Below are 72,089 nucleotides of genomic sequence, written 5' to 3' on the forward strand. Positions count from 1 at the left end.
CAGTAACATCAATTATATTTCTGCCCTGAAAAATGATAGCTTGTCATATCGCTCTACCTAATTTCTTTGCTCAGACCAATTGAAAAGTGATATATCGGTAACAGCAATACCACTCCACATGATTAATCAGAAAAACTGCAGCCTAATCACACCAAACAGGTTGGTATATTTATAGTCACCATGTGGATATATACGTTAACGGCTGTATCTCCACACAGTTTAAACAAAGAATTTGATTTCACCTCCTTCCTATAAGCCAAATTTGCACTGTTATACAAGGACACTGTCCATATTAGATTTTGCACATTGTTTATGAGTTGTCCCCACATATTTCTGAACGGCTGTGCCTGATGTCCTTTGTGTTGGGGAGTCTCATGAATTGATATGAGGTGAGCGGACACCTGGGGCGGATGAATTGTGAGTTGCCCTTCGTGCCAGCTCCCATACCCTATAATTCTGTATTTCTTTGTGACTCGTTTGTATACAGGCATACCAGAAAAGCCACATCCCTGATTGGTAGATGAGTGACAACCCTGATTAGTAGCACCTGCTGCTCATCGGTTGTTATTTACAAATGCTGTATTAAAAGGAAACTGTACCGACACGATGAAGAAGGGTGTCAAGCCGAATCATCTGTGTACGCGATCCCTGTTGCAGTGAAAATCATTTAAATAAGAGAGTAATGAGGAAAGGTTTATGCAACACCTTTCAGTTTGTATTGAATTTGCAGGTTTTACCCACCAGCCAAGCTTCTGGGAGAGCGCGATGGTTCTATTTTGATTGGTTTATTTATATTTTCTAAATAGTATATGAAAATCAATGACCGTGTTGTAACCATTTCCTGGTAAGACCAAACAAACTACAATGCATGGGAATTGACCTGTATGAACTTTTCAGGGCAGAGATCATGACAGTATGTTCAATACTTTGTGTGGATTTTATACTACCAGACCTGCTAACCCAATACTCACAAGATCACATTATCCTCACAATACTCACAGGATCATACATCAGTACTGTATGAACAATTCTCTTTCACATTTTGACACACGTTGACAATGAGACACTGATCTGTGGATACTGGCACCGCCTGGTGGCATAAAACATTTCCAAAAGGCTTAGAAAAAGTTGAAAATGAAAATTACAGGCCCCTCTCATCTTTTTAAGTGGGAGAACTTGCACAATTGGTGGCTGACTAAATACTTTTTTGCCCCACTGTATATTTTTTTAGATATAAATTTGCAAACATTTCTAAAAACCTGTTTTAGCTTTTGTCATATGTTATTTTGTTAGGAACGCATCATAGCTACATGGTTCTCGTCACTGGAGATGGTGTTATCTCCAATCGCTTTTAAAACAATTACCTGCACTCCAGAAGGGGAGGGGACAGGGGAAGCAGGTAGCTGACAAGGTGGTGGCTATTCAGCAGCCTGATGGTCTGGGGGTAGAAGGTATTGGCCAGTCTTGTAGTTTTTGCCATGATGCACCTATATGTCCCGCGTCAGAGTGATGGAAAAGTGGAGAACATGAAAAAATCATGTTGCTGTCCAAAAACATCTCTTGTATTTATCTCAACTCTCACATTATTTCCATTTGCTTCTAGCCTAGCATTCAGTTTGGTGGAGTGGCGTAAATAAGCCTCGATGTCGGTCTGTCCAACCTCAGAAATAATGTTTCACTTTTGAATTTCGATCTGTCGTACCATACATAGAGTGAACGGTGCCCCAGATGAGACGAGACGATTTTTACTGACATGCTGAACAAACCATCTCTGCACATGCTTCCAAGTGCGCCATCGTGCACATGTTTTTTGTGTCTCTCAACCAGACGCGTTCATGTCATGCAGGTTAAAATACCAAAAACAACTGTACCAACCTTACTGATTTGGGGACAGGTCGAAACACACATTTGCTGTTGCTAGTTAATTTGTCCTGGGAGAGAAACATTGGGTTGTTATTTTACCTGAAAAGTGTATGATCCTTTTTTTCTGGATCTTTGTAGAATTTTGACCTAATTATGAGTCACACAAATTGTGTGTTCTGTACTCCAACAGATAAAAGGAAACCTAGTTCGTGTTTAGTTTGTTTTCTTTGATTAATCTCTACTCCTTCGTTCTTCTTCTGTGGATTGTAAATATGGGGATTGGCAACCAACTTTAAGATGCACTTACCGCCAGCAACTGAACTGGAAAGTGGACCTCATTCATCTTTCAATCACTCACGTGGGTTAGTATGCTCCTAGAAAGCATAGAGTAGATGGGAGAGGCGGTAGAGGCAGGACTTGAAGCTCATGAAGTGTTTAAAATAGAACCAAGTTCTATTTTAGTTCCTGGTTAAGCAGATGCCTGTTGACGCACGAAAGCAGCTTGGATGAAATAATTTATTAGCGTATGTGTACATTTATTTTATTACGTTCATGCATGCAACGCAGGCAGTTTGATCAGCATGTGTGCCAGTCGAATTTATGCATCAACGTCAGTGTCATGGATATATCCAAGTTAATGCCAATAGAAAAAAAGCTCAAAACGAAATTGCGGCCAGTGTACTGTCAGTCCAGGTTTAATGTTTGACGTGACTGAGTTAGCTGAAGTTGGCTAACTATCAACAAGAATGTTATCCAGCCTGCATAGCAAGCATTTTGTTCAGAACGGACAACCTGTCCTTTTGCATAGCAACAATGCAAAAAATATGAATGACTTGGTCACGTTTATAGCAAAGGACTACATTTTCTGGTGGAAGAATGGAATTGTATGAATCACCAAAATAATGTTTTAATGAAAATAAGTAATTCATTGTTATTTTAACATGTTGGAAAGAGTTTAAAGGCGCATGAGGCAGTGCTGTATAATGAATACAGTCACTGGTAAATGGGTTGACGAGCCGAACAATGCCATTTATCTGTGACTGTATTCATGATTCAGCACTGCCTCTTGTGCCTTTTTGCTTGAAAAAATAACGTAAGATTTTGTTCTAGAGACAAGGTAACTTTTACACATGTAAAGACAATGAATGAGAGAAAACAATATGACATACTCTGTGACAGTTATGGTCCTCATTCATGGTGAGAAAATGAATATGCTGTAATGCAGTTTGACAAAAAAAATAAACAAGGATATACAAGTGTACGAGTGTACAAACCACTTGAGCTGTGTTTGGATTACCCATACTAACATAATGTATACTACATAATTAATTAGTATTAGTAATTAGTTAATTTAAGTATATTTTAAATGAATGGTATCCTTTCAGTTGAGAGCACTAGCGCTTCGCCTGTCTCCTGGAAGTTGATGCTGTTGCTATGCAACTTGTCACCTGTGCTCCCTCTCTGTTCTCTAGGTCACCAGGCTGCTCGTTATGGCACACCTGTCACCAGCGTTACGTGCATAATGACACTCACCTGGACTCCTTCACCTCCTTGATTACCTGCCCTATACAGTGAGGAGAACAAGTATTTGATAACCTGCAAAATCGGCAGTGTTTCCTACTTACAAAGCATGTAGAGCTCTGTAATTTTTATCATAGGTACACTTCAATTGTGAGGTGACAGAATCGAAAACAAAAATCCAGAAAATCACATTGTATGATTTTTAAGTAATTAATTTGCATTTTATTGCATAACATAAGTATTTGATCACCTACCAACCAGTAAGAATTCCGTCTCTCACAGACCTGTTAGTTTTTCTTTAAGAAGCCCCCCTGTTCTCCACTCATTACATGTATTAACTGCACCTGTTTGAACTCGTTACCTGTATAAAAGACCACACACTCAATCAAACAGACTCCAACCTCTCCACAATGGCCAAGACCAGAGGGATGTGTAAGGACATCAGGGATAAAATTGTACACCAGCACAAGGCTGGAATGGGCTACAGGACAATAGGCAAGCAGCTTGGTGAGAAGGCAACAACTGTTGGCGCAATCATTAGAAAATGGAAGAAGTTCAAGATGACGGTCAATCACCCTCTGTCTGGGGCTCCATGCAAGATCTCACCTTGTGGGGAATCAATGATCATGAGGAAGGTGAGGGATCAGCCCAGAACTACACGGCGGGACCTGTTCAATGACCTGAAGAGAGCTGGGACCACAGTCTCAAAGAAAACCATTAGTAACACAATACGCCATCATAGATTAAAATCCTGCAGTGCACGCAAGGTACCCCTGCTCTAGCCAGCACATGTCCAGGCCCGTCTGAAGTTTACCAATGACCATCTGGATGATTCAGAGGAGGATTGGGAGAAGGTCATGTGGTCTGATGAGACAAAAATAGAGCTTTTTGGTCTAAAATCTACTCGCCGTGTTTGGAGGAAGAAGAAGGATGAGTACAACCCCAAGATCACCATCCCAACCGTGAAGCATGGAGGTGGAAAAATCATTCTTTGGGGATGCTTTTTTGCAAAGGGGACTGCACCATATTGAGGGGAGGATGGATGGGGCCATGTATCGCGAGATCTTAGCCAGAAACCTCCTTGCCTCAGTAAGAGCATTGCAGATGGGTCGTGGCTGGGTCTTCCAGCATGACAATGACCCGAAACACACAGCCAGGGCAACTAAGGAGTGGCTCTGTAAGAAGCATCTCAAGGTCCTGGAGTGACCTATCCAGTCTCCAGACCTGAACCCAATAGAAAGTCTTTGGAGGGAGCAGAAAGTCTGTATTGTCCACCGATAGCCCTGAAACCTGAAGGACCTGGAGAAGGTCTGTATGGAGGAGTGGGCCAAAATCTCTACTGCAGTGCATGCAAATTTGGTCAAAAACTACAGGAAGCGTATGATCTCTGTAATTCCAAACAAAGGTTTCTGTACCAAATATTAAGTTCTGCTTTTCTGATCTATCAAATACTTATGTCATGCAATAAAATGCAAATTAATTACTTAAAAATCATACAATGTGATTATCTGGATTTTTGTTTTAGATTCCGTCTCTCACAGTTGAAGTGCACCTATGACAAAATAATTACAGACTTGTACATGCTTTGTAAGTAGGAAACACTGCCGATTTTGCAGATTATCAAATACTTGTTCTCCCCACTGTATACACTGGGGCAAAAAAAGTATTTAGTCAGCCACCAATTGTGCACGTTCTCCAACTTAAAAAGATGAGAGGCCTGTAATGTTCATCATTGGTACACTTCAACTATGACAGACAAAATGAGAAGAAAAAAAATCCATAAAATCACATTGTAGGTTTTTTAATGAATTTATTTGCAAATTTTGGTGGAAAATAAGTATTTGGTCAATAACAAAAGTTTCTCAATACTTTGTTATATACCCTTTGTTGGCAATGACGGAGGTCAAACGTTTTATGTAAGTCTTCACAAGGTTTTCACACACTGTTGCTGGTATTTTGGCCCATTCCTCCATGCAGATCTCCTCTAGAGCAATGATGTTTTGGGGCTGTTGCTGGGCAACACAGACTTTCAACTCCCTCCAAAGATTTTCTATGGGGTTGAGATCTGGAGACTGGCTAGGCCAGCTGGCTCGACGGGCTCCCATGTCTCAGCTGGCTCGACGGGCTCCCATGCCACAGCTTGGCTCGACGGGCTCCCATACCTCAGCTGGCTCGACGTCCCCTGCCTCAGCTGGCTCGACGGGCTCCCATGCCTTAGCTGGCTCCCATGCCTCAGCTGGCTCGACGGGCTCCCATTCCTAAGCTGGCTCGACAGGCTCCCGTGCCTCGACCGAGGAAATCGGGGAGGTCTCAGCCGGCTCAGCACCTCAGCGGAGGCGACTGGTCCGCTCCGGATCCCCGGGATCGTCCCATGGTTTGTTGTCCTGCAGCTGGAGCCGAGCACACCGATGAGGGGGTACTGTCACGTATGCTCTCTCTCCGGTGCTCTAGGTCGTCATGCTCCAGGACCCTAGCCGGATCGACAGGTTTGGCGCCTTAGCAGAGGTGACAGGTCCGGTCCTGATCCCCGGGATAGTCATCTTGGTCGGCATCCTGCGGCTGGAGCCGGTACTGTCACATGTGCTCCCTCTCCGGCCTCCAGGCTGCTTGTTATGGCGCACACCTGTCACCAGCGTTACACGCATAATGACACTCACCTGGAATCCATCACCTCCTTGATTATCTGCCCTATAAATGTCACTCCCTTTGGTTTTTTCCCCAGTCGTCATTGTTCCTGTTTCATGTAGGTGCGCTGTTCGTGTTTCTTGTTTTGTTAATAGGAATAACACACATTTTGTATTTCATTCTGTAAAGGCACTCACTATCAAAACAAAACTAAAGTACAATATCTTATACGTATCAATATTATTTACATATAAAAATTACAAAAATTATCCAAAATGTGACCAGAGGACAACATTCAGAAAGTATTTCAAAACAAACACAAAGTAGGCTATTTGATTGACAACCATTATTACTGTAACAATGTAAAAATAGCAAACAACTTTTCAGAGACCATCTCAAAATGTAGATAACCTCTCTCGGTAAGATTTAGTACAGATCAGGCCTGGCAAAAAATGTATTAGACAGAGAGAAGATACAAAACACAACTGTTCAGAGACCATTAAAAGGTACACCATTTCCCTGTAAGATTTGTAGGACAAATTCATATTCACACTGTCACTTTAGTGTTTACATTTAGCTGACAACATGTCATGGAACTTCTGGAAGCACAGCCCCATCCTGCAAAGTGGAAGAGAACACATCTCCCACTCCACTTCGGATGCACACCACAAACCCTCTCTTGCGCCCTTCAAACTTCACCAGGGAGTGGCCTGCTTTCAAAGTATGAGTAACAACTCAGTCCACACCCCCTGATGCCACACTTTTGGCTCCTCGCTTCCTGCCACTGTAGCCATTACAAAGTGAATGCACAAACTGCATTTTGAATGCCTTCAGGGACAGCATCTGCTGTTTCTGGGAAGGGGACCTTTGCACCGTCCCACACACACACACAACTCATAATTCCATAATTTTCTGCCTGTGTGTCCATTACGTTTTCCACGTTTTCCCCAAGGTGTCTACAGCATTATGACGTATTTGTAGGCATATCATTGGAAGATTGACCATAAGAGACTACATCTACCAGGTGGTCGCTTGGTGTCCTACGTTGCAATTATTGCGTAATCTCCAGCTGCCGTATTTTTCTGTTTGCTTCTGATGACAAGCCAACTGCCACCACTGATAGATTATCGAATAGATATGTGAAAAACACCTTGAGGATTGATTCTAAACAACGTTTGCCATGTTTCTGTCGATATTATGGAGCTAATTTGGAAAAAAGTTTGGCGTTGTAAGTGACTGCATTTTCTGGTATTTTTCTTAGCCAAAAGTGATGAACAAAATGGAGCTATTTCGTCTACACAAATAATATTTTTGGAAAAAATTAACATTTGCTATCTAACTAAGAGTCTCGTTATTGAAAACATCTGAAGTTCTTCAAAGGTAAATTATTTTATTTGAAAGCTTTTCTTGTTTTTGTGAAAATGTTGCCTGCTGAATGCTAGGCTTTAATGCTATGCTAGGCTATCAATACTCTTACACAAATGCTTGTGTAGCTTTGTTTGAAAAGCATATTTTGAAAATCTGAGATAACAGTGTTGTTAACAAAAGGCTAAGCTTGTGTTTCAATATATTTATTTCATTTCATTTGCGATTTTCATGAATAGGAAACGTTGCGTTATGGTAATGAGCTTGAGGCTATGATTACGCTCCCGGATATGGGATTGCTCGACGCTAGAGGTTAAACAATTTAAAGGCAATGCTACCAAAAACAAATTGAGTGTATGTAAACTTCTGACCAAATGGGAATGTGATGAAAGAAATAAAAGCTGAAATAAATAATACTCTCTACTGTTATTCTGACATTTCACATTAAAATAAAGTGGTGATCCTAACTGACCTAAGACAGGACATTTTTACAAGTATTAAATGTCAGTAATTGAGAAACTAAGTTTAACTTTGTTTGGTTAAGGTGTATGTTAACTTCTGACTTGTAACTTGTTTTCTCAAAATGTATGTTAGCTAGTTATTGTTTTTGATTAGTAAGGCATAGTCTGTGTTTAATTTAATTGTGTATTAGAAACACAGTTTGAGATGAGGGGAGTTCGCGAGTGGTTGAATGGAGAAATGGGCTTCCCGTGAAAATGTGGTCTGAGGTTGCAAGGGTGAATTTTTTCTAGATAATATAAGGCGCACGGATCACTTTAGCGGGATCATTTTCGTCAACATCCGGTGAATTGCAGAGCGCCAAATTAAATTACTAAAAATATTTTATTTTCATGAAATCACAAGTGCAATATACCAAAACACAGCTTAAATTGTTTTTAGTCCACCTGGCGTGTCAGATTTCAAAAAGGCTTTATGTTGAAAGCAAACCATGCGATTATGTGAGGACAGCTCTCAGCAGACAAAACATTACAAACAGCTAGCAGCAAAGTAGATTGGTCACGAAAGTCATAAAAGCAATAAAATTAAGCACTTACCTTTGATCTTCTTATGTTTGCACCCACGAGACTCCCAGTTACACAATAAATGTTTGTTTTGTTCAATAAAGATTCTCTTTATATCCAAAAACCTCCATTTGGTTCGCGTGTATTGTTCAGAAATCCACAGGCCCGTGCGGTCATGACGGGCAGACGAAAATTACAAATAGTATGCATAAAGTTCGTAGAAACATGTCAAAACATTTTTGTAATCAATCATTAGGTTGTTTTTACAATAAATGATTTCTAATATTTCAACCGGACGGTAGCCTTTTTAATAGAAGACAGAAAGAAAAGGTCTCGCTCCAGGCACGCGCACATACACAAATCTGAGGACATCTGGCTATCTACTGATGCGATGTGATCATTCTCGCTCATTTTTCAGAATAAAAGCCTGGAACTATGTCTAAAGACTGTTCACACCTTGTGGAAGCCATGGGGAAAGGAATCTGGTTGATATCCCTTTAAATTGAGGATAGGCTTGCAATGGAAAAGAGTAGTTTCAGATAAACAGCACTTCCTGGATGGATTTTCCTCAGGTTTTCGCCTGCAATATAAGTTCAGACAATATATTTACAGTTTTTGGAAACTTTAAGAGTGTTTTCTATCCTAGTCTGCCAATTATATGCATATTCTAACTTCTGGGCCTGAGAAATAGGCAGTTTACTTTGGGCACGTTTTTATTCCAAACATCAAAATACTGCCCCCTAGCCTCAAGAGGATAAACACCATGTAAGCATATAAGTTTCTAATTTATGCATGCATGCAATTTTCCTACATAATCACTGTTATACCATTAGTTAAGCAAAACATGGATCTTGAAATGTACTTAATTTAGATATTCAATAGACATCTTGATCAGTGTTTTTCATCACTAGGTAATGGATGTTTAATTTGGGAATTGGATGTTGTGCCTCCCATACCATCAACATTCACATACATGTATGTACTTATGCCCTCCCTTGCATCCTCTAATGACTTTGCATCATCTTAACATCCTTAAATTAAATTCTTTACTGGACACATGACATACCATTAGCTTGTATAACAGCTTAGGATAATTTTACAATTGGCTTATGATCAAGTAGGGATGTGCAGAGTCACCTAACAGTACATGTACTGCATGTGACTATAGGTACACATGGCATGGGCAGATGTTATCAATAATGATGTCAATATGTAATGCATTATCATACCCAGATGTTGCCTTTTAGCCCCTCACCCTGTGACCAGGGAATGGACTTACTTGATCTCTCTCAGAGTCCTCCTCTCTTTCCTTCAAGCCACAGTCCTTCTAATACATGTGTGGTTCTTCTTTTTGAGAGGCAATACACCCTTTGCTGGCCTGACCCTACTTCTCCACCGTGACTGCTGGGGATAGGCTTACTGACATACACAGTACTTATTTGGCACAAGTGCTGCAGGTCTTGAAAAGGAGGTACCAAAGTCAACCAAGAGTTGATGGATAGCTAACTCCTCCCTCAAAACGAAGGTACCTGCTTGACATTGGACCGGGCTCGTTCTTATAGAGTACACTTTTAAAAAGAAGTTATAGATGTGACAAACATGAGATTAACTTTCACAGTAGCAAACATTGAACACTGTCCGGGCATCTCTTATGTTGATGGACCTAGACTGGTTAGTATGCTACTTAAGTATGCTACTTAAGATAACTTTGGATGTTAAACTGCATGCCAAGGAAAGAGTAAGCATGTAATGATGACCAATTATCATTCATCTGATTTCGCTTGTTTGAGGATGTAGTATCACTCTATTGGAGTTTGTCACTATATGACTAATGAAAAGCTACTTGAAAGACTCTCTTCTTTGAGCAGGATATTTAAATATACAATTTACTAAGTACCTTTGAAGTTAATGAACCACGGCCACACATTTGCAGTTCTCATATGAATGTTTATGCCAGTAAACCATGCAAAGGATTAAACTGTGATCTCTCACTCTGCTTGTTTATGCAGTTTTTTTTCTAGTTCAAATGTACTCAAAAGCCACTGTAAACAAGAACAGCCTTGCACATGCATAATTTAAATTACCAATCATAACGCTTTCCAATACCAGTATTGCACTTTGATGTGAAAAAACTACAAACACAACACTGTTCTTCACATGCTTTCAGGCTGCTTTTGATTATTGAAGACCATGGTGTTACATTCCTTAATTGTCTCTCCTTAATCCATAGAGTGATGCATTGTGTTTTACTGAGTTTCCGAACATATGCAGCACCCAGAATGTAGAATATTATCAAATTAAATGTGATACATGGAACACTTAACTTGAAAATATACGAATATGTAATTTCTGCACAGAACTACAAAACTGAACAGAAAACAATAGGATTTGTGTTGAGCTATTTGAAAAAACAAAGGCATGGTTGTCATCTTTCTCATGCTGATCTACTCTGAAAAACAAGAACACAGTAAGGGACTGTTAATAATTCACATTGTGTTAAATGTATTGGTTTCCATTTCAAATGCATTATTTGCTCTTAAAACACTAGAAGAAATGAGTTGTCTCTCAGATTAGCATTTCAATGTAGTAGAGCAAAACAGTTTTCTTTTTATATACCATTGACATTTTGCTTAGTGGAGCACTCTGCCCCGCCCTGCCACTCTGCAATGATGTTTTACACTCTAGAGTCCTTGGCTCCAACCCTCAGTATGAGCATGGAGCAAACACCATAGGTGTTGGAGATGAGGTCGTTGGTGTTGGTGTTGAGACTGATATTATTGCGGAACCATGTGACATGGGGTGCTGGGTCCCCTCTCACGGCACAGCTCATGTAGCACTCATAACCTTGTGGAGTGGTGTGCATTTTCAAAGGGACAAGAAACGTGGGAGGTCTAGGTTGCAGGTCTTAGACTGGCATTTGCAGCACAAACTTTTCTGAAAACACAAATACAGAGACGACGTGTACTTTATTAAAGATGAGAAATTTCACACATCTGAATTTGGCACACAGGCTGGACAGAAATTATTTACATTTACATTTAAGTCATTTAGCAGACGCTCTTATCCAGAGCGACTTACAAATTGGTGCATTCACCTTATAGCAGTAGAAAATGTAAATGTCTGCTCACTGTTTGCTGGTCCCAAAAAAGTATCTTTGATAAAGCTTTAACATGATACAATAATGGTATACTGCCAGTTCTGCTTTACATAGAGACATAATTTAAACGGTTTTAGAAACTTTAGAGTGTTTTCTATTCAATAATAATTGTTATATGCATATATTAGCAATTTTGGGAAAAAATATTTTCAGTTTCCTATGGGTACGCACTTTCTCCAACGGGGGCAGTATAGAGGGGTATCTCTAAGAGGTTTTTAAGGTAAAATGATTGTAAAACTCCACTTTAGACCCACCAAAACCTCTCTACATATATATTATTAGTATTATATATTTTTATAAGCATAAATCAAATAAATTTAAAGGGTTATGGACCACAACCAACATCTCGACCCTAACTGCTATGTCTCACACTATGTTGCTCAAGTGGGTAATGGGTTACCCGGCTATTATACAAAACTCTACTGGCACCCAGCCATCCACTGACGCGATGTGATCGTTCTTGCTCATTTTTCAGAATAAAAGCCTGAAACTATGTCTAAAGACTGTTCACACATGTGGAAGCCATAGGGAAAGGAATCTGGTTGATATCCCTTTAAATGGAGGGAAGGCATGCAATGGAACAGGGAGATTTGTTTCTCTTAGGCAATTCCTTGTTGGATTTTTCTCAGGTTTTCACCTGCAATATCAGTTCTGTTATACTCACAGACAATATTTTGACATTTTTGGAAACTGTAGAGTGTTTCCTATACTAATCTAGAGCGCTAAGAACCTTGGCGTGATCCTGGACAACACCCTGTCGTTCTCAACTAACATCAAGACGGTGGCCCGTTCCTATAATAATAATATATGCCATTTAGCAGACGCTTTTATCCAAAGCGACTTACAGTCATGTGTGCATACATTCTACGTCTTCGTCAGAGGAGGAGATAGAAGAGAGCCGTTACAGAATCACCCACCACACATAGACCAAGCAACATGGTAACAGGCAACAGCAGCAGCAGGAGCAGCGCAACAAGAATTTTTGGACTTGGGAGGAAATCCTCGACGAGACAGGACCCTGAGCTAAACCAGGGGAGTGTAGCCGCACTAAGGTGCAGCGAGAGAAGGACTGGACATGGGAGGACGAACTGGACGGTGAAGGACCTTGGGCTCAGCCTGGAGAATATCGCCGCCCCAAGGAAGAACTGGAGGCCGGGAAAGCGGAGAGGCGCTGGTATGAGGAGGCAGCACGGTGACGCGGATGGAAGCCTGAGAGTCAGCCCCAAAAATGTATTTGGGGGGGTGGCTCACAGGGAGTATGGCTATGCCAGGTAGGAGACCTCCGCAAACTCCCTGTGCTTACCGGGGGGCTAGAGAGACCAGGCAGGCATGCTATGGAGTGTTATGCTATGGAGCGCACGGTGTTTCCAGTGCGGGTGCATAGCCCGGTGCAGTTCATACCAGCTCTTCGTATTGGCCGGGCTAGAGTGGGCATCGAGCCAGGTAAGGTTGGGCAGGCTTGGTGCTCAAGAGCTCCAGTGCGCCTGCACGGTCCGGTCTATCCTAAGCCACCCCTACACACCAGTCCTCCGGTGGCAGCTCCCCGCACCAGGCTTCCTGTGCGTATTCTCATTCCAGTTCCACCAGTGCCAGCACCACGCATCAGGCCTACAGTGCGCCTCGCCTCTCCAGCACTGCCGGAGTCTCCCGCCTGTTCAGCGCTGTCGGAGCCTTTCTCCTCTCCTGTGCTGCCGGAGTCTCCCGCCTGTTTAGCGCAGCCAGAGCCTTCCTTCTCTCCAGCGCTGCCGGAGTCTCCTGCCTGTTCAGCGCAGCCTGAGCTGCCAGTCTGCATGGAGCAGCCTGAGCTGTCAGTCTGCATGGAGCAGCCAGAGCTGCCAGGTTGCATGGAGCAGCCAGAGCTGCCAGTCTGCATAGAGCTGCCAGTCTGCATAGAGCAGCCAGAGCTGCCAGTCGGCATGGAGCAGCCAGAGCTGCCAGGCTGCATGGAGCAGCCAGAGCAGCTAGATCCGCCAGTCAGCCATGATCTTCCAGATCTGCCAGTCAACCAGACTCTTCCAGATCTGCCAGTCAACCAGACTCTTCCAGATCTGCCAGTCAACCAGACTCTTCCAGATCTGCCAGTAAACCAGAATCTTCCAGATCTGCCAGTCAACCAGACTCTTCCAGATCCGCCAGCCAGCCAGGAGCTACCGGAGCCTCCTCTCAGTGCTGAGCTTCCTCTCAGTGCTGGGCTTCCTCTCAGTGCTGAGCTTCCTCTTAGTTCAAATCAAATCAAATCAAATTTATTTATATAGCCCTTCGTACATCAGCTGATATCTCAAAGTGCTGTACAGAAACCCAGCCTAAAACCCCAAACAGCAAACAATGCAGGTGTAAAAGCACGGTGGCTAGGAAAAACTCCCTAGAAAGGCCAAAACCTAGGAAGAAACCTAGAGAGGAACCGGGCTATGTGGGGTGGCCAGTCCTCTTCTGGCTGTGCCGGGTAGAGATTATAACAGAAAATGACCAAGATGTTCAAATGTTCATAAATGACCAGCATGGTCAAATAATAATAAGGCAGAACAGTTGAAACTGGAGCAGCAGCACAGTCAGGTGGACTGGGGACAGCAAGGAGCCATCATGTCAGGTAGTCCTGGGGCACGGTCCTAGGGCTCAGGTCCTCCGAGAGAGAGAAAGAAAGAGAGAATTAGAGAGAGCATATGTGGGGTGGCCAGTCCTCTTCTGGCTGTGCCGGGTGGAGATTATAACAGAACGTGGCCAAGATGTTCAAATGTTCATAAATGACCAGCATGGTTGAATAATAGCAAGGCAGAACAGTTGAAACTGGAGCAGGAGCATGGCCAGGTGGACTGGGGACAGCAAGGAGTCCTCATGTCAGGTAGTCCTGGGACATGGTCCTAGGGCCCAGGCCAGTTGAAACTGGAGCAGCAGCATGGCCAGGTGGACTGGGGACAGCAAGGAGTCATCATGTCAGGTAGTCCTGGGGCATGGTTCTAGGGCTCAGGTCCTCCGAGAGAGAGAAAGAAGGAGAGAAGGAGAGAATTAGAGAACGCACACTTAGATTTACACAGGACACCGAATAGGACAGGAGAAGTACTCCAGATAAACAAACTGACCCTAGCCCCCGACACATAAACTACTGCAGCATAAATACTGGAGGCTGAGACAGGAGGGGTCAGGAGACACTGTGGCCCCATCCGAGGACACCCCGGACAGGGCCAAACAGGAAGGATATAACCCCACCCACTTTGCCAAAGCACAGCCCCCACACCACTAGAGGGAAATCTACAACCACCAACTTACCATCCTGAGACAAGGCCGAGTATAGCCCACAAAGATCTCCGACACGGTACAACCCAAAGGGGGGAAACCCAGACAGGCCGACCACAACAGTGAATCAACCCACCCAGGTGACGCACCCCCCCCCAGGGACGGCACGAGAGAGCCCCAGCAAGCCAGTGACTCAGCCCCCGTAACAGGGTTAGAGGCAGAGAATCCCAGTGGAAAAGGGGAACCGGCCAGGCAGAGACAGCAAGGGCGGTTCGTTGCTCCAGAGCCTTTCCGTTCACCTTCCCACTCCTGGGCCAGACTACACTCAATCATATGACCCACTGAAGAGATGAGTCTTCAGTAAAGACTTAAAGGTTGAGACCGAGTTTGCGTCTCTGACATGGGTAGGCAGACCGTTCCATAAAAATGGAGCTCTATAGGAGAAAGCCCTGCCTCCAGCTGTTTGCTTAGAAATTCTAGGGACAATTAGGAGGCCTGCGTCTTGTGACCGTAGCGTACGTATAGGTATGTACGGCAGGACCAAATCAGAGAGGTAGGTAGGAGCAAGCCCATGTAATGCTTTGTAGGTTAGCAGTAAAACCTTGAAATCAACCCTTGCTTTGACAGGAAGCCAGTGTAGAGAGGCTAGCACTGGAGTAATATGATCAAATTTTTGGTTCTAGTCAGGATTCTAGCAGCCGTATTTAGCACTAACTGAAGTTTATTTAGTGCTTTATCCGGGTAGCCGGAAAATAGAGCATTGCAGTAGTCTAACCTAGAAGTGACAAAAGCATGGATTAATTTTTCTGCATCATTTTTGGACAGAAAGTTTCTGATTTTTGCAATGTTACGTAGATGGAAAAAAGCTGTCCTCGAAATGGTCTTGATATGTTCTTCAAAAGAGAGATCAGGGTCCAGAGTAACGCCGAGGTCCTTCACAGTTTTATTTGAGACGACTGTACAACCATTAAGATTAATTGTCAGATTCAACAGAAGATCTCTTTGTTTCTTGGGACCTAGAACAAGCATCTCTGTTTTGTCCGAGTTTAATAGTAGAAAGTTTGCAGCCATCCACTTCCTTATGTCTGAAACACATGCTTCTAGCGAGGGCAATTTTGGTGCTTCACCGTGTTTCATTGAAATGTACAGCTGTGTGTCATCCGCATAGCAGTGAAAGTTTACATTATGTTTTCGAATAACATCCCCAAGAGGTAAAATATATAGTGAAAACAATAGTGGTCCTAAAACAGAACCTTGAGGAACACCGAAATGTACAGTTGATTTGTCAGAGGACAAACCATTCACAGCGACAAACTGATATCTTTCCGACAGATAAGACCTAAACCAGGCCAGAACATGTCCGTGTAGACCAATTTGGGTTTCCAATCTCTCCAAAAGAATGTGGTGATCGATGGTATCAAAAGCAGCACTAAGGTCTAGGAGCACGAGGACAGATGCAGAGCCTCGGTCCGATGCCATCAAAATGTCATTTACCACCTTCACAAGTGCCGTCTCAGTGCTATGATGGGGTCTAAAACCAGACTGAAGCATTTCGTATACATTGTTTGTCTTCAGGAAGGCAGTGAGTTGCTGCGCAACAGCCTTCTCTAAAATCTTTGAGAGGAATGGAAGATTTGATATAGGCCGATAGTTTTTTATATTTTCTGGGTCAAGGTTTGGCTTTTTCAAGAGAGGCTTTATTACTGCCACTTTTAGTGAGTTTGGTACACATCCAGTGGATAGAGAGCCGTTTATTATGTTCAACATAGGAGGGCCAAGCACAGGAAGCAGCTCTTTCAGTAGTTTAGTTGGAATAGGGTCCAGTATACAGCTTGAAGGTTTAGAGGCCATGATTATTTTCATCATTGTGTCAAGAGATATAGTACTAAAACACTTGAGCGTCTCTCTTGATCCTAGGTCCTGGCAGAGTTGTGCAGACTCAGGACAACTGAGGTTTGGAGGAATACGCAGGTTTAAAGAGGAGTCCGTAATTTGCTTTCTAATAATCATAATCTTTTCCTCAAAGAAGTTCATGAATTTATCACTGCTAAAGTGCAAGTCATCCTCTCTTGGGGAATGCTGCTTTTAGTTAGCTTTGCCACAGTATCAAAAGGAATTTCGGATTGTTCTTATTTTCCTCAATTAAGTTAGAAAAATAGGACGATCGAGCAGCAGTAAGGGCTCTTCGGTACTGCACGGTACCATCCTTCCAAGCTAGTCGGAAGACTTCCAGTTTGGTGTGGCGCCATTTCCGTTCCAATTTTCTGGAAGCTTGCTTCAGAGCTCGGGTATTTTCTGTGTACCATGGAGCTAGTTTCTTATGAGACATTTTTTTAGTTTTTAGGGGTGCAACTGCATCTAGGGTATTGCGCAAGGTTAAATTGAGATCCTCAGTTAGGTGGTTAACGGATTTTTGTCCTCTGGCGTCCTTGGGTAGGCAGAGGGAGTCTGGGAGGGCATCAAGGAATCTTTGTGTTGTCTGTGAATTTATAGCACGACTTTTGATGTTCCTTGGTTGGGGTCTGAGCAGATTATTTGTTGCAATTGCAAACGTAATAAAATGGTGGTCTGATAGTCCAGGATTATGAGGAAAAACATTAAGATCCACAACATTTATTCCATGGGACAAAACTAGGTCCAGCGTATGACTGTGAGAGTGAGTGGGTCCAGAGACATGTTGGACAAAACCCACTGAGTCGATGATGGCTCCAAAAGCCTTTTGGAGTGGGTCTGTGGACTTTTCCATGTGAATATTAAAGTCACCAAAGATTAGAATATTATCTGCAATGACTACAAGGTCTGATAGGAATTCAGGGAACTCAGTGAGAAACGCTGTATATGGCCCAGGAGGCCTGTAAACAGTAGCTATAAAAAGTGATTGAGTAGGCTGCATAGATTTCATGACTAGAAGCTCAAAAGACGAAAACGTCATTTTCTTTTTTTGTAAATTGAAATTTGCTATCATAAATGTTAGCAACACCTCCGCCTTTGCGGGATGCACGGGGATATGGTCACTAGTGTAGCCAGGAGGTGAGGCCTCATTTAACACAGTAAATTCATCAGGCTTAAGCCATGTTTCAGTCAGGCCAATCACATCAAGATTATGATCAGTGATTAGTTCATTGACTATAATTGCCTTTGAAGTAAGGGATCTAACATTAAGTAGCCCTATTTTGAGATGTGAGGTATCATGATCTCTTTCAGTAATGACAGGAATGGAGGTGGTCTTTATCCTAGTGAGATTGCTAAGGCAAACACCGCCATGTTTAGTTTTGCCCAACCCAGGTCGAGGCACAGACACGGTCTCAATGGTGATAGCTAAGCTGACTACACTAACTATGCTAGTGGCAGACTCCACTATGCTGGCAGGCTGGCTAATAGCCTGCTGCCTGGCCTGCACCCTATTTCATTGTGGAGCTAGAGGAGTTAGAGCCCTGTCTATGTTGGCAGATAAGATGAGAGCACCCCTCCAGCTAGGATGGAGTCCGTCACTCCTCAGCAGGTTCTGAGCTTCCTCTCGGTGCTGGGCTTCCCCTCAGTGCTGGGCTTTCCCTCAGTGCTGAGCTGCCCCTCAGTCCCGAGCTGCCCCTCAGTCCCGAGCTTCCCCTCAGTCCCGAGCTTCCCCTCAGTCTCGAGCTACCCCTCAGTCCCGAGCTACCCCTCAGTCCCGAGCTACCCCTCAGTCCCGAGCTGCGCCTCAGTCCCGAGCTGCGCCTCAGTCCCGAGCTGCGCCTCAGTCCCGAGCTGCGCCTCAGTCCCGAGCTGCCCCTCAGTCCCGAGCTGCCCCTCAGTCACGAGCTGCCCCTCAGTCCAGTGGGGTTCTGGGTGAGGACTATTAGGTCATGGTTGGCGGCGAGGGTGGATTATCCCAGGACGCGAGGGGGAGGAACTATGACATTAATTGAGTGGGGTCCACGTCCCGAGCCGGAGCCGCCACCATGGACAGACGCCCACCCGGTCCCTCCCTATGGTTTTGAGGTGCGTCTGGGAGTCCGCACCTTAGGGGGGGGGTTCTGTCACGCCTTGGTCTTAGTATTTTGTGTTTTCTTTATTTATTTGGTCATGCCAGGGTGTGACATGGGTTATTGTGGTGTGTTTTTGTCTTAGTGGTTTTGTGGGGTGTCTACGTAGTCTATGGCTGCCTGAGTCAGGTGATTATCGTAGGTCTTTGATTGGGAACCATATTTAGGCAGCCATATTCTGTGAGTGTTTCGTGGGTGATTGTTTCCTGTCTTTGTGTTTGCACCAGATAGGGCTGTTTCGGTTTTCGTTATTTCATTTAGTTATTTTTGTAGTTTCTGTATGTATAGTTTTCCTTCATTAAAATATCATGAATCATCAACACGCTGCATTTTGGTCCAATCCTTGTTCTACCTCTTCGTCAGAGGAGGAGATAGAAGAGAGCCGTTACACTGCCGGTATTTCCTTTTGATTTGCTACACCCTCATGGGTAGCAGTTTGGGGGGTGTCCGATATAAATGAATAGATCTGGATGGGGGGCCGTTTTGTATATGCTCTGATTATAAATAAACATGTGTTTTAAACCGTAGGAGGTTGTCTCGACAAGATATATTCTGCCGGGGTTGTTTGACTTTTTAGCCTCCCACGTCCTTGGGGGTGAGATAAATACGCATTTGAAAGGCATGTTTGTTAATCAATCGAAAGTGCCAAGCCCTTTTGAAGAAACGCACACACAATCCTAAACAGCCTCACACAGCTTTTTGGTTTCAAATGCCCCTGCAGAGACAAACACCCCCACCACCTATTTGTTTTGAAACACACACACACACATACATTCCCTCATACGCACACACCCCCCGTGCACGCACACACCCCCCATGCACGCACAAAATCATTTTTCTCCAAGACTTGCATGATGATAGAGCTAAAGACAGAGCCCCGTTAAAGGTGAGATGCCTCTTTAAAATAATTTATTTAAATCGTAATATTTAGTACAGACCTTAAACATTATATATGCTATAATTATTTAAACATTTTTACTATTCCTTTATTAGAGATAAAGGGGCAGTCTACAGGTTTATACACCCGTCAGTTTCCAATTCACCATCGTTAAGACCGACTCTCTTGCTCACAGGATATCCCACACACGCTCCGTCTGGCATGTAAACTCTGGGTATGTCTTAAGGATAGAAGTGGCAAGCGCTGTAATTGTTCACGATTTTGGAAAAGACCGTCCAGCTTATTCATCAGGGTTATGAATACAGGGTAATCAATCCATTTAAAGCTAAACACTGGCATTAAAAAGTTTACATCCTTGCAGTCTTTGGAAAATACAAATGAACTGACAGACTTCGTCGCATTTGTACTATCATATTGTTCACAGGCTAAAATTGTCACTTTGGAGTTGGGGCTATACACCATTGAAGAGATCCTTATGGCTTTCAAATCACTGCGCCCGCAAACAAGCTCTTCCAATGCATAGCCAGGCAGGTTTACCCACTCAGGGCCTGTTCAATTTGACAGAGCGCTAGCCGTATCTTAAGCCATTCTCTCATACGCAGCGCAGGAGAAAAACTTTCGGGTTTTGCATGATAAAGGGGTTTGAGACCACTGTCTGTGAAAATCTTCACAGTTGAATCCTCAGGTTGGAACATGTAAGCCATATGTCCATCACTCATATCCAAAACTCCCTTAAAACAATCGGTGGCCTCATAAAACTTCCTCAGTGTCTTTATCATTGGGTTCGTGACAAGAGACGCATAGCACCCCGATAATTAGCCTTTGAGACATAATTTTCTGTTTAATGTTCTGGGTTTTATTTTTAAAATCTTGTTTAGTGTTCTGGGGCCGCATGTGTTGTTCTGGGTCTTGTTTATAATGCGTCTTCCGCCAACACAACCCCCCCCCCCCCCCGGACATTCCTTTTTCATAGACAACAACCCCAAGGGCAATAAAATAGGTGGGGTGTGGGGCCAACCTCTTTGAAATGTTCAAACACATCCCCCCCCAGTTCAACCAGGTCCCTACACATCAATCATCATGACAACTTCAACGGAATAGATGCAATATAGATATAAAATAACACACCTTCTAATACGTGACAACAGGATGCACTTATATGGCCATAGCTATGTGACAGCTTCCCGCAAGGATGTCGTGGCCGGATGCCCATATTTGGGCATGTACGAGTCATCCGGACATAGAGAGACTAAAGTCTGATTTTATGACCCTAACTGTGAAATGAGCAGAAAACTGTGAATTTACACCAGTCTCATGCCTTTCAAAGCACATGGACACTGCAAGGACTGGCTCAGAATTCACTATGAAGAGTGGCACAAACAGATATTACAAACCTCTTTTGCCTGTGATTTCCCATTTTAGTGATTCAGAGGTTTTAGAAGAGCCCATGTCAATTTTAGCACACAGAACTGGTACTCTCTGCCAGGCATGATGTTACAGGCTGTGAACTTGTTAAATATGCGGTCTGCCACTGTGTGCCATGTTCTCTTGCTTGAGTCTCGCTTAGACACCAGGTAATGCAGTCTGTCGTCCCTCTTCTCATCAGGAGATAGACTTGGGCTCATCTAGATCGTACCACACATAATTGTGTGATTAATGATCAACACTGGATCGCAACTGCTTTGAACTTGGTTGTTTACAGAACCACTGTGAGCCGTTTTATCAGCATCTCACCTGTGATTCTGGTCTCAATGCAGAATGTCTCTTGGCCAACGATATTATTGATGAGAATGGTGTAGATTCCTGTATCTGAGCGCTCTGAAGATCGAAAGTTGGGATCCCCCTTCAGCATTGCTGATGGTAACCCGCTTGGACACAGGTACAGTGGTTCCTCCTTTAAAAGTTGTGAGCTTGCACCGTGGGACTTAAGATGTACCCAGCGTCACGGATTCATTGCTCCAGACAACCACAAGTGGGAGTTAGAGCACTCATTAAGCATTTGGGTCTCAAGGTTTTTATATGACCAATCATATTGAGTGGTACCAATGACGAATTAGCTAGCTAACTATTTATTTGCTTATTGTGTAGTGGAGGATAAAAATAACTGTATGCCTATAGATGTGTAGCTAGCTACAGTATGTAGCCGATCTGTGTATGGACCCTTAAACATTAGGTTCTGAACTAATATTCATACCAATCTATGAACCTCAGCTATCATATTTGTTGTAACAACTGTAAGTCTGAATGGCATTAATGAAGCCTATGGATAGAGTAGAGTATAATAACTTTATTGTGCAAAGGATGCAAGTCCTATATTCATGTACTGTAGTTATTACCACGCATGAGATTCCCACATTGTAGACTGTACATTGAATATATTCACTGATCATGTATTCTTCCTTGGCAAATAAAGGTGTGGTTCAGGTATGAATCTCTGAGACATTATTTTTCAGTCATTTCAAACTCCATTGATTGAATGAGGTTGTGTCTGCATGTATGTATTACAATTATACACTTCAACAGTGTTTACCACTCCTGCTCTTGGGACAACAATGATGACACATAGTAACTATGCAATAGAAAAATAACATGTTTAAAGTAAAGGCTGATTTGTATTTTATATATACAGAAAACAAAACTATGCATATCTAACTCCCTACATCTGCATTAATCTGAGGACACAGTTTAGTATTTCAATGAAATACTTAATTTGAACCAGTGGAGAATGTGAAACACTTTATTGAAAGAAGCTCATTATCCAGGTGTTATAAATACATAATACATGCATGATAATTATATTATTATGTTATAAATACAATCTGTACTTCAATGCACATATGGTGTGTATTAGAAATCGAGGAAGAAAGACGAGGTGGGGAGAGAGGTGTAGAACACAGAAAGGGAAAGCGGTAAGAACAGCGGAAGAAAGCATATGATTAATGAATTACAGTGCTACCCTAATATTCTCTCAGTTTATCACAATTGTGGTGTCTCCTAACCAGCCTTGGGCCCCCAGTTGGCCCGAAGGTTACCTTAAGAGCGGGTGAAGTGGCGATGACGGGACTGGCTTCCTCTCTCACATCAAAACATTCCTGCAGATGAGAGACAGATAGATAGAGAGAGAGAGCATGATTAAGCCTTGTTTTTTTTATTCTAACACATTCAGTCATCATAATCATCAGGAGGTGAAATGCAAAACTGACCTTGGATTATTAACTCTGGGACTACTACATCTCTGTCTGTATTTCAATGTAAAGCATCTCTTTAATGATGCTTCCTGTTGACCCGACCAAGTGACATTGCACCTATGATCATGCTGTGCCCTCTGTGTCAGCCAGTTCAGATGCGGGAGGGGTTCACCAAAACAGCTGATATAACCTAGAGGATTTAGGGAGAAGGGGGAGAGGGAAGAAGTGAAGAAGAGAGACTATTGTGTGTGTGTGTGTGGTCTCACTGTGGCTACAAAGTAATTTATGCTGAAAAACAGACACGAGGACAAGCAATAGAAGATAATGTAAATAGAAGATACTGTATGTAACGCAGACACCTATCGGTGTGTACATGAACTCACCACTTGGTTATTGCAAGTCTATGACTTGGCAGCAACAGAGAGCAACAGATGGTCCAGTGAAAATGGCTGTGTTTATGTGGTGTAAATCTGAAAATTAGCAGCTGACATCTTAAGTTATTTTTTATTAATCCATGTGAGACAGGTTCTATGTACAGCAAGACAGGCAGAGATGAAGAGAGAAAAATAACACAGAACAGTTTAATTACCTCTGGTTATGGACACCTTTGCCAGCAATAAAGCTTGCACGGCCTGTTCCTCAGACAGTGAACATCTGGCAATATCTACATTTTCGACCCCTTGATCAATTCGCTCTCTGAAAGTAAAAAGATAGCTTATTTTTGTAGATATGAAAACAATAACTGAGATGTGACCACTCAATCTAAAGCAGCAAATGTCATTTTCAGGATACGTCAACACAGCATGTAACAGTTGGACGGAAGAACGCCCAGTGTGTCATGCACTGACCTTAGAGAGCTTTTTATGTCTCTATTTTGCTTTGGTCAGGATGTGATTTGGGTGGACATTCTATGTTCAGTTTTCTATGATTTGGTATTTCTTTGTTTTGGCCGGGTATGGTTCTCAATCAGGGACAGCTGTTAAGTAGCCTTTTCCCACCTGTGTTTTGTGGGTAGTTTTCTGTTTAGTGTTCAGCACCTGACAAGACTGTTTCAGTTTCGTTTCTCACTTTGTTATTTTGTTCTAGTGTTCAGTGTTAATAAACCATGAACACTTACCACGCTGCACTTTGGTCCGATCCTTCTTCATCAGACGACCGTTACAGAACTACCCTCCACAAACGGACCAAGCAGCATGGTATGGAGGAGCAGATAGTTCAGGACTCCTGGACATTGGAGGAGATAGTGGACGGAAAGGGACCCTGGAGCCAGGCTGGGGAATATCGCCATCCAAAAGAGGAACTGGAGGCAGCTAAAGCTGAGAGGCGGCGATATGAGGCAAGTCAGCGAAGCATGCCCGAGAGGCAGCCCCCCAAAAACTTTTTTGGGGGACACACGGGGAGATTGGCAGAGGCAGGCTATAGACCTGAGCCAACTCCCCGTGATTACCGGAAACAGCGTGGTACTGTTCAGGCACCGTGTTATACGGTGAAGCGCAGTGTCTCAAGTGCGCGCTCATAGCCCGGTGCACTATGGCATATGCCAGCCCTCCGCAAGTGCCATGTGAGAGTGGGCATCCAGCCAGGGCAGATTGTGGCAGCTCAGCATGCTTGGTCTCCGGTGCGCTATTTCGGCCCAGGGTATCCTGGGTATCCTGTGTCACCAGTGCACTGGGACTGTTCAGTGCGTCCTATGCCTGCGCTCCACCCGTGCCGGGCTAAAGTGGGTATTCAGACAAGTGGAGAGGTGCAATTGTAAAGCACTAGATCTCCAGTGCTCCCCCACAGCCCGGTTCATCCTGTGCCTCTAAGGACCAGGCTTTGTGTAGGTCTCCCCAGCCTTGTGGCAGCCCCATGCACCAGGCTGTCCCTCCAGTGACAGTGTCCAGTCCGGAGCCCCCAGAGTCGCCCTCCAGTCCGGAGCCTCCAGCGATGCCCTCCAGTCCAAATAATGAACGCTTAGCACGCTGCGCTTTGGTCCGATCCTTCTTCATCAGATGACCGTTACACACTGTTGCTTACCTGAGATGCCATCATCACACAGTCCATCTTCGTAGGTGTCTGCTATGACTTCCTTTGTGTCAGAAAAAAGTTGCTTTCAGAACAATTATTTTTGATTGAAAATGTAAAGAAAATTGCTCTTGACAAAAAGACACAAATGTACCGTCATAGCATGTAACAATTTGCCTGTGAATAACCACACCTTCATACAAACACACCTACCTAATTCTTGATGTACAACTGAAGATGCTGCCTTATCCTGCCAGCACGCCCACAAGCGAGCCACTCTGGCGCAGAATGATGGCTCGTGGAAGAGTGAAAGGAACGAGATTGGAACAACAACAACTTCGGGAGGGGGGCTAATAGCTGAACTATTCAACCTTTACTAAAGAATAGTCTAATAGCCGAGCTAGGTGTGAACCCACTCCCCTCCCCCTCCCCTCCTATCGCAGACCATATTTGCCCTAAAGACCAAGGGGTAGCTTGCTACTCAATGTAATAAAATAATGACTTTTCAAATAAGTTACCTTACACGTTATGTTGACTGACAATTTGTTAGCTACGCTGTCCTTACGAACCCCATAGCATATCATTACAGCAGTATGTACCGTTGTGTTAGCTAGCTACCTAACGTTAGTAGTTATACATCAAACTTGCCAGTATATTAACTATAGGCTATCTATCTTCCCAACATTTATTGACTTGATTATTCCCGTCATTCTTAGCTTAGCTAAATGGTATAATCATTGTGTGTTTTCAATGGACATTCGGGTGCTTTCGAAAATCTACACAGATTTCAGAGCACTCTCGTCTGAGTGTACCAGAGTGCAGAATAATGAATTTATGAGCGCTCAACACCGGTTGAATAAGGCCTGTGTTAGTAAATGTCAGCAAAAAAAATCTTATTTAACTTCTTGCGTCGAGCCATCCCTCCCGGATCCGGGATCGTGACTACAGCCTTAAGCCCATTACCATAACGCAACGTTAACTATTCATGAAAATCGCAAATGAAATGAAATCAATATGCTAGCTCTCAAGCTTAGCCTTTTGTTAACAACACTGTCATCTCAGATTTTCAAAAATATGCTTCTCAACCATAGCAAAACAAGCATTTGTGTAACAGTATTGATAGCTATTGATAGCTAGCGTAGCATTTAGCATTTGCATTCAGCAGGCAACATTTAAAAAAAAAAACAGAAAAGCATTCAAATAAAATAATTTACCTTTGAAGAACTTCGGATGTTTTCAATGAGGAGACTCAGTTAGATAGCAAATGTTCAGTTTTTCCTGAAAGATTATTTGTTTAGGACAAATCGCTCCGTTTTCTGCGTCACGTTTAGCTACGGAAAAAACCTGTATCCAGGATTGTGTAAATCTATCCGCAAGCTCATTAGCATAGCACAACGTTAACTATTCATGAAAATCGCAAATGAAATTAAGTCAATATGCTAGCTCTCAAGCTTAGCCTTTTGTTAACAACACTGTCATCTCAGATTTTCAAAAATATGCTTCTCAACCATAGCAAAACAAGCATTTGTGTAACAGTATTGATAGCTATTGATAGCTAGCATAGCATTTAGCATTTGCATTCAGCAGGCAACATTTAAAAAAAAAACAGAAAAGCATTCAAATAAAATAATTTACCTTTGAAGAACTTCGGATGTTTTCAATGAGGAGACTCAGTTAGATAGCAAATGTTCAGTTTTTCCTGAAAGATTATTTGTTTAGGACAAATCGCTCCGTTTTCTGCGTCACGTTTAGCTACGGAAAAAACCTGTATCCAGGATTGTGTAAATCTATCCGCAAGCTCATTAGCATAACACAACGTTAACTATTCATGAAAATCGCAAATGAAATGAAATCAATATGCTAGCTCTCAAGCTTAGCCTTTTGTTAACAACACTGTCATCTCAGATTTTCAAAAATATGCTTCTCAACCATAGCAAAACAAGCATTTGTGTAACAGTATTGATAGCTATTGATAGCTAGCATAGCATTTAGCGTTTGCATTCAGCAGGCAACATTTTCACAAAAACCAGAAAAGCAGTCAAATAAAATCATTTACCTTTGAAGAACTTCAGATGTTTTCAATGAGGAGACTCTCAGTTAGATAGCAAATGCTCAGTTTTTACAAAAAGATTATTTGTGTTGACAAATCTTTCCGTTTTCTTCATCACGTTTGGGTAAAAAAAGAAAAGAAAATTAAGTCATTAAAACGCAAACTTTTTTCCAAATTAACTCCATAATATCGACAGAAACATGGCAAACGATGTTTAGAATCAATCTTCAAGGTGTTTTTTACATATCTATCGATGATAAATCCTTCGTGGCAGTTGACTTTCTCTTCTGAAGAAATGGAACGCGCATGGACCTAGAGATTACGCAATAATTTCGACACAGGACACTTGGCGGACACCTGGTAAATGTAGTCTCTTACGGTCAATCTTCCAATGATATGCCTACAAATACGTCACAATGCTGCAGACACCTTGGAGAAACGACAGAAAGGGCAGGCTCATTCCTGGCGCATTCACAGCCATATAAGGAGACATTGGAACACAGCGCCTTCAGAATCTGGGGCATTTCCTGTATGAAACTTCATCTTGGTTTCGCCTGTAGCATTAGTTCTGGGGCACTCACAGATAATATCTTTGCAGTTTTGGAAACGTCAGAGTTTGAGAGGTGGAGATAGCACGGGAGGAACGGCGATGATATGAGGGTACACGGCTAGCACAGAAGCCCGAGAGCCACCCTCATGTAATTTCTTTGGGGGTGCACACTAGGAGATTGCATGAGTCAGGTCAGAGGCCTGAGCCTACTCCTCGTATTTACTGTGGGGAGCGTATTACTGGTCAGGCCGGTATGCGGTAGAGCGCACGGTGTCTCCAGCTCCTCGCATTTGCAGGGCGAAAATAAACATCCAGGCAGGACGGGTTATGTCAGCTCTACACTCCAGGCCTCCAGTGCACCTCCAGGGTCCGGTACGCCCTGTTCTTGCTCCTCGCACTCACCTTGAGGTGCCTGTCCCGAGCCCGGTACCACCAGATCCGGCACCACACACCAGACCTCCAGTGCACCTACAGGGTCCAGTACGCCCTGTTCCTTCTCCTCGCACTCGCCCTGAGGTGCGTGTCCCCAGCACAGTACCACCAGTGCCGGCATCATGCACCAGACCTACAGTGAGCCTCAGCAGTCCAGAGTGTCCAGCGACAGTACCCAGTCCAGAGCGTCCGGCGACAGTACCCAGTCCAGAACGTCCGGCAACGGGCGACAGTCCGGAACCTCCAACAACGGGCCACGGTCCGGGGTCTCCAGCGAAGGACCGCGGTCCTGGTGCATGATAACGGCACTGGTGCATGATGCCGGCACTGGTTCTCCAGTGATGGGCTGCGTTTCGGGGTCTCCAGCGACGGTCTCCGGTCCAGAACATCCGGCGATGATCCATGATCTATGGTTGCCTGGATTGGTTCTCAATCAGAGGCAGCTGTTTATCGTTGTCTCTGATGGGGAACCATATTTAGGTAGCCAAATGCCTTGGTTATTTTGTGGGTTGTTATTCTATGTTTAGTTGCCTGTTTGCACTTGTCATATAGCTTCACGGGTCGTTTTGTTTTGTATAGTTTTGTTCAGTTTTGTTCAGTGTTCGTTCTTTTCATTAATAGAGTTAAGTACGCTTTCACGCTGCGCCTTGGTCTCCTCATTATGACGACCATGACAGAGAATGATTTATTTCAGCTTATTTGTATTTCATTACATTCCCAGTGGGTCAGAAGTTTACATACACTCAATTAGTATTTGGTATCATTGCCCTAAAATTGTTTAACTTGCGTCAAACATTTTGCGTAGCCTTCCACAAGCTTGCCACAGTAAATTTGGCGAATTTTGGCCCATTCCTCCTGACAGAGCTGGTGTAATTGAGTCAGGTTTAAAGGCATCCACGCTTTTTCAGTTCTGCCCACAAATGTTCTTCAGGATTAAGGGCTTTGTGATGGCCACTCCAATACCTTGACTTTGTTGTCTTTTAGGCATTTTTCCACAACTTTGGAAGTTTGCTTGGGGGTTTGCATTGTCCATTTGGGGTCATTGTCCATTTGTCGATTCAGAAACTTCTAAAGCAATGCCACCATTTTCTGGAATTCTCAAAGCTGTTTAATGTAGGTAAACTTCTGACCCAGTGATACAGTGAATTATAAGTGAAACATTTTGTCTGTAAACAATTGTTGGAAAAAGTATTTGTGTCATGCACAAAGTAGATGTCCAAACTGACTTGCCAAAACTATAGTTTATTAATTAACAAGAAATTTGTGGAGTAGTTGACAAATGAGTTTTAATGACTCCAACATGTAAGTGTATGTAAACTTAAACATAAACGTAAACTTCCGACAACTGTTGCTCAATATTTGAATTATTTATTTTAAACAGTCAGTGTAGCTCATCTTCATCAAGGGTGTCAATAACTGTGGACCCCACTGTACCTAGATAAAGTTTCTTACTGTAAGTGGATGCTGTTGTCTTCACTGATTTTTTATAATGTTTTATAAGAAGCATAAAAGCAACCACAATTCTGGTAACAAAAATAGCCATAACATGATTACGAAAATAACAATGAACAATTAATCTAACAATAAAATTATGGAAGGCAGCAGCAGCACAAAATAAAGCCCTCGAGGCTTAAGAATAACAGAAATTACGTAATGAACACACAAAAACAGGTATCTCAGTTTGTGTATCTCCTTCTAATTCCTTCTAATTGCAGTCACTGTACTCATAATATGCAGGAGAACGATTGCCTTATGGTGAGGATAGCTGTGCTGCAAGCCCAACTTCAGATGAATCATTAGGCAAGGGTAATTTAAGTGTAGGAAAGGATGAAACAGTGTCTGTGCCACCAATAAGTACAGAGATAGTATAAATCCCCTCGCAGTACCCTCAGCCGGACAATTTTCTCAAGGCTTCTGGAAGGAAATGCTGTAGGAATGTTGAACCGGTATCGCTCATTCAGCAGACAGAAACTTTAAAACAGTTTTCCCCATTAAGTAATGAGTCTGAGTCAGAGGCCGAGTCTTCTCTGGTTTCTCTTCCACCCGTTACGGGGTCTAAGACGCCGAAGCCTCCCACCATTAGCTCTGACAATTGGCGACACCATTACCCTCAGTATTAGACTTAAAAAGTATCATCCAGCTATCATACACTGTTTACCAGGGGGCAGGGCTACCGACATGCTGGCTAAGGCTAAAGCTGGTGGGTGTAGAGAGTATAGGGATATTGTTATCTATGTTGGCACCAACGATGTTAGGATGAAACCGTCAGAGGTCACCAAACGCAACATAGCTTCAGTGTGTAAATTAGCTAGAAAGATGCGCCAGCATCGAGTAATTGTCTCTGGCCCCCTCCCAATTAGTGGGAGTGATGAGCTCTACAGCAGTCTCTCAACCCCATTTTCTGCCACTCCCAAAAGAAAGAATTTGTAGATAATTGGCCCTTTTTCTGGGACCCACAAACAGGACCAAGCCTGGCCTGCTGAGGAGTGACGGACTCCATCCTAGCTGGAGGGGTGCTCGGATCTTATCTATGAACATAGACAAGGCTCTAACTCCTCTTGCTCCACAATGCGATAGGGTACAGGCCAGGCAGCAGGCTGTTAGCCAGCCTGCCATCTTAGTGGAGTCTGCCACTGGCACAGTCAGTGTTGTCAGCTCAGTTATCCCCATTGAGACCGTGTCTGAGCCTCAATCTAGGTTGGACAAAACTCAACATGACTGTGTTTGCTTTAACAATCTCACTGGAATAAAGACCTCCCTCATTCCTGTCATTATTGAAAGAGATTGCGATATCTCACATCTCAATATAGGGCTACTTAATGTTAGATCTCTCACTTCCAAGGCAGTTATAGTCAATGAACTAATCACTGATTATAATCTTGATGTGATTGGCCTGACTGAAACATGGCTTAAGCCTGTAGAATTTACTGTGTTAATAAATGAGGCCTCTCCTCCTGGTTACACTAGTGACCATATCCCTCTCACATCCTGCAAAGGGAGAGGTGTTGCTAACATTTACAATAGCAAATTTCAATATTTTTTTAAGGTCTAGGAGCGCGAGGACAGATGCAGAGCCTTGGTCTGATGCCATTAAAAGGTCATTTACAACTTTCCCGACTGCAGTTTCAGTGCTATGATGGGGTCTAAAACCAGACTTAGTAATTTTGTATACATTGTTTGTCTTCAGGAAGGCAGCGAGTTGCTGGGCAACAGCATTTCTTTTAATTGAGAGGAATCGGAGATTCAATATAGGCCGATAGTTTTTAAAATATTTTTTGGGTCAAGGAATGGCTTTTTCAAGAGAGGCTTTATTACTGTCACTTTTATGATGTTCAATTTAGGAGGGCCAAGCACAGGAAGTAGCTCTTTCAGTAGTTTAGTTGGAATAGGGTCCAGTATGCAGCTTGAAGGTTTAGAGGCCATGACTAGAGAGATAATATTAAAGAACTTGAGTATCTCCCTCGATCATAGGTCCTGGAATTGTTGTGCAGAGTCAGGACAACTGAGCTTTGGAGAAATACGCAGATTTAAAGAGGAGTCCATAATTTGCTTTCTAATGATCATGATCTTTTCGTCAAAGAAGTTCATGAATTTATCACTGCTGAAGTGAAAGCCATCCTCCCTTGGGGAATGCTGCTTTTTAGTTAGCTTTGCGACAGTATCAAAACTACATTTTGGATTGTTCTTACTATACTCAATTAAGTTGGAAAAATAGGATGATCGAGCAGCAGTGAGGGCTCTTCGATACAGCACGGTGCTGTCGTTTGGAGCTAATCAGAAGACTTTTCCGTTCCAATCTTCTGGAAGCTTGCTTCAGGGCTCAGGTATTTTCTGTATACCAGGGAGCTAGTGTCTTATAATAAACAATGGGGCAAAAAAATATTTAGTCAGCCACCAATTGTGCAAGTTCTCCCACTTAAAAAGATCAGAGAGGCCTGTCATTTTCATCATAGGTACACTTCAACTATTACAGACAAAATGAGAAAAAATAATCCAGAAAATCTGTCATGTATTGTATTGTCATGTTTTGTCCCTGTGCTTTCTCTTCTCTTCGTTTCCCCCTGCTGTCGTATTAGGTTTCTTTCTCTCTCTCTATCCCTCTCTCTATCATTCCGTTCCTGCTCCCAGCTGTTCCTCATTCTCCTAACGACCTCGTTTACTCTCTCACACCTGTCCCCTATTTTGCCCTCTGATTAGGTCCCTACTTCTCTCTCGGTTTCTGCCTCTGTCCTTGTCGGATCCTTGTTTGCTGTTAGCTGTTTGCTGTGTCCTTGTTCCGTCCTGTCGTGTTTTGCCTTTTCATCAGATGCTGCGTGTGAGCAGGTGTCTCTGTCCGCTACGGCCCGCGCCTACCCAAAGGGACCTGCAGTCTGTTGCCGCAAGCCCTGCAACTCCCCTCAACTAAAGAGGATTTAAGTTTTCCCTGTATGGACATTTCCTGTAAAGGATTGAGGATTATGTTTTCTCTGTTTGGACTTTAATAAACTCAGTTTCTGTTAAGTCGCTTTTGGGTCCTCACTCACCTGCATAACAAAATCACATTGTATGATTTTAATGAATTGATTTGCAAATTATGGTGGAAAATAAGTATTTGGTCAATAACAAAAGTTTTTCTCAATACTTTGTTATATACCCTTTATTGGCAATGACAGAGGTCAAACATTTTCTGTAAGTCTTCACAAGGTTTTCACACACTGTTGCTGGTAATTTGGCCCATTCCTCCATGCAGTACTCCTCTAGAGCAGTGATGTTTTGGGGCTGTTGCTGGGCAACACGGACTTTCAACTCCCTCCAAAGATTTTCTATGTGGTTGAGATCTGGAGACTGGCTAGGCCACTCCAGGACCTTGAAATGCTTCTTACGAAGCCACTCCTTCGTTGCCCGGGCGGTGTGTTTGGGATCATTGTCATGCTGAAAGACCAAGCCACGTTTCATCTTCAATGCCCTTGCTGATGGAAGGAGGTTTTCACTCAAATCTCACGATACATGGCCCCATTCATTATTTCCTTTACACGGATCAGTTGTCCTGGCCCCTTTGCAGAAAAACAGCCCCAAAGCATGATGTTTCCACCCCGATGCTTCACAGTAGGTATGGTGTTCTTTGGATGCAACTCAGCATTCTTTGTCCTCCAAACACGACGAGTTGAGTTTGTACCAAAAAGTTATATTTTGGTTTCATCTGACCATGTGACATTCTCCCAATCTTCTTCTGGATCATCCAAATGCTCTCTAGCAAACTTCAGATGGGCCTGGACATGTACTGGCTTAAGCAGGGGGAGACATCTAGCACTGCAGGATTTGAGTCCCTGGCGGAGTAGTGTGTTACTGATGGTAGGCTTTGTTACTTTGGTCCCAGGTCTCTGCAGGTCATTCACTAGGTCTCACCGTGTGGTTCTGGGATTTTTGCTCACCGTTCCTGTGATCATTTTGACCCCACGGGGTGAGATCTTGCGCGGAGCACCAGATCGAGGGAGATTATCAGTGGTCTTGTATGTCTTCCATTTCCTAATAATTGCTACCACAGTTGATTTCTTCAAACCAAGCTGCTTACCTATTGCAGATTCAGTCTTCCCAGCCTGGTGCAGGTCTACAATTTTGTTTCTGGTGTCCTTTGACAGCTCTTTGGTCTTGGCCATAGTGGAGTTTGGAGTGTGACTGTTTGAGGTTGTGGTCTTTTATACTGATAACAAGTTCAAACAGGTGCCATTAATACAGGTAATGAGTGGAGGACAGAGGAGCCTCTTAAAGAATAAGTTACAGATCTGTGAGAGCCAGAAATCTTGCTTGTTTGTAGGTGACCAAATACTTATTTTCCACCATAATTTGCAAATAAATTCATTAAAAATCCTACAATGTGATTTTCTGTATTTTTTAAAATCATTTTGTCTGTTATAGTTGAAGTGTACCTATGATGAAAATTACAGGCCTCTCTCATCTTTTTAAGTGGGAGAACTTGCACAATTGGTGGCTGACTAAATCATTTTTGCCCCACTGTACATGGCTGTGACAATAACCGACTAGAATTCTCTTGGAGATAATATGGTCGGCATTTGATTGTAAGGAATTCTAGGTCAGGTGAACAAAAAGACTTGAGTTCCTGTATGTTGTTACGAATACAACATGAGTTGTTAATCATGAAGCATACACCCCCGCCGTCCTTTTTCCAGAGAGATGTTTATTTCGGTCGTTGTTACGCATGAAGAATTCCGGTGGTTGTACTGACTCTGACAACATATCCCGAGAGAGCCATGTTTCTGTGAAACAGAGAACGTTACAATCGCTGATGTCTCGCTGGAAGGTAACCCTTGCTCTAATATGATAAACTCAATGCAATGACCGGGCCGCCTTCATGACACTTGCTGGCTGAGCCCTCCCCCACTATAAGTAGGGAGACTGACTAATAGACTCACGGGATCAGATCTTGGTGAGGTGTGGCCACAGCCTGAGAGATTCATGATTCATTCCAACTCCAACTGTTACCATCTGACTCAGAGAGAAACAATCATCTGAGAAAAAACTTTTCTGACTGTTGATATAAGTATTAATGGTATAACGGTTAATGATAATGACAGTAGAGTTCATGAAAGGTGTCGCTATAGATGTCAAATCAGATTGTATTGGTGATGTCATTGCGGGTGTAGCGAAATGCTTGTGTTTCCAACTCTGACAGTGTAGTAATATTAAACTAGTAATATCTAATAGTTATTCAACAGACTTAATACATACACATTTAATTAAAGGTATGGAATTAAGAATATACAAATATATGGACGAGCAATGTCAGAGCGGCATAGACTAAGATAGAGTAGAACAGAATAGAATACAGTATATACATGTGAGATGACCAATGCAAAATATGTAAACATGATTAAAGTGACTAGTGTTCCTTTTAGTGGCCAGTGATTCCAAATCTATGTATTAAGGCAGCAGCCTCTAACGTGCTAGTGATGGATATTTAACAGTCTGATGGCCTTGAGATAGAAGCTCTTTTTGGTCTCTCGGGTCCCAGCTTTGATGTGACCCATTCCAAGAAGCTAGGCGTATGTCGCATGTCACTCCTTCACAAGAGATGCATTTGAAAGTAAAAAAACATATATATATTATCTAAAAATGCATTCTGGAACATGTGATCTTTCATATTTGTGAACAAATTATTCAGTTTCGCAAACCCACAGCTGTCCACGTGGCTGGTCTCATAAATTCCTGAAGGTGAAGAAACCAGATGTGGAGGTCGTGGTCTGCAGTTGTCAGGCCAATTAGACGTACTGCCAAGTTCTCTAAAATGATGTTGGTAGAGAAATTAACATCAAATACTGCAGTCAGCATGCCAATTGCACACTCGCTCAAAACTTGAGACATCTGTGGCATTGTGTTGTGTGACAAAATTGCACATTTTAGAGTGGTCTTTTATTATCCCCTGCACAAGGTGCACCTGTGCAATGATCATGCTGTTTAATCAGCTTCTTGATATACCACAGGTGTCAGCTGGATGGAATATCTTGGCAAAGGATAAATGCTCACTAACAGGGATGTGAAGAAATTTGTTCACAAAATTCTTGAGAAATAAGCTTTTTGTGCATGTATAACATTTCTGGGATATTATATTCAGCTCATGAAACATGGGAGCAACACTTTACATGTTGTGTTTATACACTACCGGTCAAAAGTTTATATATATATTGTAAAAACAACCTGATAATTGATTATAAAAAACGTTTGACATGTTTCTACGAACTGTGAGGATACTATTTGGAATTTTCGTCTGCCCAGTCTTGACCGCTCGAGCCTGTGGATTTCTGAACATAACACGCCAACCAAATGGAGGTATTTTGATCTAAAAATAATCTTTATGGAACAAAAGGAACATTTATTGTGTAACTGGGAGTCTCGTGAGTGCAAACATCCAAAGATCAAAGGTAAGCGATTCATTTTATTGCTTTTCTGACCTTCGTAATGTTTTGTCTACTGAGAGAGATGCCCTTACATAAAGGCTTGGTGTGCTTTCGCCGAAAAGCTTTTTTAAAAATCTGACACGCGAGGTGGATTAACAATAAGCTAAACTGTGTTTTGCTATATTGCACTTTATATTTATATTTGTAGTAATTTAATTTGAATTGGGCGCTCTGCAATTCAGTGGATGTTGTTAAAAATGATCAAAGTAACGGGATGGGTGCATCAGGAAGTTTAAACAAATCAAAATATATTTTATATTTGAGATTCTTCCAATAGCCATCCTTTGCCTTGATGAAAAAGGAACATTTGCTGTCTAACTGGGAGTCTTGTGAGTGAAAACATCCGAAGCTCATCAAAGGTAAACGATTTAATTTGATTGCTTTTCTGATTTTCGTGACCAAGCTTCTTGCTGCTAGCTGGACATAATGCTATGCTAGGCTATCGATAAACTTACACAAATGCTTGTCTTGCTTTGGCTGTGAACCATAATTTCAAAATCTGATAGGACATGTTGATTAACAAAAGGCTAAGCTGTGTTTCACTATATTTCACTTTTGATTTCAGAAATATTTTCTAGTAAGATTTTTTGTCCGTTGCGTTATGCTAATTAGTGTAGTTGATGACAATTCTCCCGGATCCGGGAGGGGTAATTAACCATACAACCATCACTTAGTGCCACAGCGCCGCTCATTTGGGAAGAAATGTAATTATATATTTCGTAAGTGTGTGTGTGCGTTGTTAACATCTGCCTAAGTTACTGCCCAGATCTTACATTTACATTACATTTAAGTCATTTAGCAGACGCTCTTATCCAGAGCGACTTACAAATTGGTGCATTCACCTTATGACATCCAGTGGGACAGTCACTTAACAATAGTGCATCTAAAACTTAGGGGGGGGTGGGGTGAGAGGGATTACTTATCCTATCCTAGGTATTGCTTAAAGAGGTGGGGTTTCAGGTGTCTCCGGAAGGTGGTGATTGACTCCGCTGTCCTGGCGTCGTGAGGGAGTTTGTTCCACCATTGGGGGGGCCAGGGCAGCGAACAGTTTTGACTGGGCTGAGCGGGAGCTGTACTTCCTCAGTGGTAGGGAGGCGAGCAGGCCAGAGGTGGATGAACGCAGTGCCCTTGTTTGGGTGTAGGGCCTGATCAGAGCCTGGAGGTACTGAGGTGCCGTTCCCCTCACAGCTCCGTAGGCAAGCACCATGGTCTTGTAGCGGATGCGAGCTTCAACTGGAAGCCAGTGGAGAGAACGGAGGAGCGGGGTGACGTGAGAGAACTTGGGAAGGTTGAACACCAGACGGGCTGCGGCGTTCTGGATGAGTTGAAGGGGTTTAATGGCACAGGCAGGGAGCCCAGCCAACAGCGAGTTGCAGTAATCCAGACGGGAGATGACAAGTGCCTGGATTAGGACCTGCGCCGCTTCCTGTGTGAGGCAGGGTCGTACTCTGCGGATGTTGTAGAGCATGAACCTACAGGAACGGGCCACCGCCTTGATGTTGGTTGAGAACGACAGGGTGTTGTCCAGGATCACGCCAAGGTTCTTGGCGCTCTGGGAGGAGGACACAATGGAGTTGTCAACCGTGATGGCGAGATCATGGAACGGGCAGTCCTTCCCCGGGAGGAAGAGCAGCTCCGTCTTGCCGAGGTTCAGCTTGAGGTGGTGATCCGTCATCCACACTGATATGTCTGCCAGACATGCAGAGATGCGATTCGCCACCTGGTCATCAGAAGGGGGAAAGGAGAAGATTAATTGTGTGTCGTCTGCATAGCAATGATAAGAGAGACCATGTGAGGTTATGACAGAGCCAAGTGACTTGGTGTATAGCGAGAATAGGAGAGGGCCAAGAACAGAGCCCTGGGGGACACCAGTGGTGAGAGCGCGTGGTGAGGAGACAGATTCTCGCCACGCCACCTGGTAGGAGCGACCTGTCAGGTAGGACGCAATCCAAGCGTGGGCCGCGCCGGAGATGCCCAACTCGGAGAGGGTGGAGAGGAGGATCTGATGGTTCACAGTATCGAAGGCAGCCGATAGATCTAGAAGGATGAGAGCAGAGGAGAGAGAGTTAGCTTTAGCAGTGCGGAGCGCCTCCGTGATACAGAGGAGAGCAGTCTCAGTTGAATGACTAGTCTTGAAACCTGACTGATTTGGATCAAGAAGGTCATTCAGAGAGAGATAGCGGGAGAGCTGGCCAAGGACGGCACGTTCAAGAGTTTTGGAGAGAAAAGAAAGAAGGGATACTGGTCTGTAATTGTTGACATCGGAGGGATCGAGTGTAGGTTTTTTCAGAAGGGGTGCAACTCTCGCTCTCTTGAAGACGGAAGGGACGTAGCCAGCGGTCAGGGATGAGTTGATGAGCGAGGTGAGGTAAGGGAGAAGGTCTCCGGAAATGGTCTGGAGAAGAGAGGAGGGGATAGGGTCAAGCGGGCAGGTTGTTGGGCGGCCGGCCGTCACAAGACGCGAGATTTCATCTGGAGAGAGAGGGGAGAAAGAGGTCAGAGCACAGGGTAGGGCAGTGTGAGCAGAACCAGCGGTGTCGTTTGACTTAGCAAACAAGGATCGGATGTCGTCGACCTTCTTTTCAAAATGGTTGACGAAGTCATCTGCAGAGAGGGAGGAGGGGGGAGGGGGCGGAGGATTCAGGAGGGAGGAGAAGGTGGCAAAGAGCTTCCTAGGGTTAGAGGCAGATGCTTGGAATTTAGCGTGGTAGAAAGTGGCTTTAGCAGCAGAGACAGAGGAGGAAAATGTAGAGAGGAGGGAGTGAAAGGATGCCAGGTCCGCAGGGAGGCGAGTTTTCCTCCATTTCCGCTCGGCTGCCCGGAGCCCTGTTCTGTGAGCTCGCAATGAGTCATCGAGCCACGGAGCGGGAGGGGAGGACCGAGCCGGCCTGGAGGACAGGGGACATAGAGAGTCAAGGGATGCAGAGAGGGAGGAGAGGAGGGTTGAGGAGGCAGAATCAGGAGATAGGTGGGAGAAGGTTTGAGCGGAGGGAAGAGATGATAGGATGGAAGAGGAGAGAGTAGCGGGGGAGAGAGAGCGAAGGTTGGGACGGCGCGATACCATCCGAGTAGGGGCAGTGTGGGAGGTGTTGGATGAGAGCGAGAGGGAAAAGGATACAAGGCAGTGGTCGGAGACTTGGAGGGGAGTTGCAATGAGGTTAGTGGAAGAACAGCATCTAGTAAAGATGAGGTCGAGCGTATTGCCTGCCTTGTGAGTAGGGGGAAGGTGAGAGGGTGAGGTCAAAAGAGGAGAGGAGTGGAAAGAAGGAGGCAGAGAGGAAAGAGTCAAAGGTAGACGTGGGGAGGTTAAAGTCGCCCAGAACTGTGAGAGGTGAGCCGTCCTCAGGAAAGGAGCTTATCAAGGCATCAAGCTCATTGATGAACTCTCCGAGGGAACCTGGAGGGCGATAAATGATAAGGATGTTAAGCTTGAAAGGGCTAGTAACTGTGACAGCATGGAATTCAAAGGAGGCGATAGACAGATGGGTAAGGGGAGAAAGAGAGAATGACCACTTGGGAGAGATGAGGATCCCGGTGCCACCACCCCGCTGACCAGACGCTCTCGGGGTGTGCGAGAACACGTGGGCGGACGAAGAGAGAGCAGTAGGAGTAGCAGTGTTGTCTGTGGTGATCCATGTTTCCGTCAGTGCCAAGAAGTCGAGGGACTGGAGGGAGGCATAGGCTGAGATGAACTCTGCCTTGTTGACCGCAGATTGGCAGTTCCAGAGGCTACCGGAGACCTGGAACTCCACGTGGGTCGTGCGCGCTGGGACCACCAGAGTAGGGTGGCCGCGGCCACGCGGTGAGGAGCGTTTGTATGGTCTGTGCAGAGAGGAGAGAACAGGGATAAACAGACACATAGTTGACAGGCTACAGAAGAGGCTACGCTAATGCAAAGGAGATTGGAATGACAAGTGGACTACACGTCTCAAATGTTCAGAAAGTTAAGCTACGTAGCAAGAATCTTATTGACTAAAATGATTAAAATGATACAGTACTGCTGAAGTAGGCCAGCTGGCAGTGGGTGCGTTGTTGACACTACACTAATCAAGTCGTTCCGTTGAGTGTAATAGTTTCTGCAGTGTTGCTATTCGGGGGCTAGCAGGCTAGCTAGCAGTGTTGTTTACGTTACGTTGCGTTAAAAGAACGACAATAGATGGCTAGCGAACCTAGAAAATCGCTCTAGACTACACAATTATCTTTGATACAAAGACGGCTATGTAGCTAGCTAAGTAGCTAGCTACGATCAAACAAATCAAACCGTTGTACTGTAATGAAATGAAGTGAAAATGTGATACTACCTGTGAATGCGACCGGGTAGTTGAGTTCTATACAGAAGACGTTGGCTAGCGTTGGCTAGCTAGCAGAGTCACCTACGTTAAGGACGACAAATAGCTGGCTAGCTAACCTCGGTAAATTAAGATAATCACTCTAAGACTACACACTCTAAACCTAAACAACACAATTATCTTGGATACGATGATACGAAGACAGCAAAGACAGCTATGTAGCTAGCTAACACTAAACTAATCAAGTCGTTCAGTTGAGTGTAATAGTTTCTCCAGTGCAGCTAATCAGTGGATGTTAGCTAGCTGGCTAGTGAAGACTACGTTAGGACGGCGAAATACGATAATTACGCAATTATCTTTGATACAAAGACGGCTATGTAGCTAGCTGAGAAGAAATTGCTAAGATAAGACAAATTAAACCGTTGTGATATAATGAAATATAATGAAAAAGTTATACTACCCGTGGGAGCGAAGTGCAGATGCGACCACTCGCTCCAACAGCAGTTGACATCTTCCAGTCTGGACGACCAGACGACGTGGGGGCTGAAGGGGGGTTTGCCAAGGGAGCCATACAAGCTACAACCGCCGCTGGCAAACACGACACATGCTTTGTAATATTTGTATTCTGTACAGGCTTCCTTCTGTTCACTCTGTCAATTAGGTTACTATTATGGAGTAACTACAATGTTGTTGATCCATCCTCAGATTTCTCTTATCACAGTCATTAAACTCTAACTGTTTTAAAGTGACCATTGACCTCATGATGAAATCACTGAGTGGGATCTTTCCTCTCCAGCAACTGAGTTAGGAAGGACACCTGTATATTTATAGCAACTGGGTGTATTGATACGCCATCCAAAGTGTAATTAATAACTTCACCATGCTCAAAGGGATATTCAATGATATTCTACTGATAGGTGCCCTTCTTTGCGAGGCATTAGAAAACCTCCCTGAGTCCATGCAACTTATTAAATGATTTGTTAAGCACAGTTTTACTTGTGAACTTTTTTAGTCTTTCCAATACAAAATGGTTCTATACTTAATGACTCAAGACATTTCAGATTTTCATTTTTCAGAATGTGTAAAAATTTTGAAAAACATAATTCCACTGTGACATGGGGTATTTTGTGCAGGCCATTGACAGAAAATCATAATTGAATCCATTTCAAATGGAGGCTGTAACACAAGAAAACATGGAAAAAGTCAAGGGGTGTGAATACCTTCTGAAGGCACTGTATCACAGTCGTTAGAAAGAACATTTTTCCTCAATGAAGACATTATCAGGGGTTCGACTGAGATGTCTTCATTTAAGATAGTCTTTGAACAGGTAGGGTTTCTGCCTCCAGTAAAGAGTGTGTCCCCAGTTTGTGTGCATGTTTTCTTCCCTTTAACTGAAAGTACTTTTTTCCCCCAGGTGAAATATGTATTTGGTATGTGTAGGGCATCGAAAGCTATCATACATGTTGTACCGTCTACATTTAATTTCTATGGCAAATGTGGAAGGTGATATAAGCCTGTAATCTTTAAGGATTGCATTTCATAACCTTTACCATGCATCGCATGTCTCATGACCACTGTTACATGTCATGGTCAGAAGCCTGTGGTACATGCTCAAAACTTTACAGTCCATTTGTATGTCTTTCTTTAAAAGGCAATAGTTGAACACAATATTCATTCTAGCAGAAATAATTGGAAAACAGTGCTCTACATGATAAAATGTTTCTTACCCACCTGAATAGTCAAAACAATGGTTAGCGGGAGTCTGGGTGGCTCTTTCCCTCTGGTATTTCCTCCACATACTGTGTGATCATAACCCCAGGGACTGTCAATCTGAATTTCGTTCCTGATCACACACAAAAAAATAATAATTTGAAAATGGTGAAATTATTTGTATCACTCACTGCTCAAAACACTTGAGATGTACATTAGTGGTTGACCAAGTGTAGCATAATGATACAAGCATGATACAATTATTATTACATCCATCAATATCATTCAATATTGTACATTTCCAATGTAAGTGATTGAAGGCCATATTCAGACTCAATATTAGTGTAGAAGTAGTTGTAGTAGAACTTCACTAATCCCAGGAAGGTCTTGTTAAAGCAATGGCTGATGCACCAGTATGTTTATCAGGTCGGAATACAGCCCTAAATCACATGCCAGATCTACCAACAGATCGCACCTATAGTGTATGTAAAGCTTACATGTGTTATTTTCAGAGCAACTTTAAGCAAACAACATGACATTATCATCATTATCACTTTAAACCAATGTATCACCAATCTCTAAACATTTATGTTACTGTAAGTTCTTCCATTATTGAACTGAAATCTGTAGTTGGTGAAACTAACAAGTCCGTTTGGGATATGATATCAACAATGAACATAGTTTTTTTGTCCCTCAGACATCATTGCACACGTGATAGAACAACAGAATATGTACTGCAACTTTTTTTTACCACACTGCTGAACGCTCCTCTCCTCCATTTCAGCAACAAAACAAAAACAATGACAAAGGTGCTCGGGTTTCCCCTTTAGCGGATTTCAGCTTTATTGGTTACCTCTTCTTCATTATAACCACTGCAACCTTAGTACCCCTGCAGATGCTTAGTCAATCTGACACCGACTTTTTAAAATTGTATATTGTATCAATCCATATTTCTACATATAACTTGACAACTGTAACTGAATATAAATAACTCAAAACACTGAGTAATCATCAGCAAAAATAGTTTATAAGGAACATTTTTGGAAGCCCATAATCTAAAAACCCTGGTCATGAAGGGCCCAATCTGTCCTCCCACCAGTGGCAATTTTAGCATGTAAATGTTGGTGGGGGAAACTCCCCCTGTTTTTTTTTTAGATGCATGCCGGCAAAGCCACTTCACAATGTGTTCTTAACTGACTTGCCTAGTTAAATAAAGATGAAAATATATATATATATATTTTATATTAAAAAAATATATTCCGGAGGGCACTGTATCTACCTCGTACCTCTGCACATTGATCTGGTACTCCTTGTATATATCTCTATTCTTGTGTTATTATTTTATTTGTATTATTATTTTTTAATTCTGCATCGTTGGTAAGGGCACATAAGCTAGCATTTCAAGGTAAAGTTAAATAAAATAAAATTGTATTTTAACAATGAAAATGTGATTTGACATTCTCTCCTCTTCAGCAAATGACCAGCAGGTGACACTGGAAACCTGGGTTTCGTGTTAGTTTGCACTATTTCTAATCTTATATAAAAATAGTAAAACATTTAAGGTTGTCTAAGATTTCATCATCAGGTACATTCCTGCCCCTCTCAGATAATACAGTACCAAGCAGTGGCTAACAACGGGAGGAGAAACCTTCATTTCATGGTGCCGTTATTCTACCCAGTCAGTAAGAGGCAGCATGCAACACGTGTCTATCTGTTGGCCTGGATGGATGTCTATCCCAGGAATATGATGCTGACATGTTTTGATTGAGCCCTCTACTGAACCAAACCGTGGGAGGATATTGTGAGGGGGTGGGTAGCAACAGAGGCACAGAGAGCACTATACTGTAGATATCAAGGTATTTGTAGATGGTTTATGGGGTACATACCTAAATAAGATCAAGCTCTCTGCTGATTATATTTATAACTTGTCAACAAGAGTCTACAGGATTAAAGGGAGAGTTCAACCCAGGGTCGCGGTTGATAATGGCAGACCCTGGCTGTGACCCCACTCTGGGGGGGGGGGGCACTAGTGGTTAGAGCGTTGGACTAGTAACCGTACGGTTGCAAGATTGAATCCGAGCTGACAAGGTACAAAATCTGTCGTTCTGCCCCTGAACAAAGCAGTTAACCCACTGTTCCAAGGCCATCATTGAAAATAAGAATATGTTCTTAACTGACTTGCCTAGTTAAATAAAGATAAAAATAAAATTAAAATAAACTCTCCTAGGGTGTTTAAGGGAGAGCTGGGGAATGCAAAAAACACATTTCCAATTTACACATGTGTAACAGTATAGCTTCCTTCTCTCTCCTTGCCCCTACCTGGGCTCGAACCAGGGACACTCAGCACACATTGACAACAGCCATCCTTGAAGCATCATTACCCATCGCTCCACAAAGTCCGGAACAACTACTTCAAGGTCTAAGACCAAGTGACGTCACCGCTTGAAACGCTATTAGTGCGCACCCCGCTAACTAGCTAGCCATTTCTCATTGGTTACACATGCGTATTAATATTAGTATATGAAACCTTCTGCAGAGCAAAGTAATTGTCAATAGATCCAGGCTATGCCATGCTGTGTGCTCTCCCACTGATCTTCACCTGTTTCTCTGATAAGGCTGCATATATTTATAAAAGGAACTATTTCTGTCTCAGTGACAAATAGGAACCATGCTTTTTAACAAAGTTATAGCCCACCAGTACGTGGGCCAACTGCCACCACTGGAAGCATAAGTAGTTTACCACCATTGCATAATGGACGCAGGCTGTCTTGAAATGTGCTGCTACTGTTGATGGAAAAAAAGACTCCTCTTTGTCATTATACCAATTTCCTGATAATTTATGTCAATTTTTCTGTGTATACTTACAGTATTATTCATGTGGTGTTTGTTTTGTACAATGTTATATAATTGTCACACAAGTGCTTACTTGATAACTTGATAACAAAATTATATTAAAAAGTGTTTATTGGATCAGTGACGCAGTTTTGTCTTGTAGCTCCTCCATCTTGCAGATACTCCAAATGGTGTTTCCACGTGGTGTTTCACATGAACTCATAACGGTATTGTATTACAGAGTGAATGTGATTCAAAGCGATTTCGGGATGTCATACCACCCCTGTCGAGGTGGATCCAGTTGAGAATAGGGGTCAACAAGTAGCTAACATCACTCACTGGACCAGCCACTCGTTCATAGAACAACAGATAACAAATAACTGTTTAATTTTTCTTTGACAACAACTGTAAAGATTAGTCATGGTGTGGTGATATTCCTCAAGGACAACAGTGGCTGGCAGCAATAAAGAATACTGCCTAAGATGACAAATATCCAAATGTCCGTGTTTGTAGTGAGCACTTTCATCCAGACGATTTCTAAACGGATCTGAAGTGTCAACTGATGAGGTTGCCTGGTGGTTGAATGTTGACAAGTGAAGCAAGGCATGTTAACTTATCACCACTACAATAACAAGGGAGGTTAGGATTTTTTTTTTATGGGGGGTATAATATTTATGCCTCTGTAACTTTCATGCACATCTGTGACGCACACAGCTGGAAAGAGGAGGGGGAGGAAGTCCACTGTCAACACCCTGACCTATCGGATGATGACCTTGTCAAGAAGAAGTGGCTGTCCATGGACTCAGTTGTGTTTCTAGACCCCTGGGAAAATGTGTTGGACAAATGCTTGACAGCGGATCTCTCACGAATGGGGAGAGGGGCTGTTAATATGCTCTTCTAGCCTATTCACTCTGTTGTTGGCAGTGCTGGTCTACTCAACAGTGCTGTCGGTGCTCATACAAAACAATACACGACTAGACTGTCCACAAGTCAAGCGCCCCTTAAACTTTTCACACATTTGCTAACAGCCCATCTTAATGCCACATTATTGACTAAGAGTGTAGCAAAACACATAACAGTTTACAGTACCCTTTTTTTGTTTACAGATTTATATAGTTTCTTGTATGGTTACACATCCTCATGATCGGTCTTCATGTCTTTCCAGGAGACATGAGGTACAAACAAATCTTCTGCATGAGGTCAAAGCAGTGGGTGGTGAAGAAAGTGTACCAGCGTAGAACCGACCACTTTAGGGAGAGGCTTGTCCATCTGGCTATGGAGCACAGCTTCCCAAACCCAACATCCCTGCCAACATCGCTACAGTGCCAATGCCTGCTAAACCAGCTGCCATTGCCCAACACAAGATGAGGTTCACCAGCTGAAGAATATCCAGGACCCTGCCTGGAACATTCAGCCAACACAAGATCCATATTCAGTTAAACGGATGTTGTAGTAGAATATAGAATGCCTAGTATATTCACAACCAATGTTCCCTCTAAGCTGTGCATCTAAGCTGTGCACGTGCAGGTCCCCCAGGACTGCCACACAGAAGAAATATCACAAGATTGAACTTCACTCAACTTTCTAGTTTTCCCCTTTAGTTAACGCTGTCGGCGTTTCCCTCTATTGTGGCAATTGCCAACCAATATTAGCCACTTTCAATGCAACATACCGAAACAAAATGAACTATGGAAGACTTAGAATGCTAAACCAGATATGCAAGATATTTTCTTGTAGGCAGAACACAATGGAGTAGGATTCTAATTTCATTGACAGGCATGACTCAGTCCCTACTCTACAGACCATAACCAATCAGACTGTGTTTACAGCATGAGTGGTAGGGAGTAGATGTGCTTGTTTTGAGATCAAAGTGAGAGCTGCATGTAGACACCGTGCACATTTGTTCATATTCTTTGCTACTAAGTGGGTTATTAGCCCAGTTATAGCTCTTTTCTAGTCAGCAGTGGGGGAGTGGTTGCTTCCTAAAAGAGCACAAAACGTTTGCATTTCATCTTTGAAAGGCGAGTCAGGTAAAGAGGATTTTTTTTCTACCTTACAGGGGCAGTGTTGTTTTTTGTGTTGTAGCCAATAGGCAGAGGGTAGCATAAGGGTAACATAATTTGTCTGATTCTCTGTAATATGGGAATGGAAAGTGGTTTCATATTTTCAGCCACCTCCTTGTCTGAAGGACAAGTGGATAAACAGGTTCATGTGAAGCCCTTGTCACAGATTCCCCCATACTCCTGCCAGTTCCAGAGGTCTACGTCACCGGCCACTAGGCGTCACTGAAGTGTCTTATTACGCACACCTGATTCCAATTCCCCTGATTAGCAATTGTATATATGTGCCCTCTGTTCACCATTGTCTTGTCGGTTATTGTTACCATGTCCGTTGGTCTTGTGAGTACCTGTGCTTTGTTGTTTCGGCATTCATGCTGCGTGTATTGTACAAACAAAGAACCTTGGCGTGATCCTGGACAACACCCTGTCGTTCTCAACTAACATCAAGGCGGTGGCCCGTTCCTGTAGGTTCATGCTCTACAACATCCGGAGTCTCGTCCCCTGCCTCACACAGGAAGCGGCGCAGGTCCTAATCCAGGCATGTCATCTCCCGTCTGGATTACTGCAACTCGCTATTGGCTGGGTCTCCCTGCCTGTGCCATTAAACCCCTTCAACTCATCAGGCATTCATGCTGCGCATGTGTCTGGTTTCAACCTTCCTGTCTTTGTTGTTTTCACGTCCCCAAGCTGGCTCCTCCATTCTACTCCATTGGCTTCCAGTTGTAAGTGTACTGGTTATTATGGGTCTAAGTCCATCCGCTATTGTGTACTGACCATTATGGGTCTCGTCCTGGCTTTGTTTCAGCATTGCTTGTACTGGTTATTATGGGTCTCGTCCTGTGCTTTGTTGTTTCGGCATTCATGCTGCGTGTATTGTGTACTGGGTCCTCAGTTTACCTCCAGGTAACATCCCTGTGTTTTTGTTGTTTGTTTTCAGGTATTTGGGTGGTTATTAAACCTCCCCCTGTGCTTTGCCTGTTTGCAACACCTGCAAACAATGGGTCTGGGAATGGCCTGTGACTTTGGGCATTCACTGCGTGTCTGGTTATTATGGGTCCACCTCTGGCATGCTGCTACTGGTTATCCTGGGCCTCCTGAGGCTGCCACTGAGGAAGTACAGCTCCCGCAGTGCAGTTCAGCCCAGTACAAATTGACACGCATTGTTTGAGTTTCGCTTTTCTGTTTGTTTGGCCCTTTGTTTGTTTTGGGTTCAGTATGGGTGGAACAAACTTCCTGCGCCTGTCTCCCTCACGTGACGCCTATAAGGACAGCGGAAGCTCAATCACCACAGTGAAAAGGACCCAAAAGCCGGAGTGCAACTGTCCGACAAATCCTGAAACCCCACCTCTTGGGAATAACAGGAATACCCAGGATGCAGGTTAAGTAATCCCTCTCTGACCACCTGGTGCCCCTGACAGCAGTTTTGAGATGCACTATTGACAGGACAGTGACTGTCCCACTGGATGTCATATTTTGTGAAGTTTTACATTACAAATGGAAGAAATTTAATCAGCAGTACAGCACAACAGGAACAGTTATGGGAAGATCTAAATACAGCAAATAGGAACTGGCTAAGAGCCTATAATAATACTACAGTCTGCAAAATGTACTTAAATGTGAATTTGAGGGAAAGAACTAATGGTTATTATGGGTCTCGCCTCCTGTGCTTTGCTGTTTCGGCATTCATGGTGCGTGTATTGTGTACTGGTTATTATGGGTCTCAGGATCCTGTGCTTTGTTTGACGACCTGGGAGACAAGGCGGACCAATGAACCGTCGGCAATTCATGCTGCGGCAAGCTGGGTGTATTGTGTACTGGTTATTATGGGTCTCCAAAACTGTGACGTGAATTGCGGGCCTCTGTCTGTCCTGTGCTTTGTTGTTTCGGCATTCATGCTGCGTGTATTGTGTACTGGTTATTATGGGTCTCGTCCTGTGCTTTGTTGTTTCAGCATTGAGCACTGAAGAACAGCCAGACGAGTGCGTGGAACAGGAACGAAAAGGAGGTTACTAGTGTGCGTGAGTGCTTGCTTAACCTGTCTTTATTGTGTACTGGTTATTATGGGTCTCGTCCTGTGCTTTTGTTCGGCATTCATGCTGCGTGTATTGTGTACTGGTTATTATGGGTCTCGTCCTGTGCTTTGTTTCGGCATTCATGCTGCGTGTATTGTGTACTGGTTAGAATGGCTCCCACGCCTACCTCTGGCGTCAACCTCGACAATGAATTGTCTAGTGACGTCTGTCCTGTGCTTTGTTTCAGCATTCAAGCTGCGTGTATTGTGTACTGGTTATTATGGGTCTGACAGCTTCCTGTGCTTTGTTGTTTCGAGAAAATTCATGCTGCGTGTAGAGACAATTCTCTATAGAACACGTCGAACGTGCTGTACTGGTTATTATGGGTCAGCATGTCTCTGCATTGAATATCATTAACTAATGCCTGGTCGCATTACCCGGTACTCGCCCTAACTCTTTTGTTTGGGTAACATCCCTGTGTTTTTGTATAACGTGTTTGTTTTGGGCTTCCGTTTTAACAAAAAAGAACCCCGCCCCGGCCGGAGAGGGAGGTATTTGGGTGGAGCCTTATTAAACCTCGAGGAGGAGTGGTCCCCGGAAGGAGATCAATACTACAATCATACGACCTGCTCGGGACCGACTGAAGACCGTCGCAGATCATGATATTTACTCCGTCAAAACTGAGAAGTGACAGAATAACATTAAACCCTAAATGGAGACTAGCAATTAATAGAAGGATTATGAATGGCCTGTCTGAAAATCAAAAAAGAAATAGTCTCACTGTGGTTACCAGATACTGTGAGGGTTTAGTGTCTCAAATCTGCTGGGAAGATGACTACCATCTGGCCAGTCTAACTCTCTGAAAGGAATGTCTGCAACTTCGTCCATGAAACAACCCTCAGCCCCAGCTATCAAGGCAACTGGACCGGTCCAGCTAGATGGACCGCAAAGTAGTACAGGATTTTGATGGAGAACTTGGTTGCGCAACGGCTCACCTGTAGCCCTCCGCTTACAGATGAGCTCTGGCTTTACTGGACATGAATTAACAAAATGTCCAGCAACTCCGCTGCAAGGCTGGCCTTGCCCAACCCACTCCTGTGGTCGTCCTCGAGAGAGCGGTGACGAAGCTGGTGATGGCGAGAGCGTCCACATCTGGGATGGGTAACCACTGCGGCCCAGAGGAGCAGTGCAGTTCCTGCAAGAGTGGAAACTCAATAGAATAACTGGACCGTTCACCTTGGCATGACCAGGACCCTAGAAGCCTCCCCACCAAAAACTGAACGGTCAAAGAATCATCTCCAGTTCTGGTGTTAGAGCAGCCCTTGCCTCCCAGATACTGTGCCCCATTCTCGCCAGTTTGAGTTGTTGGGTGAACACAATCTCACACTTATTTTCTGTGTCAGTGTTTGTGACACACGGGACTGTTTCATTGCTTTCACTTTGTTATTTTGTAGTGTTCAGTTTTACATATTAAAATGGACAAAAACTTAACCGAAATGAGTTTACACAGCAGTACAGCACAACAGGAACAGTTATGGCAATATCTGGCATATATACAGCATTAGACAAATATACTACTAAAGCCTATAATAAATACTACAGTTCTGCAAAATTAGTACTTGCATATGGTGAATTAAGACCAGCAGAGGGAAACGAATAGGGGAGCACAGGGACAAGACATGATAATAAATGACAAACATGACAGCAGCAAAGTGTTCGGTGTCACTTTGATACGGGACCTGGTTTAGCATTACGGGACCTTTCATATCTCTTGAGAGTTTTTTTTATTTTTTAACTAGGCAAGTCAGTTAAGAACAAATTCTTATTTTACAATGACTGCCTACTCAGACCAAACCCTGACGACGCTGGGCCAATTGTGCGCTGCCCTATGGGACTCCCGATCACAGCCGGTTGTGATTACAACCCAGGATTGAACCAGGGTCTGTAGTGACACCTCGAGCACTGAGATGCAGTGCCTTAGACCGCTGTGCCACTCGAGTCATCAATTTTCTTTGTATCCAACACATTGTTGATCGTGTGAGAGAGAAATCGCTCTAATGTGCCCAACACACCCAGGCAAGGGGGATTCTGCATCCTCTGCCTAGCTTCTCCCCACTTAGAAGAAACTCCAAAAAGAATATGCATGCCAGCAAGCGGTATTGTCTTTGAGAGAATGACAAAACGGTATTAGTGGTGGTAGTACAAGTTTCTTGTTATGATGATCAAATTATACTGTACTGAACAACACTGCCTCGTGTAAAAAGAGAGCTTATAGTGATAGCTACCGACAGCAAAATAACTTTTTGTAATTTGCTCTCCTGGTCCAGCTGATCTCCAGGCTGCCGCCACCAGTTGATCTTGGAGGTTCTGAAGAACATCCCCAGCACCCTTGTATCCATAGGTGCATCGGAACTTTGGTCTGTCACTCACACAATACATGGAACCTCAGTGACCCTCTCCAGTAAGAACTGTCCGCAATCAAATCTGTTGCAGCACAGACATTCCTCTTCTATCGGCATGGCTGGACAGCACCTGCATAGTCACCACCAGTCAGAGTCTGACCGTGGATCCCCAGGATTAGGAGGGCGGCTGCAGTGGCCACTGCTTGCTGGTCTCGCAATTGTTGTTCTCGCAATTGTTGTTCTTGCTGTCTCAACTCTTCTTCAGTGTATTCTGGCTCATATTAATAGGGTTGTATGTCCCTATGTGTAAAAGTAAAAGTAAAAGTCATCCAGCTCTTCTTGGAAAGAGGAATCATTAGAAGGAGGCATTGCAGTTATTTAGCCATCTCAGACAGACAGTGCACGGTAACATAGCTCCTGTGAATCTGTAGAAAACTAGTAACGCCCATGTTTTGAAAAGCCCGTCTTCGAGGGTGGACATCAGTAAAGACATCAAAACGATCAAATTACACATATGGAATCATGTAGTAACCAAAACAGTTCTCACACAAATCAAAATATATTTGACATTTGACAGTGGCGTCCAACATTCTTAAATGGAAGAGGTCTAAATTTCTAAATGTCATTGAGTGGCCCAGCCAGAGCCCTGACTTGAACCTGATCAAACATCTCTGGAGAGACCTGAAAATAGGATGGGAGAAACTCCCCAAATACAGGTGTGCCAAGCTTGTAGCGTCATACCCAAGAAGACTCGATGCTATAATCGCTGCCAAAGGTGCTTCAACAAAGTACTGAGTAAAGGGTCTGAATACTTATAGAAATGTGTTATAATAATTGTATAAAACGTTTTTTTGCTTAGTCATTACGGGGTATTGTGTGTAGATTGATTTTAGAATAAGACTAACGTAACAAAATGTGAAAAAGGTCAAGGGCCCTGAATACTTTCCAGAATGGACTGTATATAGCATCCTATTGTTTGCCAGAATTTTGTATAATAATTTACTTTGGAGAAAGTTTTGACTACGGCATTATTTTGTGTAGCAGCTCATAAATCATGTGCCATGGAATCGGTAAAGTGAAAATCTCTTCCCAACTATTTTGCAATCTACATGGCACGGGTTTCCATTTTTTGGTCCTTAAATTAAACTAGTATACTTTTTTATCACCATTTTCTTTAAGCAATTGTTGTCTTTAATGCAGGTCCGGCAGACAAGTTCCTTACTCCCCCCCTGCCTCTTGCCTCTTCCATGTTTGCGGTAATGCTGGAAACAGTTGGTTGTATTTTTGGATAGATGTTGGGGATGAATCAGAATTAGTTAGGTAACATTCATAAATAAGATGTTTTATTTACATAATACTGCTTATGTGAGATATGTCATTAGAATGTCTTCTTTTGGATAATACTGTTGGCAGTTTGCAGTTATCCCTTCTCTGCTAGGGCTTAGTCACTAGGGGCCCAGAGAGGTCAGGCTTGTCTACATGTGTCAATGTATCTGTAACTATTGTATGTCCCCTCTGAGGTTGCCCTTATCTTGATCTAGTATATGACCTAAGAGGCTCACTGTCTCGGTGAGTTTGTCCAGGAGGGAATGTATTTGAGATGGGAGTATCTTGAATTGACAATTGATATATGCCATTGGATGAGGAAAAGTTTTGGTCCTAAGTGGTACCAAGAACAAAATTAGAATCTCGTCTAAGAGAGCAAACTGAACGATAATTTATAGTTAATGCTATCTAGCTATGGGATACTCCTTTTCAAGTAAAGTCTTCCTTTGTAATGTTCCTGAGATCTGTGTTTCGTCATATGAGTTGAGATGGGTGTGTCTTGGCTATAAATGATACTAAGAACTGTTTTGTAAGTACTCTCAGAGAATTCATTTATAGACATTGAATTGATCTGAGAGTCACAGGGCTATGGTGAAGCTCATATAATTAAAGATTATAATTATAATTAAAGACTCTGACTTGTGTGTGCTCTCTAGATGTTCAGTAATACAGGAAATTACCACGACATAGAGCAGACATTTCCATATATTTTTGTTTTGCTGCATGTGTAAAACAATTCCACCAGTACTATTTATGATATAATTTAGAAAGATGCTACTTTTATTTTATTTTTTAATCACTTATATTTGAGTTTAACAATAATATGTGTTGTATTATTTGTTCTCTCCTTTCTGGTGGATTAAACTGAAATTGCAACCAACGTTCTGTCTTTATTTTGGAGATGATTTAATTTTCAAATAACCAAAAGTGAGAGTTTGTAATCTGAAAAAAGGTTAAAATGGCATTCTTAACTTCTTGGATATAGGGGGCGCTATTGTTGGATGAAAAACGTTCCCGTTTTAAACAAGATATTTTGTCACAAAGATTCTCAACTATACATATAATTGACATCTTTGGAAAGAAAACACTCTGACGTTTCCAAAACTGCAAAGATATTGTCTGAGTGCTACAGAACTGATGTTACAGGCGAAACCCAGATAAAAATCCAATCAGGAAGTGCCGCATTTTTTGAAACCGCCTCATGCCAATGACTCCTTATATGGCTGTGAATGGGCCACAAATGAGCTTAGGCATTCTGTCGCTTCCCCAAGGTGTCGACAGCATTGTGACGTATTTGTAGGCATATCATTGGAAGATTGACCATAAGAGACATCTACCAGGTGGTCGCTTGGTGTCCTCCTTTGCAATTATTGCGTAATCTTCAGCTGCAGTATTTTTCTGTTCGCTTCTGATGAGAAACCAACTGTCACGACTGATATTATCGAATAGATATGTGAAAAACACCTTGAGGGTTGATTCTAAACAACGTTTGCCATGTTTCTGTCGATATTATGGAGCTAATTTGGAAAAAGTTTTGCGTTGTAGTGACTGCATTTTCCGGTCTTTTTCTTAGCCAAACGTGATGAACAAAAAGGAGCTATTTCGCCAACACAAATAATCTTTTGGGAAAAAATGAACATTTGCTATCTAACTGAGAGTCTCGTCATTGAAATCATCCGAAGTTCTTCAAAGGTAAATTATTTTATTTGAATGCTTTTCTTGTTTTTGTGAAAATGTTGCCTGCTGAATGTTATGCTTAATGCTATGCTAGGCTATCAATACTCTTACACAAATGCTTGTGTAGCTTTGGTTGAAAAGCATATTTTGAAAATCTGAGATAACAGTGTTAACAAAAGGCTAAGCTTGTGTTTGAATATATTTATTTCATTTCATTTGCGATTTTCATGAATAGGAAACGTTGCGTTATGGTAATGCGCTTGAGGCTATGATTACACTCCCGGATACGTCAATGCTTGTCACTAGAGGTTAAACAAGGGGTGATATATTCCTCCTAATCTGCTAGAGAATCAGTTCAGATTTAAGTATAACTTTTGTATGACTGAACCCTTTAGTGAGAGGTCTAATGCTTTAATATTTAATAATTTCTGCCCTCCGAATTAATATTCATTATGCGCTCTATTTGTTAATTTCTGTTCTTCTCTCTCTATCTCTGTAGCTTCCAGGTAAGCTGGAATAAGGACCCGAGCCTGTCCCGAATTGTGTTCATGTCAATGGATGTGTTGGAAGACACGGTGGTGTTATGTAAATGTGTTATATTAAGTCATGGATAATTCATGACATGATTATCTGAGTGGAAAATGTATGCTGTAATGTGTGTAATAGTTTGGTTAATTAACATGAGTTTGGAATGTTATGATGGTAGGGGCATCCCCTACAAAATGAGCCTCTATCAGTTCAAGGGCTGACTTTCCATTGATACTTTGATGGGCACCACTAGCTAGTTGGCCCAATAATTGAATTGAATAATATTTATGTAGTGCTTTTGTAAATAAACACGCTTGCACAGAAGTGCTTTTGCGGCTCCGCTATCGGTTATTTTGTAGAGTTTAAGTTCAATATAAGAAGTTAAGGTTTTTGTTTATAGCCTCATGGTCTACTCTACCCTATGGAGAGTAGGCCAGGAGTAGGTCAGCCCGATTGTCCTATCTCGGGTCCATATACTTTGAGCTTTAAAAACCATGCTATTTAATATAACAAACCAACACAAAACAAACAAAAAAGGGGCAAAATCATCAAGCAACAATCATAACTCAATTTTAGCCATGTGCTCTCACCAAACAAAGCCATTAAATGCTCTTCTCAAGAGCCACCAGTCTGCAACACTTACTATGGGCAGCTGCAGCCCTGCCCGGACAACCGACATGCAGTCATGAATAAACAACAATTTAAATAAAGTAGAATAATAATTTGGTGGGTGCTCATATTTGTCCTACTTCACACAAGTATGTATTATTACGCATATGTGTGAATTGGAAATGTGTTTTTTTGCATATCCCAACTCTCCCTGAGACACTCTAATAGGGTGGGGTCACGGCCATATAGGATGTATCAAAGTATGACAGAGTGTATTCAACTGACTTTCATGACTACATGTAACATGTCCTGTTCACTGCTAAATGTGATATAAAGTACCCCTTGCTTTCTGTGATTTTGATTTAATGTTTAACTTATCCATTTGGTAGGAAACATTCACACACTGTCCTAACACAGCAAAGTATTGTAATAGTGTGCATGTAAACGTGTATACCTCAGAGGGAAGACAAAGATCTCTGGTTTTCTTAAGTGATAATGCCTGAGAAGCATTAGAGCATTGAAGGATATATTTGCACGGTTGTTATTGTGCCAGAGACATTTGGGGGCCGGTAAACTGTGCCGATATATCCTCCAAACACCGACTTCGCGGGCATTATAACTTTTATACAATGGGCTACCACATATTGAAACAATATATACATATTTTGATTTTTTTTTAAACATTATTTTGGGCCTCCCGGGTAGCACAGTGGTCTAGGGCACTGCATCGCAGTGCTAGCTGTGCCACTAGAGACTCTGGGTTTGCGCCCAGGCTCTGTCGCAGCCGGCCGCGACCGGGAGGTCCGTGGGGCGACGCACAATTGGCCTAGCGTCGTTCGGGTTAGGGGGGATTTGGTCTGTAGAGATATCCTTGTCTCATCGCGCACCAGCGACTCCTGTGGTGGGCCGGGCGCAGTGCGCACTAACCAAGGTCGCCAGGTGCACAGTGTTTCCTCCGACACATTGGTGTGACTGGCTTCCGGGTTGGATGCGCGCTGTGTTAAGAAGCAGTGCGGCTTCGTTGGGTTGTGTTTCGGAGGACGCATGGCTTTCGACCTTCGTCTCTCCCAAGCATGTACGGGAGTTGTAGCGATGAGACAAGATACTAATTACTAACAATGGGATACATCGAAGTTGGGGGAAAAAGGCGGTAAAATAAAAAAATAAAAATAACGTTATTTTGATAATTGATTCATAATATTTCATCCTTTCGCAAGATATAGTCCCGACACAAATCTGGAGTTGCTATCCAAGCCGGCTGGTCTTTCGTTCTATCGGTTCGGTTGCCAGAGACCCTGTTATTAAGTATTTTTGTTCTTTGTCTATGGATGCGATCTAGTTGTTTGTTCTAAATGTTCTATTGCCATACATGCTAGCAACGTTTTTATCACTTGCTTGCTAGCTAGCCAACTACGGCAAATTTACAGTCACGTCAAACAGTGCATCCAGAATTCAACTATTTTCTAGTGAGGGGTTGGAATATCCATTGCAGTGTGTAATGCAGCCTAGATTAATTTACACCATCCCAGCAGCTATCTTAGAAATGTAGCTTTGTTCTGTTCTTCTCCGAACATGCACTTCATAGCCTATAGGCTATGGATCATTTGATTGAGACTACACTAAATAGCCTATAGGCGCATTTGATATTGCGCACCCAACCGGGAATCAGAGATGAGGGGCGGCATCAGGCACACATCGATATATAGCCTAATAAGCAACTCATTCTAAAACACTGAGAAATATTGACATTTCATCAATTAAAAATGACATGACCCTCCCCTGGACTAGATTTTTAAAAGCACTAATCCCTCCCCCTTAATTACGGGCCAACTAAACAGACTTTTTGGGATATAAATAAGAATTTGATCTAACTATAATATTTTATACGGAAAGATGTATGTTTAATAGGAAATCAATATTAGCAGGTAAGCATTGTCTTCATGGCGCGCGCACACATGAATTTCCAAGCAGATGTCTTTGCACTAAAACTCATAATTCTTACTCATTTGGAAAGAAACAAACCCGAAACCTTGAACAAATACTACTGACATCCAGTGGAAGCCATAGGAATTGCATACTGTGGAGCTAGATTTAATTATTTCCATGGTAAGAGCAAGGGCTCTCAAAAAATAAATAATTCCAGTTGGCTTTTCTTTGGATTTTCTCTTAACATATCTATTGTGTAATAGTATCCTACTTTACTTTAACATTTAAATTATATGCATACCCTGGCTTCATGGCCTGACAGTTTGCTTTGGGCACGTTAGTCAGGCGGAAATTGAGAAAAAAGGACCCTAGCCTGAAGAAGTTTTAAATGAAATTGAAAAAGCATGACCCACCCCTATTTTCCTCCAGGTACCCATTATGTAAATATTGATCTCTCTCTAAGTATAGTATTTGAACTGCCAAGTGGAGGGCTGCCAAGTTCATGCATAAATTACACAACAGAGGTAGAAGGTACATTTGGCACAAGCTTCACCAATATAAGAAATATGGACATTTGACAGTGTATTATCTGCAGTACAATCATTTATCTTGGCTTTTATTTCTGTTTCTATTAAATAACATAAACAACACAAGTCATTGTTATTTTCTTAACAGTTTGCCTTCCATAGAAAGAGTTTAATTTTGGAACACACACACACATTTTAGCGTGCATAACTATTCATCACAGCAATTACAACTGCAAGTCTCTTGGAGTATGTCTCTACAATCTTGGCACATCTAGCCACTGGGGTTTTTGCCCATTCTTAAAGCAATACTTCTCAAGCTCTCCCAAGTTGGATGGGTTCCGCTGGTGTACAGCATTCTTTGTCATACCACATATTCTCAATTGGATTGAGGTCTGAGCTTTGACTAGGCCTTTCCAAGACATTTAAATGTTTCCCATTAAACCACTCGAGTGCTGCTTCAGCAGTATGCTTAGGGTCATTGTCCTGCTGGGAGGTGAACCTCCATCCCAGTCTCAAATCTCTGGAAGACTGAAACAGGTTTCCCTCAAGGATTTCCCTGTATTTAGCACCATCCATCATTCCTTCAATTCTGACCAGTTTCCCAGTACCTGCTGATGAGAAACATCCCCACACCTTGATGCTGCCACCACCATGCTTAACTGTGGGGATAGGGTTCTCGGGGTGATGAGAGGTGTTGGGTTAGCGCCAGACATAGTGTTTTCCTTGATGGCCAAAAAGCGCAATTTTAGTCTCATCTGACCAGAGTACCTTCTTTCATATGTTTTGGTGAACACCAAACGTGCTTTCTTATTTTCCTCTTTAAGCAATGGATTTTTTCTGGACACTCTTTCGTAAAGCCCAGCTCTGTGGAGTGTACAGCTTAAAGTGGTCTTATGTACAGATACTCCAATCCCCGCTGTGGAACTTTGCAACTCCTTCAAGGTTGTCTTTGGTCTCTTTGTTGTCTCTCTGATTAATGACCTCCTTGCATGGTCTGTGAGTTTTGGTTGGCGACTCTCTCTTGGCAGGTTTGTTGTGGTGCCATTTTCTTTACATTTTTTTGAATTATGGATTTAATGGTGCTCCGTGGGATGTTCAGGGTTGGGTTATAAAAAAATATCCAAAACTTTGATCTGTACTTCTCCACAACTTTGTCCCTGACCTGTTTGGAGAGCTCCTTTGTCTTCGTGGTGCCAATAGCTTGGTTGTGCCCGTTGCTTAGTGGTTTTGCAGAATCTGGGGCCTTTCAGAACAGGTGCATATATACTGAGATCATGTGAGATCATGTGACACTTAGATTGCACAAAGATGGACTTTATTTAACTAATTATGTGACTTATGAAGGTAGCTGGTTGCACCAGATCTTATTTATGGGCTTTTTATTTATTTTGTATTTTTATTTCACCTTTATTGAGCGTCTGCTAAATGACTTAAATGTAAAATGTAATGTAGGCTAGTTGAGAACAAGTTCTCATTTGCAACTGCGACCTGGCCAAGATAAAGCGTAGCAATTTGACACATACAACAACACAGAGTTACACATGGAATAAACAAAACATACAGTAGAACAAAAGAAAACTAAAGGTTTGGATGCTTTTTTGCGATATAGGAAGCCGATTATAGATATAATTTTGGATTGGAGATGCTTAATCTGAGGAAGGAGAGTTTACAGTCTAACCAGACACCCAGGTATTTGTAGTTCTCCACGTATTCAAAATCAGAGCTGTCCAGAGTAGTGATGCTGGACGGGTGAGCAGGTGTGGGCAGCGATCAATTGAAAAGCATGCATTTAAGAGCAGTTGGAGGCCACGGAAGGAGAGTTGTATGGCATTGAAGCTCGTCTGGAGGTTAGTTAACACAGTGTCCAAGGAGGGGCCAGAAATATACAGGATGGTGTCGTCTGCGTAGAGGTGGATCAGAGAATCACCAGCAGCAAGAGCAACATCATTGATGTATACATAAAAGAGAGTCGGCCTGAACCCTGTTGCACACCCATATAGATACTGTCAGAGGTTCAGACAACAGGCCCTCCAATTTGACACACTGAACTCTATCAGAGATGTAGTTGGTAAACCAGGCGAGGCAATCATTTGAGAAACCAAGGCTGTCGAGTCTGCCAATAAGAATGCTGTGATTGACAGAGTCGAAAGCCTTGGCCAGGTCAATGAATACGGCTGCACAGTAATGTCTCTTATCGATGGCGGTTATGATGTCGTTTAGAACCTTGAGCGTGGCTGAGGTGCACCCATGACCAGCTGTGAAACCAGATTGCATAGTGGAGAAGGTATGGTGGGATTCGAAATGGTCAGTAATCTGTTTGTTAACTAGGCTTTCGATGTCCTTAGAAAGACAGGGTAGGATAGATATAGGTCTGTAGCAGTTTGGGTCTAGAGTGTCACCCCCTTTGAAGAGGGGGATGACTGCGGCAGCTTTCCAATCTTTGGGAATCTCAGACGATACGAAAGAGAGGTTGAACAGGCTGGTAATAGGTGTTGCAACAATTTTTGCAGGTAATTTTAGAAAGAGAGGGTCCAGATTGTCTAGCCCGGCTGATTTGTAGGGGTCCAGATTTTGCAGCTCTTTCAGAACATCGGCTATCTGGATTTGGGTAAAGGAGAAATGGTGGGGGCTTTGGTGGGTTGCTGTGGAGGGTGCCGGGCAGTTGACCGGGGTAGGGGTAGCCATGTCGAAAGCATGGCAGGACGTAGAGAAATGCTTATTGAAATTCTCAATTATAGCGTATTTATCGGTGGTGACAATGTTTCCTAGCCTCAGAGCAGTGGGCAGCTGGGAGGAGGAGCTCTTATTCTCCATGGACTTTACAGTGTCCCATAACTTTTTTGAGTCAGTACTACAGGATGCAAATTTCTGTTTGAAAAAGCTTGCCTTAGCTTTTCTAACTGCCTGTGTATATTTGTTCCTAACTTCCCTGAAAAGTTGCATATCACGGGGGCTATTCGATGCTTCATAGCAAAGTGGTTGCATTTTTTAAATTTCACTTCACCAATTTGGACTATTTTGTGTTTGTCCATTACATTAAATAAAAATCCATTTAAATTACAGGTTGTAATGCAACAAAATAGGAAAAACACCAAAGGGGATAAATACTTTTGCAAGGCAGTGTACATATATTTATTGTCTAAACTGTCCTGAATACATAATTGCTTTTTGCTATTTTCCTTTAAAACCAGTCGATGCCCGCCATGGCATCTCTTATACCTTAGGCTGCATTTTTATTTAACTCTGCAACCTCACTGCTATGACCTCACGACTATGATCCAGCACCACAGATTCCAGAACTGTACATTCAAACTTCAGAACACACATGCCCAACTAAAACTATTTTGTGCACCATCACCAAAATCAGCTGTGCCTCTTCATATGAAATCCCATTAAAATGTACAGTACAGTGTCAGACACATAAGAAAGTAAGTGCAAGTCCATAGCAAACTTAATGAGGTATTCAGTTACTTGAGTAACTGAAATTAGAGGGCATTACAAAATGTAAAACCACAAAGAAATTAGTTGCAATATTTAGTACCCTACACCTTACAAACTCATATTCAGAATAGCATAATCACTATATTTTCCAGAACCATTAAAACTCTTAAGGATCCATCCCTTTTTTTCAATTTTTGCCTAAAATGACATACCCAAATCTAACTGCCTCTAGCTCAGGTCCTGAAGCAAGGATATGCATATTCTTGGTACCATTTGAAAGGAAACACTGAGGTTTGTGGAACTGTGAAAGGAATGTAGGAGAATATAACACAATATATCTGGTAAAAGATAATACAAAGAAAAAAATATATTTTGTATTTTTTGGTACCATCATCTTTGAAATACAAGAGAAAGGCCATAATGTATTATTCCAGCAGAGGTGCAATTTAGATTTTGGCTACTAGATGGCAGCGTATGTGAAACGTTTTAGACTGATCCAATGCACCATTGAATTTCTGTTCAAAATGTTGGACCAATATATAATATAATATAATATTATATGCCATTTAGCAGACGCTTTTATCCAAAGCGACTTACAGTCATGTGTGCATACATTCTACGTATGGGTGGTCCCGAGGATCGAACCCACTACCCTGGCGTTACAAGCGCCATGCTCTACCAACTGAGCTACAGAAGGACCACTACTGCCCAAATGTGCCTAATGTGTTTATTAATAACTTTTCATGTTCAACATTGTGCACCCTCCTCAAACAATAGCATGGCATTCTTTCACTGTAATAACTGATCCCGAAGAAGGTTTAAACACTAAAACTTCTACTTTAGTAGTAATATTCTGCCAGAGAGGAGGTAATAACGACCTAACTGCTCAAAGTCCTCAGTGCTCTCAGCTATGCTCCTTTCAAACAGCAATGTGACTACTCTGATATTTGAGTACCTACTCCAAGTTGTTCTAGGTAGACGATGGTTGGGTGGACAGTGAAGAGGGGGCACCCATGAGGCACTGGCTTACCACACACTACCACAGCCCCGAGAGGTGTGGGGGCCCACAGGCTCTAGAGCAGCAACAAAAAAATTGAATTACAGGAAATTAGCTGTAAAACAGCAACATTTTCTCTCAGCCTCATGGCAAAATGTATAGAAAAGCATGAGATTAGCTATAAAACTGCACATTTTTTTCTTTGCCCAATGCCAAAATGTGTAGAATTGTTGGCAGATAGCTGTTTTCACAAAAAAGAATCGCATAGCAAAATGTGTAGAATTGTAGGACGTTAGCTTGCTCAGATCTTGTGGGAGACCCTGCGAAAACTGTGGTACTCCACTGCACTGAGGGTGGGTCAGTAGAAAGAGGGTCTAATTAACACTTCCTTTAGAGTGGTACCCTCATAATGCTTAATAACTCATTCCCACAACCACACCTTCACTTAAAATCTTCACTTCACTTCGTGACAGTATGTGCATACTGTATAACGGGTATACGGTATAAGGAACATATTGGTGTCAAAGGTGTTTAGTTTTACAGTACAATTTATTTTGGTGCTGGTGGACATTTGGCATAGTACTGATAGCCATGCCAACTGTGTGTAGTTTATGTTAATAGGGTAGATATTTGTTGTTACCTGAAGTGCTTTGAGAGTCAAGGACCATATCACCTCTACCTTACCCGACACCCTAGACCCTTGCAATTTGCCTACCATTCCAACACTGCACTACACACTGCCCTATCCCACCTGGACAAGAAGAATACCTATGTGAGAATGCTGTTCATCGACAAAAGCTCAGCTTTGGTATTTTATCTTTTATTAGGATCCCCATTAGCTATTGCGAAAGCAGCAGATACTCTCCCTGGGGTCAACACAGAACATGACAAAATACAGAACATTTATAGACAAGAACAGCTCAAGGACAGAACTACATAAGTTTAAAATAATGCACACGTAGCCTACATATCTATACATACACACAAACTATCTAGGTCGAATAGGGTCGAGGTACTGTGCCGCGGGTGTTGCTTTATCTGTTTTTTGAAACCAGGTTTGCTGTTAATTTGAGCAATATGAGATGGAATGGAGTTCCATGCAATAATGGCTCTATATAATACTGTATGCTTTCTTGAATTTGTTCTGGATTTGGGGACTGTGAAAAGACTGCTGGTGGCGTGCCTGGTGGGATAAGTGTGTGTGTCAGATTGGTGTGTAAGTTGACTATGCAAACAATTTGGAATTTAACAACTTAATGATTCGTATAAAAAGAAGAAGTGATGCAGTCAGTCTCTCCTCAACTCTTAGCCAAGAGAGACTGGCAGCATAGTATGTATTTTAGCCCTCTGATTACAACGAAGAGCAAGACACACTGCTCTGATCTGGGCCAGCTGCAGCTTAACTACAGTGGGTCTTTCCTTTCAGCACTCAATCACATGACTGGACAATAATCAAGATTAGACAAAACTAGAGCCTGCAGGACTTGCTTTTTGGAGTGTGGTGTCAAAAGCCCAGACCATCGCTTTATTACAGACAGACCTCTGCACATTTTTTACAACCATTGAATCTATATGTTTTTACCATGACAGTTTACAATCTAAGGTAACACCAAGTAATTGAGTGTCCTTAACTTGTTCAACGGCCACACCATTCATTACCAGATTCAGCTTAAGTCTAAAACTTAGGGAATGATTTGTACCAAATACAAAGCTCTTCGTTTTAAAGTTGCTCAGTACCAGTTTATTACTGGCCACCCATTCCAAAACAGACGACAACACTTTAGCTGTGGATGCTGATGCATATATGGTTGAATCATCAGCATACATGGACACACATGCTTTGTTGAATGCCAGTGGCAGGTCATTGGTAAAAATAGAATATAGTAGATGTGGTACACCACATTTTACATTTTTTACATTAGAGAAGCTTCCATTAAAAAAAACTTTCTGAATTCTATTCAATAGATATCTCTGAATCCACAATATGGCAGAGGTTGAAAAGCCATAACACATATTTTTTCTCAACAACAGGTTATGGTCAATAATACCAAAGGCTGCATTGAGATCTGACACTACAGCCCCCACAATCTCCTTATTATCAATTTCGTTCAACCAATCATCAGTCATTTGTGTCAGTGCAGTACACGTTGAGTGCCCTTCTCTATAAGAATTACTGAAAGTCTGTTGTTAGTTTGTTTACAGAGAAATAGCATTGTATTTGGTCAAACTTCTTCCCCCCAACAGTTTGCTAAGAGCTGGCAGCAAGCTGATAGGTTTACTGTTAGAACCAGTAACGGCCGCTTTTCCACTCTTGGGAAGTGGAATGACTTTGGCTTCCCTCCAGGCCTGAGGACAAAGACTTTCCTCTAGGCTCAGATTAAAAATATGACAGCTAGGAGTGGCTATAGAGCCAGCTACCATCCTCAGTAGTTTTCCATTTAGATTGCCAATGCCATAAGGTTTGTCCATTATTGATCAATGACAATTACGTTTCCACCTGTCCTGGACTAACTTAACAAAATTCAAACTTGCAATGCTTTTCTTTCATTATCAGATTTTTTTAATGCATGAATACGATGGCTCACTGTTTGTTGTTGGCATTTCCTACCAAGTTTGCCCACTTTGCCAACGAAGTACTCATTAAAATAATTGGCAACATCAAATGGTTTTGTGAAGAATAACTCACCTGATTTGATGAAAGATGGAGTTGAATTAGTCTTTCTGCACATAATTTCTGGAAGGGAGCGAATGGAATGGCATCAAATATGTATTCGATACCAATTCCACTAATTCCGCTCCAGCCATTACCACAAGCCCCCCCGCGGGACAATTGAGCTAACGTAGGCTAATGTGATTAACATGAGGTTGTAAGCAACAAAAACAAATCCCACGACATAGCCATATCTTACATGGGCAGAAAGCTTAAATTCTTCTCAGTCTAACTGCATTGTCTAATTTACAGTAGCTATTACAGTGAAAGAATACCATGTTACTGTTTGAGGAGAGTGCACCATTATGACCTTGAAAATGTATCAATAAAATATTGGGGATTGCCAAAAGGCACATAAAAAAACTCTCAGACCATGAGAAACAAGATTATCTGATCTGATGAAACCAAGATTGAACTCTTTGGCCTGAATGCCAAGCCTCACATCTGGAGGAAACCTGGCACCATCCCTACGGTGAAGCATGGTGGTGGCAGCATCCGTCAGCATCGAGGGAAAGATGAACAGAGAAAGTACAGAGAGATCGGGACCTCAGACAAGGGGGAAGGTTCACCTTCCAACAGAACAATGACCCTAAGCACCAAGACAACGCAGGAGAGACCTGAAAATATATATGCAGCGATGCTCCCCATTCAACCTAACAGAGCAACTCCCCAAATACAGGTGTGCCAAGCTTGTAGCATCATACCCAAGAAGACTCAAGACTGTAAACGCTACCAAAGGTGCTTTCACAAAGTACTGAGTAAGGGTTTCGAATACCAATGTAAATGTGATTGACCAGTCGTTGCTTTTTTTACATACATATAGAAACATTTATTGACAACATTGTTTTGCTTTGTCATTATGGAGTATTGTGTGTAACTTGATGAAGATTTTTATTTAAACAATTTTAGAAAAAAGACTGTAACGTAACAACATGTGGACAAGGGGAAGGGGTCTGAATACTTTCCGAATGTACTGTAAATGACTGTATGGTCAAATTCAAAGTCTTGCCCCATAATGGTTGGTAGCACTGTCTAAAGTCCTGGACTTGTGAGTTTGGATTGATAACTGTCTCCTTGCAGAGAAAATCACCTAGCACATTGGCTGTAAATATTAAAAACCCCATACACTGTTAAAACAAAGTGCTTTTAACACCTAAACTTGTGGCAGGGGAATGAAATGTGCCGCCTTAGAGAACCTATCGACAACCGTAAGAATCACAGTCTTCCCCGCAGACGAAGGCAGACCGGTAATAAAGTCTAAGGCGATGTGAGACCATGGTCGAGAAGGAATGGGAAGCGGTCTGAGACGACCGGCAGGAGGAGAGTTACCTGACTTAGTCTGCGCGCAGTCCGAACAAGCAGCCACGAAACGGCGCGTGTCACGCTCCTGAGTAGGCCACCAAAACCGCTGGCGAATAGAAGCAAGTGTACCCCGAACGCCGGGGTGGCCAGCTAACTTGGCAGAGTGAGCCCACTGAAGAACAGCCAGACGAGTAGAGACAGGAACGAAAAGAAGGTTACTAGGACAAGCGCACGGCGACGCAGTGTGAGTGAGTGCTTGCTTTACCTGTCTCTCAATTCCCCAGACAGTCAACCCGACAACACGTCCTTCAGGGAGAATCCCCTCGGGGTCGGTAGAAGCCACAGAAGAACTAAAAAGACGGGATAAGGCATCAGGCTTGGTGTTCTTATTACCCGGGCGATAAGAAATCACGAACTCGAAACGAGCGAAAAACAACGCCCAACGAGCTTGACGTGCATTAAGTCGTTTGGCAGAACGGATGTACTCAAGGTTCTTATGGTCAGTCCAAACGACAAAAGGAACGGTCGCCCCCTCCAACCACTGTCGCCATTCGCCTAGGGCTAAGCGGATGGCGAGCAGTTCGCGGTTACCCACATCATAGTTGCGTTCCGATGGCGACAGGCGATGAGAAAAATAAGCGCAAGGATGGACCTTATCGTCAGAATGGAAGCGCTGGGATAGAATGGCTCCCACGCCCACCTCTGAAGCGTCAACCTCGACAATGAATTGTTTAGTGACGTCAGGAGTAACAAGGATAGGAGCGGATGTAAAACGCTTCTTGAGGAGATCAAAAGCTCCCTGGGCGGAACTGGACCACTTAAAGCACGTCTTGACAGAAGTAAGAGCTGTGAGAGGGGCAGCAACTTGACCGAAATTACGAATGAAACGCCGATAGAAATTAGCGAAACCTAGAAAGCGCTGCAACTCGACACGTGACTTAGGAACGGGCCAATCACTGACCGCCTGGACCTTAGCGGGATCCATCTGAATGCCTTCAGCGGAAATAACAGAACCGAGAAATGTGACAGAGGAGACATGAAAGGCGCACTTCTCAGCCTTCACGTAGAGACAATTCTCTAAAAGGCGCTGGAGTACACGTCGAACGTGCTAAACATGAATCTCGAGTGACGGTGAAAAAATCAGGATATCGTCAAGGTAGACGAAAACAAAGATGTTCAGCATGTCTCTCAGTACATCATTAACTAATGCCTGAAAGACAGCTGGAGCATTAGCGAGACCGAACGGCAGAACCCCGTATTCAAAATGCCCTAACGGAGTGTTAAACGCCGTTTTCCACTCGTCCCCCTCTCTGATGCGCACGAGATGGTAAGCGTTACGAAGGTCCAACTTAGTAAAGAACCTGGCTCCCTGCAGAATCTCGAAGGCTGACGACATAAGGGGAAGCGGATAACGATTCTTAACCGTTATGTCATTCAGCCCTCGATAATCCACGCAGGGACGCAGAGTACCGTCCTTCCTCTTAACAAAAAAAACCCCGCTCCGGCGGGAGAGGAAGAAGGCACCACGGTACCGGTGTCGAGAGAAACAGACAAATAATCCTCGAGAGCCTTACGTTCGGGAGCCGACAGAGAGTATAGTCTACCCCGAGGGGGAGTGGTCCCCGGAAGGAGATCAATACAACAATCATACGACCGGTGAGGAGGAAGGGAGTTGGCTCTGGACCGACTGAAGACCGTGCGCAGATCATGATATTCCTCCGGCACTCCTGTCAAATCACCAGGTTCCTCCTGAGAAGAGGGGACAGAAGAAACAGGAGGGATAGCAGACATTAAACACTTCACATGACAAGAAACGTTCCAGGATAGGATAGAATTACTAGACCAATTAATAGAAGGATTATGACATACTAGCCAGGGATGACCCAAAACAACAGGTGTAAAAGGTGAACGAAAAATCAAAAAGAAATGGTCTCACTGTGGTTACCAGATACTGTGAGGGTTAAAGGTAGTGTCTCACATCTGATACTGGGGAGAAGACTACCATCTAAGGCAAACATGGGCGTGGGCTTCCCTAACTGTCTGAGAGGAATGTCATGTTTCCGAGCCCATGCTTCGTCCATAAAACAACCCTCAGCCCCAGAGTCTATCAAGGCACTGCAGGAAGCAGCCGAACCGGTCCAGCGTAGATGGACCGACAAGGTAGTACAGGATCTTGATGGAGAGACCTGAGTAGTAGCGCTCACCAGTAGCCCTCCGCTTACTGATGAGCTCTGGCTTTTACTGGACATGAAATGACAAAATGTCCAGCAGAACCGCAATAGAGGCAAAGGCGGTTGGTGATCCTCTGTTCCCTCTCCTTAGTCGAGATGCGAATACCTCCCAGCTGCATGGGCTCAGTCTCTGAGCCGGAGGGAGGCGATGGTTGAGATGCGGAGAGGGGGAACACCGTTAACGCGAGCTCTCTTCCACGAGCTCGGCGACAAAGATCTACCCGTCGTTCTATGCGGATGGCGAGTGCAATCAAAGAGTCCACGCTGGAAGGAACCTCCCGGGAGAGAATCTCATCTTTAACCTCAGCGTGGAGTCCCTCCAGAAAACGAGCGAGCAACGCCGGCTCGTTCCAGTCACTGGAGGCAGCAAGAGTGCGAAACTCTATAGAGTAATCCGTTATGGATCGATCACCTTGACATAGGGAAGCCAGGGCCCTGGAAGCCTCCTTACCAAAAACTGAACGATCAAAAACCCGTATCATCTCCTCTTTAAAAGTTCAGATAATTGTTAGAACACTCAGCGCTTGCCTCCCAGATAGCTGTGCCCCACTCCCGAGCCCGACCAGTAAGGAGTGAAATGACGTAAGCGATCCGAGCTCTCTCTCTTGAGTATGTGTTGGGTTGGAGAGAGAACACAATATCACACTGGGTGAGAAAGGAGCGGCACTCAGTGGGCTGCCCAGAGTAACATGGTGGGTTATTAACCCTAGGTTCCGGAGACTCGGAAGACCAGGAAGTAGCTGGTGGCACGAGATGAAGACTCTGAAACTGTCCTGAGAGGTCGGAAACCTGAGCGGCCAGGGTCTCAACGGCATGACGAGCAGCAGACAATTCCTGCTCGTGTCTGCCGAGCATTGCTCCCTGGATCTCGACGGCAGTGTTGCGAGAATCCGTAGTCGCTGGGTCCATTCTTGGTCGGATCCTTCTGTTATGCAGGTGAATGAGGACCCAAAAGCGACTTAACGAAAACAGAGTCTTTATTCCAGTATTAGACAAAAGCGATAATCCTGGATATTATCTAGGTGAAAGAAAACACAGGAAAACTGAAATCCACTCGTCAGTAGAGAGGAATGACTGGAGACGCGACCACAGACTGCAGGTCGCTTCGGGAAGGCATCGGCCGTAGCTGACAATGACACCTGCTCACACGCAGCATCTGAAGAAGGTAAAACACGACAGGGCGGAACAAGGACACAGAACAGCGAACATCATACAAGGATCCGACAAGGACAGAAGCGGAAAACAGAGGGAGAAATAGGGACTCTAATCAGAGGGCAAAATAGGGGACAGGTGTGAAAAGAGTAAATGAGGTAGTTAGGAGAATGAGGAACAGCTGGGAGCAGGAACGGAATGATAGAGAGAGAGAGCGAGAGAGGGAGAGAGGGAGGGGGAGAGAGAGGGATAGAAAGAGGGAAAGAACCTAATAAGACCAGCAGAGGGAAACGAATAGAAGGGAAGCACAGAGACAAGACATGATAATAAATGACAAAACATGACACTATTGTCTCTCTAATTGGTTACTGTCGTGAAAGATACTTCGAATTTAATGTAGCTCAAAAAAGTACTATTTTGATTAAATTAAATTGATACATCTTTGAAACGACTTGAAAAAATGTTTAATATATATATTTTGGATATTTTGACACTTTGAGACATTTATGAAATCACAAAGGGGATACAGATAGGTGGGAAAAACAGATTGAAGGGTTGGAGTTGGGAAACTAACTCAGGTCTTCAGTGGCGATATTGGTGACCTCTCTAAATCAGGTGCGTTACCGCTGGACCATTGGCTCTTTTGATTAAGTATGTGTTATTTTTCTTATTTCTATTCACCCCAGAATAATTTATTGCTGTGTGGTTGAGTGGGTAATGTTCCATCTTACTGCCCCTTCCTGTTTATAATCTGTCAAAATAAAGCCTTTAAAAATAAAGGTGAAATTCCACACAAAATATCCCCCATAAGCCCTTATCATCAATCAATATTCAGGCTATAAACCATTTGCATTTGTAAACCCTTGATTGTATGAAAAACACAGTTTTTGTGTTTACAATGCACTGAAACCCCAACAAGTGTTTTCACAACTCACTGTTAAAAACACCAATATTCAGGTTGACATTTTTGTGTATTAAAACACTTACATTTGGGTTTACAATCAAACACCCTCCCAAGGCCAGATCTCAGCTAAGGTACAATACCTTTCATGGTTTCATTACACAATCATGGTGTTTTGAGATTGTATAGTGGATTTTCTGACCATTGCTGAAACCTACCAACACACTTAGCAATAGAGTCGGATCAGATCATGCCATTGCAGAGCAAAATGATACCCCGAGGAGCAGACCTTGAAAATGCCCACGCTCGTTTCCTTGACTGAGATGTTCGTTTCAAGTGATCTGTTACATTGACACAAAAAAATGTTTTCATCTGGGAAACTTTGTTTTGTCTCCTGAAAATATATGGCTGAATATATTTCAGGTAATTTAGGTAAGTGTGTGGTAACAATAATTACTCTTTGGTTATTCAATTGGTTACTACCTGCAGGGGGGGGGTATTTTCTTAAAACCTCATTGTTGGTTAAGGACTTGTAAGTAAGCATTTCACTGTAAGGTCTACACCCGTTGTATTCACTGTATATGACAAATAAAATGTGATTTGATTTGATAGAAGAAAAAGACAAAAAGGATCCATTCAACACATTTAGCGTGTCTTTATAGCAGTCCCTGGCATGTGGTCAGACTCAATCGGGTGGAGCAAACAAACATTTTTAAACGCTGAATTGAATGTCATTGAGAAAATGGAAAGGTGTCATAATGTATTTTTCTTCCCGCAAACATCCTTCCAGAATTGAAAAGTAATCCGAAAGGTAATAATTACATTTTTCAAAAGTGTCAGTAATCCGATTTCAATATTGTTGCAAGTAATATAATTGATTACAGTTGCAGTTTTTTTGTAATAAGATGTAATTAAAGACATGTAATCAGGTACTCCCCAACCCTGACTATATGCTCCAAATTGTTTTAATGAATGCCAAGCAATCTGGAAGGAACCAAAAAGCAATTATTATGACATTTCTTTGTAAAAACAAAATCTACTTTTTTAATAAAGTGAAATCAAAAAGTAATTCCACAGAATTCCCTAACTGGCTCAAAGGTTGATTGTGTTTGCAATGCAGAGGAGAAAAATGTATAGTATACTCAATGTGAGAAACAGCTGTCTTACCTCTTGAGACATTTGTTTTGCTAGTGTACTCCAAAACAATTGATCATTAGGCATAAGCAAATACTCTGGAAGTTCAATTTAATCTCCTTAGATTGGTGCTCTCAACACATTCTCACCGTAGAATCAGATGTCAGGTCTTATGTTTGATTCTGGATTCAGGGCCAAAATACAGCATGTCTTTATCAAGATGTTCATGAGAGTATCCCCATCATCATCATCTTGGAATATTCAGAGTCCATAGACCTTTACCTTGACCTGTAAGATGCTCTTGAAGTTTCTGTTTTGCGTTTGGTTCCCTGACGACTTTCACGTAGTGGAAAGACACTTCTGTTTTCTTAACCATTTTGTTTCCACAGTCTTATTAAATCTCTCAGGCACAGACAATGATGTCTCAGTTTTCCTCAAAT

General features: G+C 42.9%; 1 pseudogene; it reads right to left on the bottom strand.

Annotated features, from left to right (window-relative positions):
- Positions 1-11,070: 11,070 nt before the first annotated feature.
- LOC124017253 lies at positions 11,071-21,556 on the bottom strand (annotated as a pseudogene).
- Positions 21,557-72,089: the final 50,533 nt, after the last annotated feature.

This window comes from Oncorhynchus gorbuscha, linkage group LG03, assembly GCF_021184085.1.
Source record: "Oncorhynchus gorbuscha isolate QuinsamMale2020 ecotype Even-year linkage group LG03, OgorEven_v1.0, whole genome shotgun sequence".
Lineage (NCBI taxonomy): Eukaryota > Metazoa > Chordata > Actinopteri > Salmoniformes > Salmonidae > Oncorhynchus > Oncorhynchus gorbuscha.